The sequence below is a fragment of the Mustela nivalis genome (genome assembly GCF_964662115.1).
Source record: "Mustela nivalis genome assembly, chromosome: 10".
NCBI lineage: Eukaryota > Metazoa > Chordata > Mammalia > Carnivora > Mustelidae > Mustela > Mustela nivalis.
The window spans coordinates 85,081,141-85,153,229 of NC_139029.1; the positions used below are offsets into that span (position 1 = coordinate 85,081,141).

General features: G+C 35.8%; 1 pseudogene across 1 annotated transcript; it reads left to right on the forward strand.

Moving 5' to 3' along the window:
• The first annotated feature begins 11,059 nt into the window (after positions 1-11,059).
• LOC309842495 (ADP/ATP translocase 2-like) lies at positions 11,060-47,446 on the forward strand (annotated as a pseudogene). Its single transcript has 4 exons — positions 11,060-11,108; positions 41,596-42,402; positions 44,837-44,993; positions 47,387-47,446. The product of its transcript is annotated as an ADP/ATP translocase 2-like (transcript).
• The last annotated feature ends 24,643 nt before the right edge of the window (positions 47,447-72,089 follow it).

Consider the following 72,089-nt stretch of genomic DNA (forward strand, 5'->3'; position numbering starts at 1 on the left):
GTGTTTGCTATCTTGCCAATGTGACTTCTTCAGTCTATTCCTAATTTACTCAGAATCTCTGGGTAAGAAAGCTAGAAAATACAGAAACTCATTAGATTTATGACATATGATGAATTCTCATCTAGTAAAATATATTCGCTCTACTTGCATGTTATCGTATTAACTTAGGCTATTAAGAGATCTTTTGTTCCTACATGTTGGTATCATTTCGTCATTTTGGACCAGGGAAATTCCTGGGTATGTACCTCATAAAGAATAAGTCATTAAGAAAATACAATACTTTTACATTTAGAAAAACTATACTAGTTTCTTTGCTCTTGCAGCTTTTTGTTCAGTAGACTTGATAATACACAACTCAAAATGGAGAATGCAGGTCCCATGGAGAGGGACTCCACGCCCTGGGAGTTATTTTACAAAAAGAGAATGTGGTGGGTTTTGTTGTTGTTGTTGTTGTTTGTTTGTTTGTTTTGTCACAAATGGCATTGCATTTCCCTGTAAACTTCCTAGACATCTGCTCTTGGGTTTACCAAAGACCACACAGCAACCTTATGCAAATGTGACATCTCTAACATATTGGTTTCCTAGGACATATGGCACGATGGAGGCATCTTACACTGCAGCCTGAACCTACTGCAACATTTCTTTTTCAGTGCATCCCACTTGAGACATCTTGGTCACGTGATAAGTACGATGGACCGGTATGTTGCCTCCAAAATCTAAAGGAACAGAGTTTTTTTAATGAGAGGAAGTACAGTTCATGGCCACTTTATTTCTACTACATGCCCCCATAGCCCCTTAAAGTTTCAAGCAATCTAGTCTTTTGGCACACTTATAGACATCTGAGTTACCTACCACCTTCTGTTCCCCAGGTTTGAGTAACATAATGCCATTCCTGGAGTGTACCAATGAGAACTGAATATAATCCCAGAGCCAAAAAGTGATTTATACTCCTATTCTTCCCACTTAAAAACAAACTACTCTTGATCCTCTTAGTAATTAGTAAAATCTTAAAATAAGTTGAGTTTTAGTAGTGCAGGTACCACTATGAAATCCTTCTCCTTCTGGAATGTGTTGGTTATTTTGAGGCCTTTTCTACAATAAATAATCATTAAAATCAACTTGAAAGTTCCTCGCAAAATCCTTTTGGATTTCAGTTGGAGGTACCTTCACCCTACTCTACATTTGAAGAGAATTGACATCTTGATATCCATGAATATTTTGGTTTTCATAAAAGTCTTCCAATAATTTTTTAATTGGGTGCATTCCAGTCTTGGAAATATGTTAGATTTATTTCTGGATACTTTAGTTTTTCTGATATATTACAAATGATAGTTTTAAAATATATTTACATTTCTGTTTATGCTGGTACATACAAATAAAGTTAAATATATACTATTGACTTTAAATCCATATTACCTGTGAACATAGTTTTTTTTTTTTCCAATTCTTATATATTTTTTATTTTTCTTACTCCACTGGATAGTACCTATTGCACAATGTTGAATAGAAGCAATGGTATGAGAGCCTGGGTGGCCCAGTCAATTAAACATCTGCCTTTGGCTCAGGTCATGATCTCAGGGCCCTTGGATCGAATCCTGCATCCGGCTCCCTGCTCAGCAAGGAGTGTGCTTCTCCCTTTTTCTCTGCCCCTCACCTCTGCTCATCCTCTCTCTTTCAAATAAATAAAATCTTAAAAAAAAAGAAGAAGAAGAAGAAGCAGCAGTGGTAGTGTGTATTGTTGACTTGTTCTTGATTTTAAAAAATCACATATGTTTTTCTTTGTTTCTAGTATACTTAGAGGTGAAGCATTAAAATTTAGGTTAGAAATTGTGGCTTCAAAACACATATCAGAAGAGAGTTAAAAAAGCATATAATTATATAGTGTTAATTATATGCCAGGAAGTGTTCTACGCATTTTGCATAAATTTTCATTAATTGAAAATTAATTTTGAATTAATTTTTATTGAAAAAAGAAACATACAAGGTAGATACTTTTATTAGTCCCATTTTAAGAAGAAAGAAACATGGCACAGAGAATATTATACAAGTTACATAGCTAATAAGGGGCTAAGTAGGGCTTAGCATTGGGTGGTTTATCTTCTGAATTCATATTCTTAAAACTAGGTTAGGTTGTATTAGAATATAATCGGGAATCTATTTTTTGCTTATCTACAAAGATCCAACTCAGAACAATTTTTCTTGATTTTGTTTTATATATTTACAAATCTATCTATAATTGCATATATATATGCAAGGTGAAGCAACACAGGAACTTTTATATTCTTAAGAAAATTAGCACATTATATATATTCTATTTATAATAATTTCATATATATCAAAGCAATGATTTAATTCATTTTTTAATACCAGAAACTTCATAACTAGAAACAGTGAGTTTTCACTTTAGAGCTACATTTTAAGGGTTTCAACTTAGTGAATAATATATATACATATATTTTTGAAAAAAAAAATCAATCTAATGGCACTACATTTTTCAAACTTCAATCTGATAAGCACAAATTCAATCATCCAACGTTCTCTGGGAGCTCTAAACCAGAAGTCATAGTCACTCATGGCTGCACACCGCATTGGGAGAACGAACCGCTTGCTAGAACTGGTTCAAATTGATGTTTAATCATCCTTTCACATGCTTTGAGTGGCAAATAATTTTAAAAAAATACATAAATGAAACCATGAAGTTGCAAGTGAATCCTAAAATCTTCAAGATCCAAATACTTAGTATAAATGTGACAATATTAAAAAACGCAAATTACTGACAACTTCTCAAGGATTTGCCTTCAAGGATAGATTAGTGTTTACTACTAACTATCAGAAGAAAGATGTAATATCATAACTTCTACACCTGGAGAACACATCAGCATTAACTTAAAAAGCAAATGGAATAAGTCAGAGGAAATACAGAGGTATTAAAATTTTTTTATATATATGTACATCATATTTTCTGTACTACCACTTCAAGTTGAGGAAAGGGAGAAGATACTAAAAAGGAGATGATTATTCTTGGAATTTACATCTGATGTTAGCAGTCATGTTTTCCCCTGAACAAGTTCAGAGAGCACTAGTGGTTGAAAGACAATCTCAGTAGAGTGTTTTATTTGTTTGTTTGTTTGTTTGTTTTTTTAAGGATAGAAACCTGGGGGCACCTCAGTGGCTCAGTCGTCAAGCGTCCACCTTTTCCTCGCTGGGGTCATGATCTCAGGGTCTTGGGATCTAGCCCCATGTAGGGCTCTCTGCTCAGGCTCCCTGCTCTGTGGGAAGCCTACTTCTCCCTCTCCCACTACCCCTGCTTGTGTTCCTTCTCTTGCTGTGTCTATCTCCGTCAAATAAAAAAATAAAATCTTAAAAAAAAAAAAAAGATAAAAACCTGGAACATTTTGTCATGTAGTAGAAAAACTGAAACCAGTTCTCAATATTGAGCTCATGTGTCAGCAAGGCTACTTAGTAGCTGCATGCTTTTAGAAAAGTTTCCTAAGTTCTCTGAGACTCAGGCTTCTTACCTGCAAAGTGAGGAAAAGACTTTTTGGCTTCAGAATATCTTGAATGTGATTTACAGCATTGTAAATATCTTAAAGCTTTGCAAGAATATGTAGGTATCACTAGTAGGTTTTAATAATCTCAGGTAACAACACCTCGTGTAGTAAGAACAAGCACTCAAAACTGCATTTTGATTTTAAAGAAAGTAATGTAATGGTTTAGAATTAAGAGATCATTTATATGAAATTAATACATAAGCCTGTTGATAATGATACAATTTTTTGCAATCATTATGTTTGTTATAGGAAGATAATTCAGAGGAGTGCTTAAATATCACAAATTCTCAAAACTGACTCCCAAGACAGAGTCCCTCCACTATAGCTGTGCGACCTTGAGCAAGGTATTCTCATTTTTGTGCCTCAGTTTCTTCTTTTGTGTACCAAGAAAAAAGTTAACACCTATATCACAGGGTGGCTATGAAGATTAAATACTCAGAATGGATCCTGCTACTTAGTATGATACGAGTATTAGTTATTTTGGTTGAAGACTCAGATTTCCAAAGGATTTTTTAATTTTAAGAGAATTTATAAAATATATAATTTATTTCACTGAACCTTTATAGATAAGTGCATTCTTTTAGCATAGTACTCAAAACAAATAGAATAAATGTATTTATTTATATTTATTATATATAGTACATTATATATGGCCTCTGAGCTGGCATCATTTTAGATTTTATTATAAAAGAAATGTTAAGGGGCGCCTGGGTGGCTCAGTGGGTTAAGCCGCTGCCTTCGGCTCAGGTCATGATCTCGGGGTCCTGGGATCGAGTCCCGCATCGGGCTCTCTGCTCTGCAGGGAGCCTGCTTCCTCCTCTCTCTCTGTCTGCCTCTCTGCCTACTTGTGATCTCTCTCTGTCAAATAAATAAATAAATAAATCTTAAAAAAAAAAAAAGAAATGTTAATTAAAAACCATTAGGTAGTAAATATAAGAAAATAAAGATCAGAAAAAAGAGCAAAAGAAAAGACACTGTAAAACCAACATTAAGAAGAATCAGTGTTGAGGAATAATCTGTTGTTCTTCTTCAGTGTGAGTGTGTTATTTATAATTGTACTGTTTACACTTGCATAATTTGACATAACTTAAAGTCTGATATAAATTATATGCAAATTATTAGTGTTAGTATTGTAAAGATTTTTTTTTTTCAGGTAACTCTGATTAAGCTTACTAGTAAAAAAATGAACCTATCTACAACTTCTTGACAAAGTTCCTTCGAAGAGAGCTTATCACATTTTTTTTAAATCACTACTATTACTAGAATGTTATTTCATACATTGATCCAAATTTCATTAATATTTAAACTTTTCTCGAGTATTCCTAGTTTTGTATTTTGTGATTCAAACTGTATGGTGTACTTTGGTGCATGCACCCAACCTGCACCAGGCAGCCACTGGTAATTCTAAGACTTCGGGACTGACTTGAAAAAGGAGAGATGTGCATGCATCTGGACCAACGGTGGGTTGCCCCTGACCTTGTAACAGGCTACAGCAAGAGGAGTTCTTTGTAATCAGGCTGGTAATTTAAGGTCTCTGAGATGAGGACATCCTGTCCATAGAGACCCCAATAGCAGATGAGAGAGCCCAGGAGGAAGAGACACCAGGCCACGACTGGCCTAAGCACAATTAGGAGAGGTGCCTGGGTAAACAGCTAACTTGGTTTTGCTCCCATCTTTCTTGGATGTGCTCCTCTGGGCAGAGAAAGCATTATTTAAAGTGACTACATGCGGAAGTGCTTATATTTCTGGCCCTTCTCAGACTCCTAAGGTGACGATTCTCCTGCTGAAAGGGGTGCTCCAAACCAGGAGATGTGAGTTAGACCCTGCTCGTAGCAGCAGGGGCACCTCCCAGAGAGGAGAATGGAGTCCAGACTCCTGGGCCAGCTGAGGTGGAAGGAGGGAACCTGTGAAAGGAGACAAGAAGGATGACCTTGGAGAAGAAGGTGGTGTCACCGAGGACTGGGGTCATTTACCTTCTCTGCTGGTGACCCCGACACGAAGTAACAAAAACGGAAAAGGGAAAAAATAAAAGCCAGGAAGGCGAGGCCGGTTCTCCCTTGGAAGAGGAAACACGTGTCTTCTCTCTCACCCTGAGGTCCAATCTGTCTTTCAGGATCTAGTCCAAGAGTCACATGAGAAAGGAGTCTGTGCACTGCTGACACTTCTTGCTCCATGTGGGTAGATAACAAACCCCAGGCTACACAGGTGGCCAGGGTGGGGGGCCAACGGGGCCACCATAACGCTCTGACAACTAAACAGTTGGAACTGATCCAAATCCTTTCCTTTTCTTACCTATGCTCCTGGCTCTCCCCACCAAAAGGGCAGACTGGCTATAGCTGAGTTTTGATATCCCCCTTTGTGCTCTTCTCGGATTCTGGGTATTGGAAATGCATTATCACTGGCTTCACATTCAGGTGCTACAAAACAATATACACTTGATTATAAAACAACTTGAGACCAGGGCTGGATTGTTATATAAATAAGGCAAAAAAGATGGTTTCTGTATGTATCTTGGCCCCTGGGTTGTTTATTTCTTTACTGCAGGCTGCAACCCATTAGCTCAAAAGCCATCGGGTGCCAAACTAAAATATTTACATATCTGGTTGCTTTTGAAACAACCCAAAGAAACAGATTTTTAGCCACTTGGAGCCTGCTATCTTTGCATACTCATGAAACCTCACCAACATCTGCTAGGAATAGATAGGATAAAGCCTGGGCCATAAGGACCCCAAGCCACTGCTGTCATTCTGCTGGGCTCTGACATGCTATCACCTAGACACATAAGCCCCCTCTCTCCTGAGAGTTCCCCTTTCCTCCTCCCTTTCTGAGTAGCAATCCCGCATGAGCCTCCCTGAGCAGACTACTGTTGTACAGTGGTCCACCTCTATACAATACAAACCTGCCAGAGTGTCACCCAATAAAGTTGACACCTCATGGTCATAGCTTTTTCCTTGATCAGCCCCCAAATCCCTCAAAGGCCCCATAAATATGTCATGTGCATACTAATTAAAAGAAAGCTGAAAAGCCTTTGTTAATATAAGATGAAGCAGACTTCAGAAAAGGAATATTATCAAGAATTAAGAGGGACATTGCATTACGAAAAAGTAGTCAGTTCTCTAAAATGATTTAAAAATCCTGAATGCACTGGCACACAAAAGCTGAGCTTCAAAATACATGAAGCAAACCTGATAGAATAAAAAGGAAAAATCAAAGAAATACTCACCATCATAATTGAAGACTTCAATATTCCTCTTTCAATAACTGATCAAAAGGAGATTATATATATATATATATATATATATATATATATATATATATCTCCAGTGTGAGGATTCTACATATATTTCCCATGATTTACTCTTGTAGGCGAGGCGAGGAAGAACTTTTCCTTGACCCTTTTAGGGTCCCTGGCTGGGTCTGAAATTTTAACGGACAAAGATAGGTTAACAGGAGAAAAGCATATAGATTTATTTAATGTAAAGTTTACATGACTTGAGAGACTTCATAAGGAAATAAACACTGAAGGAACAGTTGGGCCTGTGGGTTCTCACTCTAAGTTTGATGAAGGATAGACATGGAGGCATATGATAGGTTAAGGAATATGAAGTAATTGTAATATACTGGGGGGAAACTTTAAAGAGCGTAGTTTGTTAGGATTCTTCTTGGCATTCGTTTATCTTTGAAGATAGGGATGCTCCTTTTCTTTGGGTATGAGGGGCAGGGTGTCTCTCACTGAAGGGTTTTATGACCTCTTTCTGGAAAGAAAAGTGAGGTTGGGGAAGGTCAAAGGCCTTTTCTCAAACTCCTTAGCTTAAAATGTGCAGTACTCTATGGTGCCATACATTATTTTGGGATATATTTTCTTAAACCTCATCACACTCAGATATTCAGAACTATAAAAATTCCAGAGAAGTCTTCAGACCAGAATTAAAATTATTATAAATGGTTTCTGTAGTAAGATCAGGTTTTAGGTGTGGTCCCTAGGTATAGGTGAATATAGTCTTCCATGTCTCTCCCTACCAGAGTAGAAAACATCAGCAGCATTTCATGGAAGACAACAGCTAGATGTTGTGATGCAGGCATGCAAGGAATAGAGGAATATTAATTATATGAACTGCATAAGAGATTTTCAAAAGTACTTTTAGTATTTGTGCCATAAGAATATGCTAACTCTCTTTACAAGTCCACCCAGAAGGAAAAAAGAAAATTGCAAATTTTAGAAATGCCTATCATTTACAGATGCCCAAGCTATGTAAAATAGTATGGTAGGAAAAGGATAGCATGGGAAAAGGACAGTAGGGCTTAAAACAGACATTGCAGTAATGCCTAGCTCCTCATTTTTCCAGAAGTATTAAAAATGAATGTATAGCTTAACACAAAATACCCGCTTGTATGGTAACACGATAAGAGTAAATTTCTTTTTCTGCTGGCATCACTAAAATCCTATCTACTCTTACGTGATCGTATTTATCTGCTTTGGGGGGAAAATTAAGGTGTTCTTAACAGGCAGTAAGGATATAGAGTTGAAACAGAATTGCATGAGACAAAGTAGCTATCTTTATTTTTCTTCTTAGAAATCAGTTTACAGGTACATAAACAATTATAAAATTTAAAGTATAAAGTCATATATTTGTATTTTATTTCGTGACAACCTAACAAATAATTTTTCATCAAAATCACATGTTTATCCTCAGAATGTATATATATATATATGTATATTTATATATGTTAGTTATGAGTTGCATACTACATTGAGTTTTATGATCTTCCAATTGATTACACATCAATATTCGTGGTGTTGTACATGATTTTTGTTAATGTATTAGTGTTTTTTTTTTTCATTAGTGTATGTCATTGTTTCATTACCTATGGCTTCTGTAGCAAATTACTTAAAACAGCACAAATGTCTCCTCTTAAAATCTGCAGGTGGGAAGCCTAAACTCAGTTTCGCTGGGTCAGAATTAAGGTGCCAGCAGGGCCACACTCCCTTCAGAGGTTCCAGGGGACAATTCACTTCCTTGTCCATTCAGGCTTTTGAAGCTGCATCACTTCCAAGCTTCACTTGGAAGCTTCAAGGATGGAAGAACCTCCAACATCAAGGCAGGCCAAATATCTTCTCTCTCTGTCTCTGCTTCCTTCTGCCACCCTCTTCTTCCATTTACTTTGCTCACACAGTCTTCTTTTCTGCGCCAAATCTCTCTCTCCCCTCCTAATAAGGACACTTACGATCACCTTTAGTGCCCAGAGAGATAGAACAGGATAACCTGGCATTCTGGAGACCCTTAACTTAATCACATCTGCACTCTCCTTTTTTCATGTAAGGTGACATTCTGGGTTGCAGGGACTAGGATCTCCATACCTTTGGGGGCATTGTCCAACCTCCACACTGTTCAAGAAATTTTAGATTAAGAATCATTAGCTAAGGATAAACCCAATAGTATATTAAGCTTGAGTCAGTCCTTCAATTCTCATAACAGTGGCAATCTAATTAGTCTGAGATGATCAAACTCAATGCTGATTTATATATTTTCTAAAGGTCCATTCATTTCAACTACCACTTCCTTATGTATCCTACAGTTAATGTCTTAAAGTGCTGGTGACTTGAACGGGTCCATCTTTGGGAAAGGAAAAAAAAAAAAAGACCTTATTGATAATTTTTCTACCTGTTAGAAAGCAATTAGGCATCATAGCTACTTTCATTAACCAAGCGGTAAAATATACTGGAGAAAACATTACCAAGATTCCGTCCTTTCTATGTGAGAGGGTATTATTTAGGAGTCTTTTTATTTTTCTTTTTAAAATTAAATACCGTTTTCAATTTGTGCAGAAAGAAGTCCTGATAGAAAGATTCACATCTGCAAAGGTTTTAGGAAATAGATGTGTTTTGCTGCACATTGTGTCAAGATGTTTAAGACTGATAAAAAATAAATAAGGTGTTGGCTGAATCAAGGTTAGCACAATTGAATATTTCCAATTTGTAGAAAGATAGTTGAGCACACTTTGTTGATTTAATACCTTTCAGGGGAGCCATTGGTGTTTTAATTCGTAATCTGGAAAGAAATTTACAAAATGAATATGAAGTTATGTTAAATGTAAATCAAATTTCTATTAGCTATTTAATACCCCACAATATGTGGCTATGTAAAGGAGAAAATCTACATGCATAGGCTCAAGAAAGTTAAGCTTCTTGAAGTACTGAGGCTTGTATAATCTAGGTATTATATCTGTAATAATGGTCTGTATTGTGTTGAACATTGTGTAACAAAGTAAATTGCTGTGGTTTGGTATGGAAGATAGACAAACAATGCCCTCTTTTTAATTTAAAAAACAAACTTCCTTGGCCTCCAAGAGCTTATTAAAATCCCAACAGGGCAATTATAGAAAATCATCTTACGCAGAAAAGAACATACATACATTTTATTTCACAATATTATCTCTCCTCTTTGAAAGTAGCTTGAGAATGAATTGAAATAATCTTGTCCCATTATCCATTCTCTACTATAGAAAATTTGATATCTGGAGTCTCAAGTTTTTTCTTGTTCAGTCTCCCTACCATATTTATAATATATAAGTAGGTGGTGATAATATTTTAATAAAAGTAGAGCATACCAAAAATACCAGAGGACAGATATTTTCACACTTAAGCATCTAATGAAATTAAATTTGCTCTGAGGCTAGATGGTGCAGTGGAAAGAATTATAGCTTTGAGGTTTCAGTACTGACTTCTTCATTGACAAGTTGTTTCAACTTTGGGAAAACACTTGAAAATCCTCAAAAATATCAAGATGCTCATGTCAAGACTATCTGTGCTACAAGTACCAGTTTTTGGAGACAATTTACATTTGCTCATTCTTTTCTTTTCTTTCTTTTTTTTTCTTTTCTATTTTCTTTCTTTCTTTCTAGAGAGGGTGGGGGGAGGAGCAGAGAGAGAAATCCTGAGTGGCCTCCCTGTGCAGGACTCAGAGTCCAATGTAGGTTAGATCTCACAACCATGAGATCATGACCAGAGCTGAAATCAAGAGCTGGATGCTTAACCAACTGAGACACCTAGTCTCCCTGCTCATTCATCTCTTGAAGATCTTTTTTCCTATTTAGTAAGTTACTTCCATGGACTAAGCATTATCCTTGGAACTGAGAATACCTCAGTTAAAAAAATTATGGAAAGTGGTACCAGGAGCTCACATTCTATCTTGTGTGTGAGAGGGTAGGGAAGAGAGAACAGTAGATAAATAAAATAAATAAAATCCTGGAGTTTTAGAAAGTAACAGCTGTTTTGGAGGAAATTTCAGAAGAGCATAAAGACAAGGAGACCAGGAAACCCAAGGGTGAGGGAGGGGTACTACAATATTTAAAAAGGGGAAAGAGTTGCCCTTAAAGAAATAACATTTTTGTCAAGTCTTGTAGAAGGAAAGTAGTAACCCTTAGAGATGTCTGGGGAAAGTGCATTCCGTTGAAAGGATCTCAGCAGACCATGTAGGAACAGATTAAGGGGACAATAGGATTTAACCATGTTGGAGTTACAAGAAACCAAGGAAAGTGCAGAAGAACTGAAGACAAGTACAAGGGAATGATGAGTATATTTGTGACATCCTGTAGAACTTACCTTGGTAAGAGGGGCTTAATAGATGATAAGGCCAAAGGCAAAGGAAATGTTGGTGGGATTCACAGATTGGCAGTCTGTGTGGGGTTGAAGGATTATCAGAATCTTGTGCCAGAAGCTGTTAGCTTATAAGAAAGGATATGGCAGTCAGAGAAGGGGATACTGAGTGCATGGAAGGGGTATAGACTTGGTAATGGCAAAGTTCTAGGAGCATATTCAGTGAGTGACTGGCTGAGGTAGGTGTGAAGACAAGAAACAGGAAAAGAACATTAGAGAAAAGAAGTTCACGGAAATATGACACCAGGACGTTGGTGTGATGCTAATTGTGGATACAAGAATCATTAGGCACTGAAGCAGGAGTAGTGGTGAAGAATGTGATAATAAGACAGGAGTTAGAACCTTGAATAAATGAGAGAGATGATGTGAGGTCTGTGTAGACAACTAAAAAGATAGGCAGCAGCAAACTCTCAGCACTGGGAGTGTTTGTAGAAGAGGGAAGAAGAAGAGTTTGGAAGTGGAAATGTGAAGCAAGAAAGTCTCCTAACTCATCTCAAAGCTCATGTTAAACGAGAAAAAAAATGACCACAATTTAAAAAGGTTACAGGGGAAAAAAAAGAAAAGGTTACAGCGGAATTAATGCTGTCAAGGAAAGATCAGAGTTGGTCTTGTTTAAGAAAGTAAGGAAAATGTACACAGAAGTGGACAAGGATATAAGCCTTTCTACTGTTGTCTTAACTACTTGAAAAGACATGAGGGGCACAGAATAAAGGATGAAAAGAATAAGGAGGAAATTAGAGAAAATTAGAATGCAGGATAAAAGATAGTATCCTAGGAATGTGGATCTTCTTCTGGTGCATGACAGAATTAGGAATGAAAGAGATAATAAAACTGTGCCAGTTTGGTACAGTTCCGAGCATTAGAGATAGAGGCAAATAGATAGGTGCCTGGGAAGTTCACTTCAATGTAAAACTGTGACGAGAATATGTAAGGCTCTAGTTAGTTCATTAGAATTAGAGGTTTGAGGTCTAGAAAGAGGTAGTCTAATTTGCATAAAGGGCCACCCTGACATCAATAGTAATATATAGTGGAGACACTATATATATATATATATACATATATATATATATATATATAGTGCATATATATATATATATAAAATCACAAAATATTAAACGAAGCAACAGGTTTGACATATATATGGTATTATGAATAGCTACCAAAATTAGAGTATTTAGTGGAAATAGTAAGAATAGCATGAAAACATATACCTACAAAGCAACAATATAAAGAAGTAAACATAGGAAAAATTTGTTCATGATTTTGAGATAAGCAAAGAAATCTTAACAATGCCATAAGAAACATAAAATAATACATTAGGCTTCATCAAAATTGAAATTTCTACTTTCTGAAAAAACTGATAATAAAATAAAAAATAAGCCAATTTATTGAAAATACATACATGTGATATAGGACTTACATACTGAATAAACAATGAGCTATTATATTTCAATAAATAACAAGTAATTAATTTAAAAAATGACAAAAGACTTGAACAGAGATGTCACAAAAGAAGACATATAGGGATGCCTGGGTGGCTCAGTAGTTTAAGCATCTGCCTTTGGCTTAGCTCATGATCCCAGGGTCATGAGATTGAGCCCCACATCAGGCTCCCAGCTCAGAGGGAGTCTCCTTCTCCCTCTACCCTTCCTCCTTGCTTGTGATCTCTCTCACACTCTCTCTCGCATTCAAATAAATAAATAAAATCTTTTTTAAAAGGACATATGAATAGCCAATAAGTACATGATAGATGGTCCACATCAAAGTCATCAGGTATATGCAAATTTTTTTTAAAAATATCAGCTATCATTGTATACACACTAAAATGGCTACATTAAAAAACTGGAAATACCAATGTATGGAACCATCATACATTGCTCCTGAGAATGTAATATGGTTCAACCTCTTGCTATTATCTTAGAAAGTTAAAATACACTTACTGTATGACACAAGAATTACACTCCTAGATATTTATCTAAAATAAATAAAAACATACAGATACAATAGAACTTCAACATTAATGTTCATGGAACATTTATTCTTAACAATTACAATCTGGAAAGAAACTAAATGTCTATCAGTAAGTGAACCAATAAACATATTTTGTTTTCTATCCATATAATGGACTACTACTGAGCAACAAGAACTGACAACAACAAAAAAAAAAACCAGAAAACAAAAGCCTACTGATACATACAACAAGATGAATGAATCTTAGAGGTATGTAGGCCAAAGGGAGTCAAACATAAAAGAATACATACAGAATGATTCCATTGTTATGATATTCTAGACTGGGCAAAACTAGTCTATAATGACAGGGAAATGATTGCCCAGAGTAAGAGATAAGTGTATCTCTGAAAAGGGCAAAAAAAGAACTTTCTGGAGTGAATGAAATGTTCTGCTATGTATTTTATAAAAATTTATTCAACTAAAACTGGATTTAAGTATATCTTGATATAGTTGATCAAGGGAAAAAACCTAACCCTTTAGAATAGCAAAATAAATGAAAGCAAAATATAGATACACAAATTGGAAAAATGTTTGCAACTCCTCTCAAAAATGCTGATCTTTCTAACGCATAAGGTCCCACTAGAGGATGTGAATAAAAAGTGTAACAAGGAAAATGAGAAATGGTCAAAGAAAATGAAGAAACGATTCAAAGAAAGAAACAAAAGGAAAAGAAAGAAAAAGAAAAAGAAAAAAGTATGTGATCGGGTGGGATTAGACTTGGCATTTAAACATTTGCAAATTATTCATCCTCACTGATAATTAGAAAATGTGTGTTTAAAGTATCTGGAGATGACACTGTTTAATTTATCAAATTGTCAAAAATCTTAAATTAGAGATATTTTGTCTCAGACAACTGTGGGTAGATACTCATACTTTGTTAGTGGGAGTGTAACTGGTATGTGGTTCTTCTAGTACTTTGAGTATATCTATCAAAAATAAAAATGTAGATACCTTCAAAGTAGAAATTCTACTTCAGGGGCTTTCTCCTGGCGATATACTCAGGACAATATATGTAAGACATATGTGCAGGACAATATATGTAAGATTGTTTTCAGGCATTAGTTATCATTACCAAAATTAAGACACAATATAGGAAATTAGAACTCATCAATAGAGCACTGGTTATCTAAGTTTTGTTACATCTATAAAATATTTAAAGAAAATCAGGAAACCCTCATGCTAAATTGGAAAGCTCTCTAAAATATACATTGACATGAATAAAAGAAAACATATTACAGTGTGTACAGTATCCCTGCCTTGGATGAAAAGAAAATACTAGAAGATGAAAAAAGAATACTTTCACAGTGTAATTTTTTTATGCATTTTATTTTTTGAGCCCTATATATGTTGAAGCATTTTAAAAATTAAGTATAGTAATTTAAAATTGTAAACTAATTGTCAAAATCACCATTTTTAATTATCCATATTAATTAATTTTACTGGTGGACAAAGTCATTTGCATTTCATCTCACATCTTATTTTGGTAAAGTATTTACATAATGTGTTTGACCATCCTTTTTTTTTTCTTTAAAGATTTTATTTATTTATTTGAGAGAGAGAGAGGAGAGAGAGAGAGACCATGAGGCGGGGAGGGTCAGAGGGAGAAGGAGGCTCCCCTCTGAGCAGTGAGCCTGATGCGGAACGGGACTTGATTCTGGGACTCTGGGATCGTGACCTGAGCCAAGGCAGTCGCTTACCCAACTCAGGTACACGGGTGCCCAGTGTGTTTGATGATTCTTAAAGATTTGCTCACTTTCCTCATTTAACTAAGCTATGGGTGCTATGAATCTAATTTATGTGTCTGTTTTGGCTTTTCATAGATTGTAAGAGTTTTGTTTTTTGTTTTGTTTTGTTTTTTTTTTAGCAGAGATCAGGTAATGTAGATGGCCAATTTCCAAGAAAATATATTGTAAGGATTAGTACAGGAAAACAATTTGTGTAAAAGGTATTATTTTATTTCATTCTTAAATAATTGATTAAAAAACAAAAAAAAAATAATCTGTATAATATCAAGACCAAAAAAACCCATTAGGCAAATTCTATTTTATCATGAACGAAGACATTTCTGCCTAGATTTTTACTATTCTTTTTCCCTGTTGACAGATGGTCTTATTATTCTGAAATATTGTGGAAACAACAAGCTAAGACATCAGTAGTCAGCTGAGAATATAAACAGGTTTCTTCTCATTGGTCTCAATCTGCACTTGCAAGCCAATGTGGTTTGTTTCCCTTCAGTCCAGCATTGTGATATTTGGGGTTTTAAATTCATCTCATGTGGTCGATGCTGGACAAGCCATTTGTAACAATAAAATATTAGGGGGGAATTGTCAACAAGCAGGACTATATTTATATTTGAGCAATATTTTTGAAAAAATCAGCATTTCTTTAAAAATACTGATTTAATGTTCGTCAGTCATCTTTGCTAAAGACTAATGTTTGTTTTGCACAAGAAGTCATTAAAACTTACAAATTAATTGCCCATAACCTAAATGCATATTATGTCCCAGCTGGCATGAGAAACAGAATTTTCAAACCTTTTTTTTAACCTCTATAGTGGTAAGACTTACTAACCAAGAGTTATTGATTTAGAGCAGGTCAGTGTTGCCAACTATAGCATGCTATCTATCACAGTGGGAAAGAATGATCTACAACCCCACAGTCCCCAGCAATCAATGCAGAAGCTTATAAATTTACATCATTGGCTTCTAAAACACAATTAATTCGTGCATGTTTTCCTAGCAGCAATTAGCAGCAGGCAGGAGTTTTAATGAAATGAAGTTGTGATTCCCACAGGGACTATTTATAATGAACATTACAAAACAACAAGAGCTTCAAACTGTTTACATTAAGAATTGATTAATAACAAAGCCATTAAGCTACATATTAGGTTACATATTGTGCCAATTTAAGGGATACTGCTAATTAAGTAATCATAATCGTTTGCATGTGGCATATCTAATTAACTTTTTATATCTCTTTAAGTTTTTCCTTCAGGACCAACAGCATTCAAGTGGCATTAGCAAAAGGAACATTTAGGCCATTTCTTGCAATATTGTTTTCCAATAAAGTAGGTTTCTATGAAAACACTTAGTTTAATCAGAGTAAGTGGCTTTTCGCGACAATTATTTTGAGCTGCACCAAGTTTACTCTTGAGGGAATGCATTAACATTAGGTTAGGGTTAAATAGGATTTTAAAATGTTTCTATATAAATTAGGTTTGGAAAGTAGTTTTAAAACTTCTGAAAAAGTTTAACATTAGAGACTAATACCTAAAAGGATCCTATTGATCTGTTTTCTACGTGTGTTATTTAAAGAATACTATATATGTATCCGGGAAGATTCCTAAATATTGTTGGTCTAGGTAGGTAAGGGAAGGCTTAAAAGACTTTTCTCCAGTATCCACCTCATAGGAAATGATATCTCTGAACTAGTCCCACTTTCACAAATGCATTTTATGATCTATATCTATTCAAACTAATTTTAAAGTATTATTTTATCACCAGGCAGTCGCTTCTATAATCAGCTTAATTTTTTTCTCTTTTTCAATATTTATTTAAATTCCAGTTGATGTGAGTTTCAGATGTACAATATAGTGATTCCACACTTCCATATAACACCCAGTGCTCATCACAAGTGCTCTTCCTAATCCCCCTCGCCTATTTCATCCATCCCTCACTCAGCACCCCTCAGGAACTCTCAGTTTGTTCTCTGTAGTTAAAAGAGCACATTTCTGGAAGCTGGGGTGGCTCAATTGGTTAACTGCCCAACTCCTGATTTTTGGCTGAGGTTGTGAGATCGAGTCCTGATTCAGGCCTGTGGCAGGCTCCTGGCTCAGTGGGGAGTCTGCTTGAGATTCTCTCTGCCCCTCCCACTGCTCTCCCTCTCTCAAGTCTTTAAAAAATAAATATGTTTCTTGGTTTGCCTCTTTCTCTCTTCCCCCCCCCCTTAGGATCATTTGTTTTGTTTCTTAAATTCTACACTTATTTTGTATAATCACCTTAATTTTTAACAGCCTCAAAATTTCATATTACTAGCTTTTAAACTTATCAGTTATGGAGTATTTTACACTGAATAATGTATTCTAGCCTACTGTTTACTATAAACAACAAGGGTAGACTTGATTGTTAACATTATCAATTACAAGATAAAATAAATTTTGTCGTTCTTGCCAGTGCTTTCTTCTCACGCTGCTCTTCTGCCCTGAATCACCTGGACTTTCACGAGCCATCTACTGATAGTTCAGTTATAATAATCGCAAGACATGGAATGTTTGCTATGTCGGAGTGTGGTGCCATGTCTTAACACAGACTACTCTAACTAATGCTTACTCTTGTAAAATGGGTTTTACCATCATCATTTTGTAGATGACAAAACAGAGCGAAATGTTAAGTAACTTTTCTAAATCAAAGAATTAGCAAATGGGAAAGCCAGAATGTAAACCCAGACGTACCTAGCTCCAAAGGAAACTGTAACAGCTACATCAAACTGCCTCTCTAGTTAACCTATTGCTTCAATTCTTGAAGAACTTGAAGCCGTCATCTTCCTATTTAATGACAATAGTCAAGACTCTTTTGAATATTTAACTGAAGCCATATCTTTTTTTTTTTATATGAATGTTGTGGCTGATGAAAAATGTTCATAAAATTATTTGCCACTCATTTTGAACCTTGCATGGACTCTGTTTTTGTCAACAGAACATAATAGAGCAGTGCTGTCCAAGTTTCTGGGACCACTTCCTATCTTTTGGAATCTCTCTTTGGGAGTTATGGACTGGCATATAATAATTTTTTTAAAGATTTTATTTATTTATTTGACACAGAGAGAGAATACAAGCAGGGGGAGCAGCTGGCGGAGGGAGAGGGGGAAGCAGGCTCCTGCTGAGAAAGGAAACCAATGGAGTCTCGACCCAGGGCTCAATCCCAGGACCCTGGGATCATTACCTGAGCCAAAGGCAGATGCTTAACGACTGAGCCACCCAGGTGCCCTGACATATAATAATTCTGAGTTCCTTGAGACCACCATGCTGGATAGGTCGCAAGTATGCCTATCACTCAGCAGTTCCAACTGAGCCCAGGTTTTCCACTATTACTACCAAGGGTTCAAATAAGTGACTGAACCTGCTTTAGACCCTCTAAATTGGCCCATCTAAATGTTTAATTCTATCAATTGATCTCCGTGCAAACCTGATGGAGGAGAACAAAACACCTAGTTATACTCTGTCTAAATTCCTGACCTACAAAATTGTGAGATATCATCAATTATATTTGATTTGGTTGGGAAGATCTGAGCTGGATTCTATAATGATAGGACACTTTTGGGGGCATCGGTTGAGGTGAATTTATTTTTCATGGAGAAGGAGAGTTGTTTCTTGAAAGGATCCACCAATGAATGTTCTTATTAAGAACATTTATGTCTTTCTGTTATTCAAAAAGTAATGATTGGTGATGCTATAATATTCCCATAGAATAAAAGGGTTAAAAAAGATCCAATATTTGTTATGCTCTACAAATAAGTGAAACCATATGATAATTGACTCTCTCTGCTTGACTTATTTCACTCAGCATAATCTCTTCCAGTCCTGTCCATGGTGCTACAAAAGTTGGGTATTCATCCTTTCTGATGGAGGCATAATACTCCATAGTGTATATGGACCACATCTTCCTTATCCATTCGTCCATTGAAGGGCATCTTGGTTCTTTCCACAGTTTGGCAACCTTGGCCATTGCTACTATAAACATTGGGGTACAGATGACCCTTCTTTTCACTACATCTGTATCTTTGGGGTAAATACCCAGAAGTGTAATGGCAGGGTCATAGGGAAGTTCTATTTTTAATTTCTTGAGGAATCTCCACACTGTTCTCCAAAGAGGTTGCACCAACTTGCATTCCCACCAACAGTGTAAGAGGGTTCCCCATTCTCCACATCCCCTCCAACACATGTTATTTCCTGTCTTGCTAATTTGGGCCATTCTAAGTGGTGTAAGGTGATATCTCAATGTGGTTTTAATTTGAATCTCCCTGAGGGCTAATGATGAACATTTTTTCATGTGTCTGATAGCCATTTGTATGTCTTCATTGGAGAAGTGTCTGTTCATATCTTCTGCCCATTTTTTTATATGATTGTCTGTTTTGTGTGTGTTGAGTTTGAGGAGTTCTTTATAGATCCTGGATATCAACCTTTTGTCTGTATTGTCATTTGCAAATATCTTCTCCCATTCCATGGGTTGCCTCTTTGTTTTCTTGACTGTTTCCTTTGCTGTGCAGAAGCTTTTGATTTTGAAGTCCCAAAGGTTTATTTTCACTTTTGTTTCCTTTGCCTTTGGAGACATATCTTGAAAGAAGTTGCTGTGGCTGATATCAAAGAGATTACTGCCTATGTTCTCCTCTAGGATTCTGATGGATTCCTGTCTCACGTTGAGGTCTTTTATCCATTTTGAGTTTATCTTTGTGTATGGTGTAAGAGAATGGTTGAGTTTCATTCTTCTACATGTAGCTGCCCAGTTTTCCCAGCACCATTTATTGAAGAAACTGTCCTTTTTCCACTGTATATTTTTTCCTGTTTTGTCAAAGATTATTTGCCCATAGAGTTGAGGGTCCATATCTGGGCTCTCTACTCTATTCCACTGGTCTATATGTCTGTTTTTATGCCAGTAATGGTTTCATTTATTTGTGAAGCATAACAAATAGCATGGAGGACATGGGGAGTTAGAGAGGAGGGAGTTGGGGAAAAGTGGAAGGGGAATTGAACCATGAAAGACTATGGACTCTGAAAAGCAATCTGAGGGGTTTGAAGTGGCGGTGGGGGGGGAGCGTGGGAGGTTGGGGTACCAGGTGGTGGGTATTATAGAGAGCACGGATTGCATGGACAAGTGGGTGTGGTGCAAAAATAATGAATACTGTTATGCTGAAAATAAATAAAAAATAAATTAAAAAAAAGATACAATAGGAAGCTTTTCTTTATTTTTGCTTTGTTTTGTTTTTGAGTTTTGGGGTTGTTTTTTAACATGTTCAAACCCTGGTAAAGGGCTCAAATATGTAGACATCTCTGAGTCTTCTCCAGGCTCCGAGAACCCCCGGAGAAGAAAGCCAAGGCAAAAAAAAACAGAGAGAAAAAAAATAAAGCAAAGCATATTTTATCTTTTATATAGTGGAAAATTTCCCACATTTTATGATGTGTTTCTGCATTTCTCTAAAATAATAAGGCAATTTGCATTAAATCATGCTGGTTGTGCCAAAAATAAAGTCACGACACAAGTTGTAAGAAATAAGTATCTAAAAGTATAGCTTGCTATTCTTAATTTTCTATTATATTTCCTGTGATTTTCAACAAGAAAATTAATATTTATCATTTGATTTTAACTTCCATATAGAAAACATTCAATAATGTTTGTCATATTTATTTTAGCATAAAATTAATATCAAAATTTGTTTTTAAGTAATATTTTCAAGATTGAAGTATCTATTTCTTCATGTTGAAAGTATAATAGGAAATATTTTCTTTAGCATATTGCTATTACTTATGCAGATTTATTTTTTACATTTTTTTCCAGATATAAAATATGTAATAAGAAAAATCTGGGAAAAATTTCTGATGAACATCAGAATTTCCACATGTGCTACAATGTTTAGTACAATTGTAATGGGCAAAAGTCTAAGTAAGTACAAAAGAAGTAAAACATAGAACTGTTCATTGTAAGTATGTTTTTTTACCCAAACCTTCTCATATCTTTAGACTGCTTTAAATTTTCTATGTATATGTGGTTTATGAAGTTGTGATTTCTGATTTCCCAGTTTCCATTAGATACATATTCAGTTGCATAATAATTACAGTTAAGAACAATTCTTCAAAAGAAATTAAATGCAGAAGACCTTTTAAATAGGTCTTGTTACCAATTCCAGTGGTGGTGGGGAGAAGGTGGTTTCCCACACCGACAAGCAGTTCTCAGACCCCAGTGGGATGTCCTATGATTTAACTCAATTTTGACACTATCTATCCTGACAAAGCATCAGATTCTACAGGTTAAATGGGTTGTCCTACAGATCCCCCACCACCTCCAGCCCAACTTCAAACAGTGGTCACAATCCAGGTTTTTTTCCTGCACTTCTGACAAACTGGCCTTGAATCAAAGGTTCCCAGGACCCCCTCTTCCGGTTCCACTAATTTGCTAGAGCAGTTCACAGAACTTAGAGAAATGTTTTACTTACTTGATTGCTGGTTTATTATAAAAGGATATAACTCAGGGGAAGCAAGATGTTAGAGATATGTAGGGTAAGGCATGGGGAAAGGTGCAGAGCACCTATCCCCTCTCCAGGAGCACTGATCTACCTGGATCTATATGTGTTCACCAGCCTAGAGGCTCTCCAAACCTTGTCCTTTTGGGGTTTTATGGAAGCGTCAATTCATAGGCGTGACTGATTAAATTATTGACCACTGATGACTGAGTCAATCTCCAGCCCTTCTCTCCTACCTGGAGATTAAGGGAGTACTGAAATTTCCAAGCCTCTAATCACAGGATTGACTTCAAGGGCAACCAGCCCCCATTATTAGGTACCTAGGGGCTTCCCCAAAACCCCTCATTAACACAAAAAGGACTCTCAGCTCTCTTACCATAGGATATTCAAAGGGTTTTAGGAGCTCTGTGCCAGAAAGAATGGAAGACTGAATATATATTTCTCATTATAAATCACAATACCTCAACGTTTTCTTATAAATAAGCTCGGTATTCTGGATTGTGAGTAGATACAATAATTAATTTTAGGAGAGGAGTCAAGATGGCGGAGAAGTAGCAAGCTGAGACTGCTTCAGCTAGCCGGAGATCAGCTAGATAGCTTATCTAAAGACTGCAAACACCTGAAAATCCATCGGCAGACCGAAGAGAAGAAGAACAGAAATTCTGGAAACAGAAAAACAACCACTTTCTGAAAGGTAGGAGCGGCGGAGAAGTGAATCCAAAGCGACGGGAAGATAGACCCCGGGGGGAGGGGCCGGCTCCCGGCAAGCGGCGGAGCAACCGCGCACAAAATCAGGACTTTTAAAAGTCTGTTCCGCTGAGGGACATCAGTCCAGAGGCTAAACCGGGGCGAAGCCCACGCGGGGTCAGCGTGGCCTCAGGTCCCGCAGGGTCACAGAAGGATCGGGGGTGTCTGAGTGTCGCAGAGCTTGCGGGTATTGGAACGGGAAAGCCGGCTACAGAAACAGAGCCGACAGTAAGCTCACAGCTCGGTGTTACCTTGAACTGATCGCAGGCTCGGTGAGCTCGGAGCGCGGCCGGAGGTCAGGCAGACGGGAGTAACTGGGCGCTGTTCTCTGAGGGCGCACTGAGGAGTGGGGCCCTGGGCTCTCGGCTCCTCCGGGCCGGAGACCAGGAGGCCGCCATTTGTGTTCCCGTCCTCCGGAACTCTACGGAAAGCGCTCAGGGAACAAAAGCTCCTGAAAGCAAACCCGAGCGGATTACTCACCCCGGCTCCGGGTAAGGGCGGTGTAATTCCGCCTGGGGCAAAGACACTTGAGAATCACTACAACAGGCCCCTCCCCCAGAAGATCAACAAGAAATCCAGCCGAGACCAAGTTCACCTACCAAGGAGTGCGGTTTCAATACCAAGGAGAGCAGCAGAATTCCAGAGGAGGAGAAAGCCAAGCACGGAACTCATGGCTTTTTTCCTGTGATTTTTTTTTAGTCTTGCAGTTAATTTAATTTTTTCTTTTTCATTTTTTTTTTCTTTTTTTCTTTTTCTTCTCGCCTTCGGGTAAAATTTTTTTTTTTTTAACTGTTACCTTTTTCTTTTTTAACGATTTTTTACTAGTTTATCTAATATATATATTTTTTCTTTTTTACATTTTTCTCAGGTGTTTTCTTTTTTTAAAAAATTTTTTTTTCTTTTCTTTTTTTTTCTTTCTTCCTTTTTGAACCACTTTTTATCCCCTTTCTCCCCACTCACGATTTTGGATCTCTTCTAATTTAGTTAAAGCATATTTTCCTGGGGTTGTTGCCACCCTTTTAGTATTTTACTTGCCCCTTCATTTACTCTTATCTGGCCAAAATGACAAGACGTAAAAATTCAACGCAAAAAAAAGAACAAGAGGCAGTACCAAAGGCTAGGGACCTAATCAATACAGACATCGGTAATATGTCAGATCTAGAGTTCAGAATGACAATTCTCAAGGTTCTAGCCGGGCTCGAAAAAGGCATGGAAGATATTAGAGAAACCCTCTCGAGAGATATAAAAGCCCTTTCTAGAGAAATAAAAGAACTAAAATCTAACCAAGTTGAAATCAAAAAAGCTATTAATGAGGTGCAATCAAAAATGGAGGCTCTCACTGCTAGGATAAATGAGGCAGAAGAAAGAATTAGTGATATAGAAGACCAAATGACAGAGAATAAAGAAGCTGAGCAAAAGAGGGACAAACAGCTACTGGACCACGAGGGGAGAATTCGAGAATTAAGTGACACCATAAGACGAAACAACATTAGAATAATTGGGATTCCAGAAGAAGAAGAAAGAGAGAGGGGAGCAGAAGGTATACTGGAGAGAATTATTGGGGAGAATTTCCCCAATATGGCAAAGGGAACGAGCATCAAAATTCAGGAGGTTCAGAGAACGCCCCTCAAAATCAATAAGAATAGGCCCACACCCCGTCACCTAATAGTAAAATTTACAAGTCTCAGTGACAAAGAGAAAATCCTGAAAGCAGCCCGGGAAAAGAAGTCTGTAACATACAATGGTAAAAATATTAGATTGGCAGCTGACTTATCCACAGAGACCTGGCAGGCCAGAAAGAGCTGGCATGATATTTTTAGAGCACTAAACGAGAAAAACATGCAGCCCAGAATACTATATCCAGCTAGGCTATCATTGAAAATAGAAGGAGAGATTAAAAGCTTCCAGGACAAACAACAACTGAAAGAATTTGCAAATACCAAACCAGCTCTACAGGAAATATTGAAAGGGGTCCTCGAAGCAAAGAGAGAGCCTACAAGTGGTAGATCAGAAAGGAACAGAGACCATATACAATAACAGTCACCTTACAGGCAATACAATGGCACTAAATTCATATCTCTCAATAGTTACCCTGAATGTGAATGGGCTAAATGCCCCAGTAAAAAGACACAGGGTATCAGAATGGATAAAAAAACAAAACCCATCTATATGTTGCCTCCAAGAAACTCATTTTAAGCCCGAAGACACCTCCAGATTTAAAGTGAGGGGGTGGAAAAGAATTTACCATGCTAATGGACATCAGAAGAAAGCAGGAGTGGCAATCCTTATATCAGATCAATTAGATTTTAAGCCAAAGACTATAATAAGAGATGAGGAAGGACACTATATCATACTCAAAGGGTCTGTCCAACAAGAAGATTTAACAATTTTAAATATCTATGCCCCCAACGTGGGAGCAGCCAACTATATAAACCAATTAATAACAAAATCAAAGAAACACATCAACAACAATACAATAATAGTAGGGGACTTTAACACTCCCCTCACTGAAATGGACAGATCATCCAAGCAAAAGATCAGCAAGGAAATAAAGGCCTTAAACAACACACTGGACCAGATGGACATCACAGATATATTCAGAACATTTCATCCCAAAGCAACAGAATACACATTCTTCTCTAGTGCACATGGAACATTCTCCAGAATAGATCACATCCTTGGTCCTAAATCAGGACTCAACCGGTATCAAAAGATTGGGATCATTCCCTGCATATTTTCAGACCACAATGCTCTAAAGCTAGAACTCAACCACAAAAGGAAGTTTGGAAAGAACCCAAATACATGGAGACTAAACAGTATCCTTCTAAAGAATGAATGGGTCAACCGGGAAATTAAAGAAGAATTGAAAAAAATCATGGAAACAAATGATAATGAAAATACAACAGTACAAAATCTGTGGGACACAATAAAGGCAGTCCTGAGAGGAAAATATATAGCGGTACAAGCCTTTCTCAAGAAACAAAAAAGGTCTCAGGTACACAATCTAACCCTACACCTAAAGGAGCTGGAGAAAGAACAAGAAAGAAACCCTAAGCCCAGAAGGAGAAGAGAAATCATAAAGATCAGAGCAGAAATCAATGAAATAGAAACCAAAAAAACAATAGAACAAATCAACGAAACTAGGAGCTGGTTCTTTGAAAGAATTAATAAAATTGATAAACCCCTGGCCCGACTTATCAAAAAGAAAAGAGAAAGGACCCAAATAAATAAAATCATGAATGAAAGAGGAGAGATCACAACTAACACCAAAGAAATACAAACTATTATAAGAACATACTATGAGCAACTCTACGGCAATAAATTTGACAATCTGGAAGAAATGGATGCATTCCTAGAAACATATAAACTACCACAACTGAACCAGGAAGAAATAGAAAGCCTGAACAGACCCATAACCAGTAAGGAGATTGAAACAGTCATTAAAAATCTCCAAACAAACAAAAGCCCAGGGCCAGATGGCTTCCCGGGGGAATTCTACCAAACATTTAAAGAAGAACTAATTCCTATTCTCCTGAAACTGTTCCAAAAAATAGAAATGGAAGGAAAACTTCCAAACTCATTTTATGAGGCCAGCATCACCTTGATCCCAAAACCAGACAAGGATCCCACCAAAAAAGAGAGCTATAGACCGATATCCTTGATGAACACAGATGCGAAAATACTCAACAAAATACTAGCCAATAGGATTCAACAGTACATTAAAAAGATTATTCACCACGACCAAGTGGGATTTATTCCAGGGCTGCAAGGTTGGTTCAACATCCGCAAATCAGTCAATGTGATACAACACATCAATAAAAGAAAGAACAAGAACCATATGATACTTTCAATAGATGCTGAAAAAGCATTTGACAAAGTACAGCATCCCTTCCTGATCAAAACTCTTCAAAGTGTAGGGATAGAGGGCACATACCTCAATATCATCAAAACCATCTATGAAAAACCCACCGCAAATATCATTCTCAATGGAGAAAAACTGAAAGCTTTTCCACTAAGGTCAGGAACACGGCAGGGATGTCCATTATCACCACTGCTATTCAACATAGTACTAGAGGTCCTAGCCTCAGCAATCAGACAACAAAAGGAAATTAAAGGCATCCAAATCGGCAAAGAAGAAGTCAAATTATCACTCTTCGCAGATGATATGATACTATATGTGGAAAACCCAAAAGACTCCACTCCAAAACTGCTAGAACTTATACAGGAATTCAGTAAAGTGTCAGGATATAAAATCAATGCACAGAAATCAGTTGCATTTCTCTACACCAACAGCAAGACAGAAGAAAGAGATATTAAGGAGTCAATCCCATTTACAATTGCATCCAAAACCATAAGATACCTAGGAATAAACCTAACCAAAGAGACACAGAATCTATACTCAGAAAACTATAAAGTACTCATGAAAGAAATTGAGGAAGACACAAAGAAATGGAAAAATGTTCCATGCTCCTGGATTGGAAGAATAAATATTGTGAAAATGTCTATGCTACCTAAAGCAATCTACACATTTAATGCAATTCCTATCAAAGTACCATCCATCTTTTTCAAAGAAATGGAACAAATAATGCTAAAATTTATATGGAACCAGAAAAGACCTCGAATAGCCAAAGGGATATTGAAAAAGAAAGCCAACGTTGGTGGCATCACAATTCCGGACTTCAAGCTCTATTACAAAGCTGTCATCATCAAGACAGCATGGTACTGGCACAAAAACAGACACATAGATCAATGGAACAGAATAGAGAGCCCAGAAATAGACCCTCAAATCTATGGTCAACTCATCTTCGACAAAGCAGGAAAGAATGTCCAATGGAAAAAAGACAGCCTCTTCAATAAATGGTGCTGGGAAAATTGGACAGCCACATGCAGAAAAATGAAATTGGACCATTTCCTTACACCACACACAAAAATAGACTCAAAATGGATGAAGGACATCAATGGGAGAAAGGAATCCATCAAAATCCTTGAGGAGAACACAGGCAGCAACCTCTTCGACCTCTGCCGCAGCAACATCTTCCTAGGAACAACGCAAAAGGCAAGGGAAGCAAGGGAAAAAATGAACTATTGGGATTTCATCAAGATCAAAAGCTTTTGCACAGCAAAGGAAACAGTTAACAAAATCAAAAGACAACTGACAGAATGGGAGAAGATATTTGCAAACGACATATCAGATAAAGGACTAGTGTCCAGAATCTATAAAGAACTTAGCAAACTCAACACCCAAAGAACAAATAATCCAATCAAGAAATGGGCAGAGGACATGAACAGACATTTCTGCAAAGAAGACATCCAGATGGCCAACAGACACATGAAAAAGTGCTCCATATCACTCGGCATCAGGGAAATACAAATCAAAACCACAATGAGATATCACCTCACACCAGTCAGAATGGCTAAAATCAACAAGTCAGGAAATGACAGATGCTGGCGAGGATGTGGAGAAAGGGGAACCCTCCTACACTGTTGGTGGGAATGCAAGCTGGTGCAGCCACTCTGGAAAACAGCATGGAGGTTCTTCAGAATGTTGAAAATAGAACTGCCCTATGACCCAGCAATTGCACTATTGGGTATTTACCCTAAAGATACAAATGTAGTGATCCAAAGGGGCACATGCACCCGAATGTTTATAGCAGCAATGTCCACAATAGCCAAACTATGGAAAGAACCTAGATGTCCATCCACAGATGAATGGATCAAGAAGATGTGGTATATATACACAATGGAATACTATGCAGCCATCAAAAGAAATGAAATCTTGCCATTTGCGACAACATGGATGGAACTAGAGCGTATCATGCTTAGCGAAATAAGTCAAGCAGAGAAAGACAACTATCATATGATCTCCCTGATATGAGGAAGTGGTGATGCAAGATGGAGGCTTAAGTGGGTAGGAGAAGAATAAATGAAACAAGATGGGATTGGGAGGGAGACAAACCATAAGTGACTCTTAATCTCACAAAACAAACTGAGGGTTGCTGGGGGGAGGGGGTTTGGGAGAAGGGGGTGGGATTATGGACATTGGGGAGGGTATGTGCTTTGGTGAGTGCTGTGAAGTGTGTAAACCTGGTGATTCACAGACCTGTACCCCTGGGGATAAAAATATATGTTTATAAAAAAAAAAAAAAAAAAAAAAAAAAGAAAGGTCCAATACCCAACTTTTGTAGCAACATGGACGGGACTGGAAGAGATTATTATGCTGAGTGAAATAAGTCAAGCAGAGAGAGTCAATTATCATATGGTTTCACTTATTTGTGGAGCATAACAAATAGCATGAGGACATGGGGAGTTAGAGAGGAGAAGGGAGTTGGGGGAAATTGGAAGGGGAGGTGAACCATGAGAGACTATGGACTCTGAAAAACAATCTGAGGGTTTTGAAGGGGTGGGGGGTGGGAGGTTGGGGTACTAGGTGGTGGGTATTATAAAGGGCACGAATTGCATGGAGCACTGGGTGTGGTGAAAAATAATGAATACTGTTATGCTGAAAATAAAAAATAAATTAAAAAAAATAAAAAAAAAATAAAAAATAAAAAATAATTTATTTTAAACTTTCTCCTGACTTTATGATAAACCATGTTCTTTTATAAGTTCCAAAATGAAGAGTTTACCTTAGAGAACAAAACAAAACAAAACAAAATATAAGCAAATATAACTTTATAACTCTATAGAAATTAGCACCTGCTGGGATTATGTATTGAAGAGGTGCAAAATATACCACTTGGACATATTGATTATTTTGAATAAAAATTTCTTAAGAAACTGCCAGTGCAAGGAGAACACTCTGACCCCCAGTATGTCCCTCTGAACACAGGAAACTAATCTCTCATGTGAAAGGTAACCTCCCTGTACCAGAAAGCTAGAAGGCATACTTACCATTAGAGAGAGGAAATTTAGGGCCTGGAAGATTGTATAAACAAAGCTTGTTACTTTCTCGCTAATTTACTGCCCCAAAACCCACACTTCTTTATCTTGTTAATCCTTCACAAATTTATTGTTTCTTTGTCCAAAAGATATAAAAGCTGGCTGCTTTGGTCATTTTTTCCAGTCTCATATTTTTATGGGCTCCTGTACATAGGAAATTAAATTTGTTTTTCTCCTGTTAATGTCTTATGTCAGTTTAATTAATAGACCAGCCAAAGAACATAGAAGGCAAGAAAGAAAAAATTTTCCTTCTTTCCTCCCCTACAGTATATTATTAGACTTATGGCAAACATTAAGGCTATATTGCACAAGTGTGTTTTCAGAAAATACCCAATTATAATTTACTAGTAGGAAAGCAGGTTGGGAGAGGCCTACATTTCTGTCATTACAGAAAAAGTATCTGGAAGAGCGCATTGTTATTGTTTTGTTTTCTGTAGCATTAATTGGAAGATTATATACTTTATAAAGATATATTTCTTAGATTTGGGGTGTGCCTTGCCTATGTAATAAGTGTATTTCTTAAAATTTGCATATGAAACAATTGGGCATTTTGTCACTTAAAACTTAGTTTAGATCAGAAGATATTACAGTTTACATAAACTTTACTTTATAAATTGGTAATAATTATACCTTTATCTTATATTAAATCTTAATCCCATATATTTATTTATAGCTCATTTTCTAATGTACCTTCAGCTCTTGAAGTCAAAGCATACAAGACACATGGACTTTTTCCGTAACCTAGTTATCAACTTGTGAATAATAATTGGGGCATCTTGTAGTGCTCCCCATTATATCTCTGAGCCATTTCATCAGCCCAATGTGCTGATGACCCCCAAATCAGATCAGCAAATTCCATCTCTCCATAATATGCAAACCTCTATTTCCAGATGGCCTCTGTACATCTTCATGGAGATATCTTGAAGCAACCACACATGTAACCCCTATTATCATCCACATACCTATTCTTGCTCTTCTCTGACATGTTCTCTTTCTCTCTATTCCCATCAACACTGACTTAGTCTAATATATGGTAATTTCTTCCCATCTGAATGATAGCAATAGCTTTTTATCCTACTGTCCTGGTCCATCCATTATTGTCATCAAAATTGTGTTCTTGTACCCCACATTCATTAGTCACATTAGACACATTCTCAATCCTACACAAGCTTCTGTATCTTTAGGCAAAGATTTTTGGAGTGACCAATCCCTCCTGCCTTCCAGGAAATATCATCACTTAAGATTCAACTCATTTTTCAAAAAAAAAAGATTCAACTCATTTTTCATTTTTCATATCAGCATTTCCTAAAAGGGACCTAAGTTAATTAATCACCAAGGCTATGGTATTCTTAGAGAGTTTAACATATATCATCTGTACAATACTTAGTGTCTATGAGACAGTAAGGGATCAAAAATGGTAGTTGTTTTTATGAATTTTATTATAATGATCTTTGCATATATTTGTCTCTTAAATTCCAGAGGGCATAAATTTTATCCTGCTATTTATTTTATTGCAACTCCAAGCACATCACTTGGCATTTAGTAGGAGACACTGTGCATCCACATTCAACAAATATGACCCTGACTAGGGCTGTAATTTAAAGTTAAAAGTGCTAGTCACAATTATTATCAATAAGAGCATACTTTTTCATATTAATTAGAAAATACTGGTAGATGTGCTTTAATAATATTTTTACTATTACATATAGGAGAACTATAATTCTGAAAGCTTTAAGTCACAACTGAACATATGGATTTTTATATCTATATGGAGGGATTTTAATAAAAATGATTCAGAGTGCAAGAGTTCACACACAAAGTGAAAGAATAATTTCCCATCTCTGAGTGAATTATCTTTCAATGATTCAGTGAAATGATTTCAATGAATCAGTGAATTATCTTTCAATGATTAGTCATTTTTTCCCAGATATGTCTTCAAAAATTATATTACTTTTGGGATCTCAACAAATTTGCTTTCAACAAAATATGCTTATAGCTTCTCTGGGAGTATTAGAACAAAACACATTTAAATTGTTGTTACAGCATTGCCCTTGGTTACAGCTTTTTTCTGGGATATCTGATTTTATTCTGTAGGCCTACGGCTGAACTGTAAATTATTTTTGCCCCCCTGAAAGAGGATCTCACCATTCTGTCAATGATTCGGTTCTGTGTGCAGACTAAGAGGGAAATGGAATATAATGAAATAAATACCCTTAGGGAAAAATTTAGGTATACTATGGGTCCTAGTTGTTCAATATTCTACAGATATAGCATTGTGAAAGACATTATCCCAGTCCTTTAGGTGTGAATAGTATTCCTTGGGTGAGGGAATACACATGAAAATGAGAAATGTTCTCATTAGTGGTGTAACCATTAAATCTTAAAATAGTTACAATACACAATAGTATTTGACTAGATGTTGACATGTGTTAGGCAGAACTACTTATTATGAAATACAGAGACTCAGAATGTAACAGCTCCTAGAAGTAGTTTTAATCCCATGATTTGAGTTCATTCATTCTGCAATGCATTTAGGTCAGCGGGAGAAACTTTCATATTACTGAAGAGTGAGGGAGAAGTGTTAGGATATCCTCTCTGTGATCTATGAGGATGCCGTATCTCTCATGGAGGACACATTACTTTACTGTTTTTAACCAGTGAATTATAACCAGTCATCATAAATTATCATCTTGATCATCGTTAGGGTACATATATCTCACATTATTGTTCTGGGCATTGTACAAATCAGATTAAAAGGAGTCTTATAGGTTGTTTGTATATGTACATTTTAAATCATCTGTTGGTTGATAGATATCTAATGGTAATTTATTTATCTATATTTCCATATCTCTCTATTTTTATTTTTTTGTTTAAGCTATCTATGCCCAGGTATTTCAAGATAGCAAAAATTATATTAATCTAAAAAGATCACACATAAAATTTTTAATTGAGTGTTCTGAAGAAAATAGGATGAAATCATTACTATATAAGTAATAAGATTTGCAAACTCACTTTTATGAAAGTCTGTGTTCAGTTTATGTTATGGACTACTAAGAACGTTAGAGCAGCACTGAACAATAAGGAAGCTACTAGTCACGTGTAGCTATTGAGCACTGAAATTAGCTAGTATGATTTGTAACAGGATATAAGTATAAAATGTACACTGGATTTTATACTTAGTATGGGAAAATAGACCCTAACATATGCCATGAATCATTTTTTTATATTAATTACATACTGAAATGATAATATCTTGGTTAAATGGTTAAAATAGATAATATTAAAAGTAATTTTATTTGTTTCTTTTTACTTGTTTTGACTACTAGGAAATTTAGGAGTCTGCCTGTGGTTCACATTACATTTATATTGAACAGGACTGGGTTAGAGTGTTTGAAATTCATATAGCTAGGGCCAGTTGAGTTTCAAAGAAAAATGGAGGAGATTTCGTAAAAGATATATTAAATTAATTCTGTTATCTTCTAAATGACATCCACTGTGGGAAACTACCTTAAGATTAGGCTTAAGGGAGCTGTTTTGATACTGTTATTTGTGATAAAATAAAAGTGATGGATACATTTCCCCTGTGTATTGGAGAAATGTGCCCATCACTTCTGGAGTTCAAATGAAGCCACATTTCTGGGCTGTGGAATTCTTCCCTGTGCTGAAATACTGCTTATGTTTACTTGAGGCCAAAACTTATTTGGAAAACTGAGCTTCTAAGATAAATAAGTGATCTTTATGTCCAAATTATCTGGATAAACTGATTCTAGAATTCATTAATATTCTACCTTTAAAGGATGCCAAGAAATAAGATATCGATGAGGAACAGATGAATAGCAAGCTCTGTTATCTTTACTTTTCACACATTCTTTATTTCCAGTCTCTTTTCCCATATCTGTTTATATATGTCGATGTAATGAGAATTTATGACATAGGAAATTTCCTTTTCTAATTTTCGAGTCATATATATACACCATATATTTTCATATCCAGACTTAAGATGTATAATACATATTGCATTTTTTGTTTACTTGTGGCAGAATGATGGTAGTCATATTAATTCATTGTGATGACTCTAAGTGGCATTTTTTATATGTCATCCTTGTCATATTTTGGTTTCTCACTTAAAAATAAAAAATAAATAATAAAACAAAATTCTAGATAATACATATTTCTAAGGTGAACTTTTTTTTTTAAGATTTTATTTATTTATTTGACAGAGAGAGATCACAAGTAGACAGAAAGGCAAGCAGAGAGAGAGGAGGAAGCAGGCTCCCCGCTGAGCAGAGAGCCCGATGCGGGACTCGATCACAGGACACTGAGATCATGACCTGAGCCGAAAGCAGCGGCCTAACCCACTGAGCCACCCAGGCGCCCCAGATAATACATATTTCTAAAGATACTTCCCAAAGCATTTATTGTACTTTAACTGCCTGAGTACAATACCATATCCAATCTAACATAATGTCTAAATACTTATTAAAGACTGTAAACTAAGGAAATATGCCTTAGTGTTACATTATTAATTATTAATTAATTAAATTAATAATTATTATTATTGTTATTAGCAGAATGACTACCTATAAGTTATGAATTACAGGTTTTCAAAAACAATTATTTGGCCCAAATAAAACTTACCAAATTAACCAGTTTTAACTACTGGAGAATATCATACTGTTTTGTCTCAGCCAAGGAGATGCAAAAAGAATATCACAAGACACTTCAAGAGAAAGAGATTGTAGTGACCTTCCCCCATCTAGGGAAGATCCTACATGAAAATTATAAAGTAAGGGTGTCTTATTTAAACATTTTATGACCCTTTATACCAAATCTCCAGCTAAGGAAGGGATCTCCAGCTCTGCCTACACATTACAGCCTACTGGGAAAGATGTGATCACATACGCAGTTTGGCCCAAGAGATGGATTCAATCAATATCTTGTTTGGAAGGGCGCCTGGGTGGCTCAGTGGGTTAAGCCGCTGCCTTTGGCTCAGGTTATGATCTCAGGGTCCTGGGATCGAGGCCCGCGTCAGGCTCTCTGCTCAGCAGGGAGCCTGCTTCCTCCTCTCTCTCTGTGGCTTGTGATCTCTCTCTGTCAAATAAATAAATTAAATCTTTAAAAAAATATATCTTGTTTGGAAGAAGGGCATATCTCTATATTGTTTAAAGGTTCCCAGGTGGTTCTACTGTGGACTAGTTAGAGAAACTTTAATCAAAGACAACCAGAAACCCTATATTCCCTGTTTTCCATCATTCTCTTACAGAAGTCTGAACCCTCTGCATTTCAAATGAAGCTGATACTCTGCACCTTGCCCTGCTGATTTCTCACTGCTAAATGTCATGACTAATTTGTTTTATATTTTCAAAGCCTCATTAGGTTACTGGCCTGCTAATTACATATCCCAATTCATAATAAAACACTAATAGTTGAAAATGATTAAATTTGTAAGTTGAAAATTATTAAATGTGTATCACTTTTCTAATTAATGAATTTGCTTTTTAACCTAGTTTTTAGTATATCCTCTAAGGCATGAGTGGATAAATAAAATATGAATTTCAGTCATTTTCACACACCTACATAGGAAAGCTAACTCTGGGGGCATTCAACTTTCCTTAAGTATTTCTACATAAGGATGGTTTTAATGGGAACTCGCTGTCCTGCTCCCATTATTAACACAAAACCACAGAGGAAGGAAGATTTCAGGATGAATATGATATGAGAATATTTAAGGAAAATATCAAGAGAGGTAAGTAAGTTGAGGATTCAGGTAATATAATATGAGAATCTGTTCTTGTCACTCTGAGTATTTTCAAACTATGTTAGCTGCTTATTTAAAACCATTTTGGTTATCTACTTCATGAATAGCACTGTGGTAGATAAAATTAGATAAAATGCAATATTTTCCCTTAAAGAGTTTAAAGTCTTTGTAAGAAAACATGAAAATGCTAAATAAGTTTATAAATATAAAAGACAGAAGTTCTAGAAAAGTCAAAATGGACTAGATAGTCAAAGTTCAAATAAATATTATTCAATTCATTAATGAATAGAATTACTTAATCATGAAAGGGATTGTCTTTGAATTTGAACAAGAGCATAGAAAGTGTCACTCTCATTAAAAAAAAAAAACAAAAATTCATACAAATAAATAAAATTAATCCTTTTTTAGGATTATCTTATATTGTATCATTGAAGTGGAATTCTATGATGCTACTCAAAAAATAATTAGAAAGACTACTTTTTAAAATTTAACTAATGCATGTTAGGAAGAGTAGATATTTTAAAGAGAATCAATGATGGTTGATGTAATGACAGATTTTTGCTCACTGCTAAGAATGATTAAAAAAGGAAGTATGAATATAATTAATTTATTAAGATGTTTCTACCAGTGCTAAGGAAGGTGATTGGCTATTAATGGTAAATCATTGCAATTACATGAGAATGAAGTTGATACAAACCAAGTTTAGAAATATCCATAACTACAAATTTTTTAGGAAATGAAATGATGTGATTAAGAAAGTGATTAAGAAAGCTAAAAAAATTTAGCCCCTGGTTTCAAATACCATGTCAATCATTTATTATTATTATTATTGTTATTTTTAGAGAGGGATGAATGAGGGGCAGAGGGTGAGGGAGAGGGACAATCTCTTTTTCTTTTTTTTTCTTAAGATTTTAGCTATTAATTTGACCGAGAGAGACAAAGAGAGAGAGGGAATACAAGTAAAGAGAGTGGGAGAGAAGCAGGCTTCCCGCTGAGCAGGGAGCCTGACATGGGGCTGGATCCCAGGACCCTGGGATCATGACCTGAGCGGAAGGCAGACGCTTAAGGACTGAACCACCCAGGGTCCCCGAGAGGAACAATCTTAAGCAACCTCCCTGCTGAGTGTAGAGCCTGACAAGGGGTTCAATCTCATGACCCTGAGCTCATGACCTGAGCCAAAATTAAGAGTCAGGGGCTTAAATGACTGAGCCACCAGGTGTTCTTAATCATTTATTATTATTTGACCTTGAGCAAGTCACTGTTCTGTGCCTTATGTTGTTTGTCCATAAAATAGAGATTGTATTTATCTTTACCGCACTGATTTATATTTAGGAGAGAGGAGTTTAAATGAGTTAGTGTAAGTAAATTTCTTAAAAAACATGGGGGTACACAGTAATATACAGATATTAACTATTATTGTTACTAATTAATATGCAAAGCGACATATGTTTCTAGTTTATCTACAGTTATATCTATACACATGCAGTCATAGTTTAAATTGCTAATCTCTCACTCCCAAGAATTTACAAGGTTTTACTGTTTAGAATGTCCCAGACCTTTTTCTCTTGGAATGTAATAAGACATTGCAGTAATCTGTAAACTCAGTTTGAACCACTGTGTGTTTTCCCATTGTATTGATCTGATGTTTTCTATTGATAATTTATCATAATGTATCTTTCTTTCTGGATGATTTACCTGTCAACCTTTGAAAGTCTTGTTACTGTAAATTATTTGATGTCTAATCCATGAAGTTAAGTGTTTATTGCTGGTATTTTTACATATACTCTATAGTATTCCTTCAAAATACCCAGCTGGATATGTATACTATCCTTTTGCAGATGAGGAAACTTGGCCTTGGGTGTTAAGTAATTAACTCCAAATCACTCATTTCATTGAATATCTGAGTCAGAATTCAAACTCAGAACTGTTTATGCTCTCATAAACCAAAGTTTATGTCCTGTTGCCCTGACCTCACCAGGTTTCCTCTTGGTATTCTAATTTATTTTTTTAAAGACTTTATTTATTTATTTAGAATGAGAGTGAGTGGAGGGAGGAGCAGAGGGAGAGGAAGAGAGAATCTCAAGCAGACTCACTGCTGCTCACAATGCTGAGCAGAGATCTTGATCCTGGGGCTCCATCTCATGACCCTGAGATCATGACCTGAGCCGTTCTCCAAGAGTTGGATGCTTAAGCAGCTGAGCCACCCAAGCATCCTTGGTGCTCTCATTTCTAACCACATTTCATAGTCTTTCTCATTCTCTTTCTCATTCAGATTACTGGCCCATAGCTTTCATATTTAATTTCAAGTATTAACTGATGTAAAAGTTTTAGCTAGACAAATACACAGATTGGCTTATGACCACATTTTAATTCATTTAGAAATGCTATCGTTTTATTATTCATCTATAACATTATGTACATCATGGAGCTATAGTTTCTGTCTAGCAACTTAGTGAATAAGAATTTTTCATAGAGAACTGACAGGGGCTCCTGAGAAAATCACTTCAAGAGGTATTTAGATCAAGAAAAGACCACCTGTTCTATTGAGATATATGACTGTATGAGGACTTATTTTCAAATTATTATTATTATTCTTTTCCGTCTGTTTTAAAGAAAACCTATCATAATGATTCAGGCCCAAAACTGAGACCAGCCTGCCTGGCTAGGTTAATCCTGGAGATGTTGCTGATTATGTGATTGTCAAGCGTAAATATCCAGCTACCAATCTCAGGTGAGGATTCCCACCTCATGGAGACAGCAAGGATCTTAACACTGCCAGCCACCACAAGTAGGAGCTTGCAGACTGGCCCACTTCATCTTCTACTTGTTCAGAGCACTGAGAAGGACTCAACACACAAAATACTGTTGAAACATTTTACTCACAGAAAGGGAAAGGAAGAGACACAACACAAATTAAGATCAGTGTTTGTCAGTGTGCGTTGAGCTGCCATGACTACTAGGTCTTTCCCAATGGACGTGCCCCTCTCATGCTGCAGGGGAAGACTCTGTTCCTTTCCATCTAGGGACAGATACACTGGTGTCACTGGCCAGGTGACATATGACAATCTTAAAAAATAGAAGGAAGTTCACTGAGTATCAAGAACAGAATGTTTTCTCCTAATAATAAGAATCTAGCCAACACTAGCTCAGGACCTGGCTTCCTTATTGGGGAAGGATCCAGACCCAGGGCACTGAGTGAGCAAGTCCAGAGAGGGGCAACAGGTCATGCAATGGCTGCTTCCCCATCAGTGATTATGGATAAATTACCTAAACTCCATACAGCAATTTGGGGGTCATGTTAATAACAGCCTCGTAAGGTGTTGGGAGGATTAGATAAATTAATATATGAAAAATGCTCACAACAGGGCCTGGCACATACTAGGTATTTAATTAAGTAGTAACAATATTTGTCCAGCTAGCACAGCTTTAAAATATGACTACTGTTCGATGCCCCTCACTGAGCAGTGTTCTTAAGCTCCATTCCCCTTGTATCTAGGTGGGCTTGTGACTGCTTCAGACAATATAGAGTATTTCTGAAATGACACTATGTGATGATGTGATGTGCTAAATGAAGTTGTAAGTGACCATGCAGCCTCTGCTTTCTTTACGGGAACACTCACTCTTGGAGCTCCCTGAAAAAAGTCTCTCTAGACTGAGAATGCTATGCTGGAGAAGTCCCACAGAAAGCCCATGTAAAGATGCCCAGACACTACACAGAACAAGAGAGTGATGTTCAGAGCACCTCCCCAATGTTCCAGTCTTCCCAGCAGAAGCTTCAGACATGAGCCAAAGAATATCTACTTTCTCCTGTGCCATCTACATCCCTGACTTACAGAATTTACAAACATAATAAAATTATTATTTTATACCACTCGATTTTAGATGGTTTGTTACACAGCAAAAGGCAACCAGAATATTAGCCTATTAATTTTTGTAGCATATATTAGAAGTATCAACACAGGTTTTGCCTTGCATTTAGAAATATTATTTTGCCTTTATTACCTTTATTCCCACTGTCTTTCCAGTGGTTCCCTTCTAACTCAAACCAGTTGAATCCCACTCAATTCAAACCAATAACCTGAGTTCTTATTTTTTGCACTCTAATTAATGAACATTTTAATTTTTACAAAACTATTACAATTTGATAGTTCCCAATCTTTCCACCACTCCTTCTGTGCTGCTTACATTCCTTCCTACAGGAGGCAAGTCAACCATTTCTTATGTCTTTTTCTCCTTCTTGCCATTCTCCTAGACCAAATTAATTCATCGGCCAACTTCCTATTACTCTACACCTTCTGACCTTAGATGACCGTGGCTCCTATTTCACAGGAAAATCACGGTAGGATGGTAGGGACCCTGTCTTTCTCTCTGCCATCTCCTGAAAAGTAATTGTCATCTATAGCTAACCAATCTTCCATCTTCCCTCCTTAACTTTCTTTCCTTCTCCTCTCTTAATCCTAATTTGGTGAGGAAGTAGTGGTCTCCCTCCCATCTGAGGCTAATTCCAATGCCTAAAATGTATATCATACCTCTTCTTGTTGTCTTGGGGCACTTGCTCCAGTAATGATCTCTTCTCTCACCACTACTTTCAAATTTTATCTTCTAAATCTTTTTTGTATACTGATATGGCCATGTTTAAATGTCTTCCACTCAGACAAAAGAAATTATTCTATGCTGATGTTAATGAGTGACTCTTTTAACTTGTCTTTTGTATTCTTGTGCATTTCTTGAATTTTTCTAGGGCATACACACTATACATAATAGAAAATATAATAGGGGTAATTTGATAATTGGTCTAATGCAACTCTTTGAAAGTTTTAATGTGATATGAGACTTTACATTTTACTTTATTATTAGTCACTTTTACTGCACCAACCAGCTTATTTTTTACTACTTTTTATATATTCACCTCAGAAATTATGTAATGCAATTGAGCTTACTTTTCAAATAACAGGAGTAAATCTTGAAGGAAGCATTCATGTGAGCTGGAGAGGGATTATTTCTATTTAACTTTCAACTACAGAGGAATAGTTAAGGACTGTTCCACTGGCTCATCAAATTTTCTGTTGATTTCCAAATTTTTGCACTTTAGCAAGACTTTCAGATTACAAATTGTGTATGGAGTATGTACTCAAACCATCTCCATAAGACTCCAGATCCAAAATAAGATCAGGATATCAAAGTAGAAAAATAATGCTGTGGTATTTTCTGTCGCTTGCTGATGCAATTTATTTTAAATTAAATTGGGCTAAATATGTAATTCAAGTGTTATAGTTAAGAAAAAAACATAATTTTAACACTTTTACTACTATTGCATTGAACTTATGGGTGCTTTTTCAAAATGGAAAAGGAAGGCAATTGATCATGGTATGTTAGGGAATAACAATACACTGCCAACAATAGTAACAATATATTTGCCTATTTAGGTAAATTTGATATGTAGGCAAGTGAGAAATAACTTTCTAAATAACAAAATCAAGATATATTTATCTTATTTATTCATAAGACATTTATTCAGTAAATGTTTGTTGGATTTTCCTAGCCACTTCTCTAAGGTCTAGGAATACAATAAAAAAAAATTATTCTCTATTACTTCAACCTCTTTGGGCAGTATATGAATGCAGACAGTAAATTAGATATCTCAGAAAAACATCATTTGTAAATTTAGTAACCAAATTTCATTACACAGACTTGTGGGTTTAGCTCAGACATACAGAGACCTAGCATGGCATTGTCACCCTTACAACAAGAGAAAAAAGTGGAACAGATTGCAAATGAGATTTTTTTTTTTTTAACTCAAGAGAGAACTAGAGTGAGAAGGAAAAGAACTCACTCAATATCTGGAGAAAAAGAAGCTCAGGCAGGGAGAAACAGGACACAACCATTTGTTTACCTGGATTAGATGCTCCCAAATGCCATATAAGTCAGTGAAATTAATATTAATATTAATTATAATATTATTAACAAAAGATATGACTGTCTATAAATATAATCAAAAGAATTGTGAGAAAGATTTCTAGAGTTTGAATATGGGCAGTTTGTTTTATGTCAATATTTGTTTAACAATAATGCTTTTAAAAGCTTTTTATAAAAATTGCAAGCTAACAAAGCGTATTAATTTACTTTGAGGAGTTGACAATGATTCCTTAAAGATTAAAATATACTTCCTAGGTGTGCCTGGGTGGCTCAGTGGGTTAACGCCTCTGCCTTCAGCTCAGGTCATGATCTCAGGGTCCTGGGATCAAGCCCCGCATCGGGCTCTCTGCTCAGCAGGGAGCCTGCTTCTTTTCCTCTCTCTCTCTCTGCCTGCCTCTCTGCCTACTTGTGATCTCTGTCTGTCAAATAAATAAATAAAAAATCTTAAAAATAGGGAGACAAACCATAAGTGACTCTTAATCTCACAAAACAAACTGAGGGTTGCTGGGGGGAGGGGGTTTGGGAGAAGGGGGTGGGATTATGGACATTGGGGAGGGTATGTGCTTTGGTGAGTGCTGTGAAGTGTGTAAACCTGGTGATTCACAGACCTGTACCCCGGGGGATAAAAATATATGTTTATAAAAAATAAAAAAATAATTAAAAAAAATATATATATATATATACTTCCTAAAGTCCCAGCCAGTTCCTCCCGCAGCCCCACAGTCTCCCACCTTCTTGTTCTTTTCAACATGATAGATGGTGCTGCATCCTTCATTTGCTGTAAGACTGCCTAGCAGGTGGAGTGGCCATGGCCATCTCCAAGACCATGGTAGTGCCCATCAAGTGGGTCAAGCTGATGCTGCAAGTGCAGCAAGCCAGAGACAAAAACACCATGGATAAGCAGTAGGGAGGGCATTATACACTGTATGTTTCATATCCCCAAGGAGCAGGGAGTCTTGTCCTTCTGGTGTGTAATCAGATACTTCCCCACCCAGGCTCTCAACTTTGTTTTCAAGGACAAGTATAACTCCTTCCTGGGTTGTGTGGATAAGAGAACCCAGTTTTGGCACTACTTTTCAGGGAATCTGGCACTATGTGGTACCATTGGGGCCACATTCTTGTGTTTTGGTGTATCCTCTTGATTTTGCCCTTACCCATCTAGCAGCTGGTATGGGCAGAGCTGGAGCTGAACAGAAATTCGCAGGCCTTGGTGACTGCCTGGTTAAGATCCACAAAGGTGAAGGACCTATACCAGGCTTTAATGTGTCTGTGTAAGATATTATCATCTACCCAGCTGCCTGCTTTGGAATCTATGACACTGCAAAGGGAATGCAGGTGGATGCTCACATAATCTATCACAGCACTTGCTGCGTTGACTTCCTATCCATCTGACACTGCTTATGTCAGTATGATGATGCAGTCCAAGAGAAAAGGAACTGACATCATGTACACAGGCACACTTGACTGCTGGAGGAAGATTGCTCGAGATGAAGGAGCCAAAGCTTTTTTCAAGGGTGCATGGTGCAATCAATGTCCCCAGAGGCATGGGTGGTTCTTTTGTGCTTCTGTTATGATGAAATCAACTTGTTCAGGTAAGTTAATTCCTATTTTTTTCCCCCTGTGAACAGACTTGTATTATATAACATACCTAGGGTATTTTTTTTTTGAAGATTTTATTTATTTATTTGACAGAGAGATCACAAGTAGGCAGAGAGGCAGGCAGAGAGAGAGGGGGAAGCAGGCTCCCTGTGGAGCAGAGAGCCTGATGTGGGACTCAATCCCAGGACCTTGAGATCATGACCTGAGCAGAAGGCAGAGGCTTAACCCACTGAGCCACCCAGGCGCTCCCATACCTAGAATATTTTTGGCTATTTATCAGTGGCAACTCTTTACTGGTTCCAAATGGGAAGCAGTAATATCCATCTGATCAATTTTCTCTTAAAGCCATTTCCATGATGATGAGACTCAATTACATTTTTTTAATTTCAGTCACTCCTGTTAAATAAATTTGTAAGTAAAAAATCTGAAATAAAAAAATGTCTCTTTGAAACAACAACTTTTGTTTTTTTTATAAAAAAATGTTGATCTTTTTTTTTAAAAAACAAAGGATTGATTTCAAAATTCTTTGTAACTGATTCATTGAAATTGTATGACTAGTCTCTGGGAGTATACTTATCTTTTTATTATCTTTTGAGAGGGCCTGGTATTCAACTAAAGACAGTCTCACCCCATGAAGGCAAACACTTAAAATGGAGAGTTCTTAATGATATTTCAGTTATTTTATTTCAGTATAATCCTTTTTTAAAGAAAGGCCTTAATTTTTCTTATTAACTTTCTCATAATGTCACTGATTTCCATAATTTCATATTCATTTGTAAACAGATTTTTCTTTGGATTTATTTTATGAATACATTACTTGCATACCACCTGTTATAATTGTTTCACTATGATTTAGTGCCTTTTCTAGTAAGTACTGGGATTAGCTTTGTGTTTAGTGCTCTAACCTTTAGCAAAACCCTCCACCATAATTCGCTAGGGATAAGAAGTAGTTAGGAAATCAGCTTTACATTTGAATACCAAAATTAATTAAATGGACATCAGTAGGATTGTTTTAGAGCATGTGTCCCATATTAGACATTGTCCATTTTCTTAACCAATATTAGTTTGTAAATATAAAGGTCTACATTTCTTGAGAGAAATCGTTAGTAAATAATGTTTACATCTTCTTAAAGCTATCTCAGTGCTCTGACTTCAAATGTTTTCACTCATAGATACCCTAGGGCTCTCTGAACTTTCTAGTGGAACATAGAAATATTTAAGTTCTTAAAAAAAGTAACTGAACATATGGCAAGTATCAGGACATTACATGTAAAAGTGAATTGAAGGATGTTTCTCTTCCTAATTGTATTATTGAAATGTGCAGGAATTCAAGTGTTTTTCATAGGCTGTTTAAACTTAATTCTGTAGATCAACTGACTGTCTATTATTTGTTGCATGAATAGCTTCCTTTTGGGTTACTGAAATTATTAGAAAACTATTTCCTGGAGTGGCAGTGCTCACTTTCTCTCTTTGAAAATAAACTACTTAGAGGAGTGAGTACAGTTCTTAATGTGTATATAATAATTTTATAGACTTCATGTAGCCTATTTTGAAATAAACTTTTGAGTTTAGACAAACAAATTGTTCATTATGTCTATTGAATTTTTGCCTTATTTTGAGCTATAGTTACAGCCCATTGATATTTGTATTCACCTTCAGTATTTAAGATGTTTTCTTTCATAGTACGTGAATCCTGAATTACAGTGGTGTGCAAGTAATGTAATCATAAAATAAATCCAAAACTGACAGGATGGATCTTTCTTACCACAATTGGAGAACTCTACTACCTTGTTTTTGCAATACATCTTATCATCTAAGACCAGTGATTCGGAAGATTTTCAGCAAGTGTGAAACCATATCCTCAGCCCACTGTAAAGAGATAGTAAACACATTTTACTGAAAGAAATACCACACATCTATTTCTCTAGATCTTCTAAATTTTAAACTTCAGATAAGTCAGATCATTAAAGATTTAAAATCTAGATGTATTATTCCTTTGTTAAATTAGTTTTATACAACCATGACAATATCTATCTAGCCTACGCTGAAGAACTATAACAAGTATGTTATAAGTGTTTTAGCAAATCAGTTATATAAATCAATACTTATTCCTTGAATAAGGTCTATGGAACAGACAAAAATGCTATTCACCACATTCCATGGTACCATATTCAGGGAAACTCGCAGGGGTAGGTTTTTCTCAGTCGTTTTCAGGTCCCTGAGAAATATTCCTATATAGACTAAATGGCAAGTTTTATGGCTGAATATAATCTGATTAATATAGCTGATTTTGCTTCATTTCCTTTTGGGTAATGTAATTTGTGACTTACCTCTGGCTGGTGTGAAGAACGTGGCAGTGTATCTATGAATAGTGATCTTACCTGCTGCTTCCTCTTTTTTCCCTCTGGCTTTTCTTACATCATTAAGCACCTGCATTCACTGGGAGCCTAAGGCATCTCCGACTTGTTTGGTAATGGTGCTCTTCCTTCACTTCAAAATGGTGACAGTACAAATTCGGGACGATGTTGATCTGGAACGTATCAAGCTTGTGACAAGTAGCAGCAGTTGCTCTCGGGAGTCTAAAGTAAACAAATAATGGAGGGGATCGGCAGATGTTCTGCTGCTGACTCTCAGAAGCAGGCGTACATGGGCTTCTTTCAAGGAAGTGCAGGGCTGCAGTCCAGGCCTCCCGCTGGCTTAGCTGAAGCTAGATTTACTCTATTTCTACTGTTTTGTTGTCCGTATTTGCAGTATAAGCTCATATGACTTGAGGAAAGAAGCCCCATCAGAAAGTATGAGTCTAAAACCAAAAACCTTAATGACTCATTTCCTACACTATCAAATATAAACTCCCCAGAAGACTCTTAATACCTTTGTCAATGCAACTAGATGTCTCACCAATACTTCTTCACCTTTATTTTTGGATACTTGGTAAATATATCATGTTCACTTATTCCACCAATTAGTCCCTTATTTATTCATCTATTTATTCAATTAGAATGTTAATATTTATTAGTTTTAAGGTAATGGTTACCTGCCATTATGCATATAATGTAACACTGGCAGCAGCATCCCTTTTCCACATTATTATTTAGGATTAAAAATGTAAACTTCCTGAGAAAACCAGTAATGCCTAACTCTGAGAGGAGTGACTGATAGTAATTCCTAAGTCCAAATTAAAATAATTTTATTTTTGTGCTAATGAGCTATTGTAAAAGAAGAACAACCCAGGAAATGTCAATGTATTTAATTTATAAAGATTTTATGATGTTTTATTTTATGTTTAATCTTTATTTTATAATGGCACTTAGAATGCATTTTAGCTCAAACAACTTTGAGGAATTAAAGTGAAAGTTCATTAACATGTTACTCTGGGGAGACATTTATAAACAAGTTACAATAAACATTATCTATGTTATATTGAACTGCACTGAAAACCAGAAGTCACACTTTCAGTAAGTTAGAGCACATTGTTCTATTAAGTGAAGATGTATGAGTCCTTATGTCAAGATGTTTAGTGGGAACCCAGGAAAAAAAGAAAACAGAACAGAACTTCATTTAGTCTCAGTAAGTCCAAGGTGAGACAGGACCAGCTGAGTAGAATGATTATTCATGCCAGCAACTGGGAAATTTGGGGGAAAAAAAAATTCCCAGCAACTGGGAAATTTAAAGAATTTCTCTAAAAATTTTTCAATTTAAAAATTTTTTAAATATTGGGAGAGGGAGAGGGCTCTGCAACTCAAGATGTGGTACATTACAGTGACATCATTTGGAAGCATGCAGGATAGCAATACTCCTCCTCCTTGCTGAATCCAAATGCTTTTTTTCAGGACATCCAAGTAATGTGCATGTACATTACAGTTTGAAAAACACTGCCACAAGTGCTATGGAGACTAAGAGAGAGATTGTGAGCCTCCAGCAAGGACAAATGGACTCTTAGGGAGTAACTGAAGAAATTTATTGAAGTGACTTTTTATGGTCTGTTATTATGTACCTCTGTCTGCCCAGAAATTCCTGTTAAAGCCCCAAGTACCTCAGAATGTGTCTGTATTTATAAATTGGGTCTTTAAAGAGGTAATAAAGTTAACATGATGTCATAAGAGTGGGCCCCTGTCCAATATGACTGGTGTCCTTATAGGAAGAGGGAATAAGGCCATTGATGGGTAGAGAGGGAAGACCTTGTGAAGATATAGGAAGAAGACGCCCATCTACAAACCAAAGAGAAAGACATCAGAATACAGAAATCCTGCCAACACCTTGATCTCACAGTTCTAGCCTTTGGAACTGTGAGGGAAATAGATTTCTGTTGGTCAAGCCATTCAGTCTCTGATACTTGTTACGGCAGCCTGAGCAAACCACAGATTTATTCATGAATGTGCGGGCAGAGATAGGAAAGGTGGAGTACTTCCAGACTAACAAATCAAAGAACTAGTTCCAAGTGCAGCTGTAACTATAGAAAAAGATTCCCTTGTAGAAGTTATGGTCTCAAGAAGTTGGGTGCAGCTGCCCAAAAATTGCAGGCTGGCAGGAACGAAGCATGGAGACTAAACATCCACAACACTGACTACTCCTGTCCTTCAGCTTTCCTGTTTGTCCTATTGGCTAACTCTAACTGGCAGACAGAGGGCAAGAGTGTTCTGATGAGGCAATTTGTGTTAGTTAGCCTCCTGGGGTGGAAAAAAGCAGAGCAGATGATGATGTGAAGTAGATTGGAAGAGCAAATAGAAATGATGCAATAGAACTGCTTATCTTCCTTCCTTTTTAGTAAATGATCCTCATATTCACGCAGAGTACAAAAACACCCAGGTAAAGGACTGCTTTTCCAACGTCCTTTCCATCTATGTGTACATAGCCACACGATTAACTTCTTTTTCAGATATGAATAGAAATTGTTGGGTGGAACTTCAAGTCCTGCTTCTTCTAAAGGGATAGAGCTAGCTGGAATGTGCCATTTGCCCCCTCCCCTTCTTCCTGTAGCCTGTAACAGATCTGACTGATGCTCTGACAGCCATCTTGGACCATGGCATGACCTTGTAGTGAAAATTCAGGGCAGATATATGGAAGGGATTTGGGTCTCTGATAACTGTGGAGCACCTCCAAATCCCTTAATATGTCATTTGTCATGAGTTTTATTTTGATCTGAATGTAATTGAGAATTCACGGATGTAAGAATTTTCCGCCTTCTCTTCTCTGCCCAAAAGTTGGTCATAAATATATGGTTTGAATTAGGGTTCTAACTTCTTAAGAATAAAAAAGCTCCTGTGGTTCCCTTTGACGACAATACTTTCTTTCTATGAACTATGATATAGTTCTATATATATATATATATATATATATATATACACATATTTCATATATATATGAACACATAAATGTGTGTGTATGTGAGTGTGAAGATCCAAATGTCATTATTAAATTATATTTTCTTCTATGCTTTGTGTTATTCTGGATATATTACATGCATTCTGATTGACCATAAAGAACTCAGCTGTGTTCTTTCCTTAAAATGCGTGTGTGTTTATGCGTCCATGTAATATTGAAAATTGAAAAGAGAAATATACAGAGAATACAATTCAGGGAACCATAATGAAAAGATAGGGGAAATCAGCATAGATTTTCAGAAAGAAAAATTTCCAACTATGCCAATGATTACATGAAAAACAGATAGAAAGGCTTAGTTGTCAGGAAATGTGTCAGGCCTCTAATAATGGAAAGTAATTAAGAAGGAAGATCATATCAATCCCTGTTTGCATTAAAGAGTGTTGGTAATATACAAAAAATATCAAAGATTAGGTAATAAGCAATAATTCATCTTTGTGTTTAGGAATCATGAGAGTAAAGCTTCTGATAATGGTCTGCTGAATTATTTTGTTTGCAATCAACTGGTAAATATTTTAAATTCATAATTTATAACCACATTCATTTATGAATATTTATTACTCAGATAATGGGTTAAGTCATTGAGCATAAAAATGTCAAATCTATCTTGGTTACTGTAATCATTTGAATGATGTAATTACCATGTATACCTAGCTTCTTTGTCCAGGATAACATAAAAAGAAAACAGTAAAATACAAAACAGAAGACAAACAAGAGCCAAAAATATCTAGGGTAGAAGAAGGTGTTACTCTTGCATCCTCCTCTGAATACAAAAGTGGGTTTTGCACCCTCCTAGGAGGTAGGACATTAAGAGCCACGACTCATGCTTTCCCTTTTTTACCTCCAAGATTACATAGTGTTTTTCAATGAATAGAACTGGAAAGGTCTTTTGGAATGCTCAAAGCTTATTTTTATTCTATGTTCTCTGTTTATGTTCTATGGCTGCCTTTCTGATTCCTAATGGAGAGGGCTTGACAAACCAGCAGCACTTACCCTTTTCTTTACTTTGATAGAAAGATTTTCAAATCATAGAATTATAGGAACTTGGATGTAGAAGAGACTTGGGTTATCCAGTACAATTACCAATTGTATGTTCAAATCTCCTCCTACAATAATTGTGATACAGTACATTGAACCACCAGTTATACTCGGTAGTGATACTTCAATTATCAGCATTTTTAAAATTGAGCCACAACTTGCCTTTGTTTTCCTTTTAGACTTTCCTATACATTTCCGCTATCTGGAATTATAAATAGGTTATCCTCCTGCTTGGCAGCAAAGCCATCCTCAGTAGTATGTGTGTATGATACTTTGGGGGCATGCATTTATTTATCCTACATTTTATACATTTGATTTTTTGGTTTTATATTTTTTATTGAGGTATATAAATTACATGACAAGATACCCATTTTAATGTGCAGTTCTACAAATGTTAACAAATACATGAAATTGTGTAAGCACTCTCACAATCCAGATTCAGAACATTTCTATCACTCCCAAGCAGTCCTTCCTGCTCCTTTGTACTCAACCCTTCCTGTCACCCCAGCACTTGACAGTGACGAAGACTCTCTTTGACCAGACTTTAGTCAGACTCCTCTGACCCTTTTCTTGACTAAGCCTTGACCTGAGGTTTCCATGTTCTTTGAGAGCCCAATTTTATCAAGAATCCTCTAAATCACTGTAGAGAAAATCTTCCTACCTGTGATATCTGGTCATCCTGGCCTGCCTTCAATGAGAATCCTATTAGGTCAGTTTTAGCAAGAATTCCTCCTCCCCGATGTCTCCTCTTAGTAACTTTCTGCCAGCTGATCCCCCCCAACTTGCTCCCTGGCGATAAATCCCCCTGTTTTCTTTGTATGTAGAGTCAAGCTTGATCTCTCTCCAAACGCAATACTCTTGACACTTCTGCCCATTAAAACAGTCTTGAAAAAAGGATTCTTTATCATTTTAATGAGGGTCAGAATTTTTTTTTCCCCCACATCATGCAGAGATAGCCATACTGAGCATTTTGCTTTGGAGTCTAACATGTTTGTTTTTTTAAAGTACTCAGACATACAGTAATTCTTTACAAATTTTGTGTCCTGTGTCCATGCCATTCCCTAACTAGCCTTTTCACTCTACTATATATTGTAAATATATTTTAGTAGCGAGATTCTTACCACCTTTGCTAGTAATTATTTCATGTTCTCTAGTGAAGTTAATTCAGTTTTTCTTTTATGATTCCATATGCCTGTATTTCTTACATAATTTCATTTTATCCAGTAATATAATTATTCACATTGTTGATTCTAACATTCAATTGTAAGCTCTTTGAAGACAAAGACTGAACATTTTCAACTTTATATTTCACAGACAGATGAAAATGTCCTAACTGTGACTCAGTTTCAAAGGGTGAAATTAAAAACAATCTTCTTTTAACCCCGTACTGAAGCCTTATTAGAATGTTTTTCTTCAAGAATGAAGATCACAAGGAAATCCATTATTAAAGCACCAAAAGAAAGTAGATTTTTTCCCCCTGCATTCTAAATTAGTCTTCTTTAATCTAGCATAACTTTTATAGGAAATGGAACTAATCCTCAGAGAATTTAAGTGTTTTATCCAGGTCAATTCAATGCTTATTAACTTAATCCTAATTGGAATTAATAAAGAATACTGCAAAATGTGTGCAAAATATTGTCTTGTGTGTGTGAGTATGATTTACCCACATACATATGTGTGTGTGTGTGTGTATATATACACACACACACACAATCTAACACTTAAAAAAGTCATCAATTCATATTATCCCATTTTGTCATCAATAGATAATAGATAACCAGATCTATTTTGCTGTTTGCTTGTTTTATTTTGTTTCTCAAATGATTTCATGATGATAAGCAAGGAAGGCCTCTGGATAGAGGCAACATAATGTTAAATCTTGCAAGTTATCATTTAATTTTGTGCCATAGTCATGTCCATGAATTTTGCATTTCTATAATAGCTTCCTAACTGCCTATTCCAAAGAACGATTTCTTTAATGTATGAACTGTATACACCTGTATTTATTTTTAGTCCATGATGAGATAGCAGTTTAATAATTTTAAATAACTAGCTGGAAAGCCCACTTAAGGGTTAAATGTTACATACGCATATCTAATTATGTCTCTGCATTCTTCTGGAAGGAAATAAGCCATTCTTTGCTTGCATGAGTCCTCAAATTATTTCTGACTCCTACTGATGCAGAAGCATTTGTCTGGCATCTCCTGTGACCGAGATTGCAGGGGGTTATCTATGGCCTGAAGGACTTAATCTTGCCAACAATCATTCATGTCTTGTAATTGTAAAGCCTTTTGGTCTGGGTAAAAGCATTTATTATTCAACAATGCTTCATCATTTAATTATAAATTAAGGAATTGATGCAATTTTTCCAGATACTTTGACACTTCAAACTGAGTTATCTGAACAATTACAATTTGAGTTACTTAAATAGTTATCTCATCTTCTCATTTGCATGAGTTCGTACACAGAACAAAATGGTACTTAAATCATGCGAGAAGTGTCAAAGCCCTTAGAAATCATCTAGGTCAGAAGTACTAAGAAGTACTTAGTACTTCTAATCATTCAAGGATCGGGGGTGCTCATAATACATGAAGAAATGTATTATTACTTAAATTAAGTAGCCATCAGAATTGAATATTACATGCCACCCAACTAGTTACTAAGGCAAAAAACATAATCTTTCCATATATCTCTCTTTCCTCCCCAATAAAATAGGTGACTAGAATTAAATAAACTTCAGTGTCTGAGGCTTTCTAATAACCTATTTTTTAAGGAATATACTAACTGATCAAATATCAGAAAATATCTAAGGATATATTATTAATGAGGCAAGTTTATGAAACGTAAAAACTAGACAATAAATGACATCTTAGTTTATCATTTACAAATCACTATTTTGGTCTTTGAAAAAGATTTCAGAAGTTAAGTCTTATATTCAAGGAATTTCTAGTCTAATAGACAAAGTATTATACAAATATATAAAAAAGAGATATAAATTTCCAACAATAAATATATTTAAGAACACCAATACAAGTTATAAACAGTCCTTATGTAAGTAGTGAGTTAGAATTTCCTCGGTCCTATGATTTTTAATAAAGACCATTTACCCTGGGCTAAGAGAAAGAGGAGAATTCTATAGAGTGCTAGATGTTGTAAGGGGCATGAACAGAAAGAATGTTGTATCAAAATTTAAACATTTTATATAAGTATTATTGGAGATGCTCTTAATGGCTTCACTAGCATCATGATTCACTTTGTTGGCCCCCTTGGCCCCCAGTAACTGTCGTTTCGGTAGAGGAAAATTTGAATATTAAGTTTGGATCTTGGGCTCTCGGTGAAGCTTTCTACCTCCAAATATTCCAAGCTACAATGAGGGCTCAGACATTTTTAAGTGCACTATACAGGACCTGGTCACTGAAGGAGGCTTAACTTGAATTTCTCCAACTTCTCTGAAGTTGTAATCCCAGAATAAGAGTTACATTTTTTTGGTTTATTTGCTTTTAAAAGGTATGGAAGTGAGATTAATTCATTTTGGTTCAATTACTTTTATTTATAATTCAAATCTATGGATTCAAATATCAAATGATAAAGTAATATACTTATGCCTGGTATGAGAATGGTGAAATTTTTCTGAGCTTATGTTCCTGGGAAATATTGATGGTTGAAAAATCTTGCCACAATTTTGTGTTCTAGGAAAAGGTATATTACAAAGCACCACCCTTCCCTACTTGATTTAGCTAAGACTCACAGATGACTTGTGATTTATCTATGACAAGTCTAGACATTTGCTTGTCCCCACCAACCCAAATGAATAAAACATCCTCTAAATGTGAATGACCAAACTTTAATCAGGTATCTTTTTTCCCCAGGTCCCTGAACTTTGACTCACTCATGATTTTGAGCAAGTATCAGGAAGTTAACCAAATTCTGAATCCTGTATGCCTGTTTTCTGTTCAACTATCCTATCACACTGTCCACTCATTCCATTCCTCCGCACCCTGTTCGTTCTATCACGTCAAGCAGAAAAAGACTGTTTAACCACAGAGAAAAACATACACAAATTCAGATATGGCCCACACATGCCATTTATCATTCCCCCCCCAACACTGTATCCCAGTACTTTTTCACTAGGTCACCCTAGCACTTAAAAACCATCACACCTTTAAATTCAATGGGGTTGAATTTAGAATGCATTCTGGTCTCTCTTCTCTATTGCAATAACCTTGACTAAAATCTTCCTTGTTTGTTTAACTTTACCCAGGACAATTTTTGCTTTTGCAAGAGTTTCTTACATATTTTAAAATAAAAACAGGCATTGAAGAATCAGTCTTTCTTCTTTTAGGTCTCACTGATAAGTCAAACCACCAAAATATAAAACTAGATTTCCTTTTTTCCCTTTCCAGTTACATTCAAAGTTAAATATTACTGTATTGATTATATCCAGCCTTTGGCATAGATTCTGGTATATTTTGGCAAAGTGAGGAATAATTATAATATTTATAAGGACTACAATGCTAATGGGAAGCTGTAATTTTAAAAAAATGATCATAGTACTCTTTAAAGTACAAGACATTAAAGAGAAATGTATTTTCTATTTAGAATGTATTTTATTCCTCATCACAGATACCTCAAGGTGAAGTTTCCCCAATATGGGAAAGATGTTTTCTGATGTATATACCCCCTGTATATACTTTGATCATAATGCTTCATTCCCTGTATTATAATAATTCTCATTTTTGATTCTTCTTTCCCTCAAATGTTATCAATTGTCAAGCTCTGATCTACAACTTCCAGACTGAATTAAATGCTCTCATCAAGCCCAGTACCATGTAATCACATATGTTAGGGCAGGTCATTCCCACACAAGGGAACCCAGTAAAGAAGGATTGAAATTTGCCCTGTAATCCACTCATCAAGCTATGTGCCATGAGGTTCCATTATGTTTGAGGAAGAAGAAAGGTCTTTTTCTCATTTGGCTGAAGGGGTCCTGAGATACTAATTTCCCTGCTCTGTATTATGTGTATCATGATAGCAGTATTTATAAAACAGGATTATAATTTTCTGACTCTCATTATCCAAACCCTAATAGATTAGAGATCAGGATCTATATGTCTTATGTTTTAAATTTTTTTATTCAAATTCTAGTTAGTTACCATACATGCAATATTAGTTACAGGTGTACAATATAGTGATTCAACAGCTCCCAGTGCTCATGATTCCAGTGCCCTCCTTAATCCCCATCACCTATTTCGCCCGTGTCCCCTGCCCAACTCCTCTCTGGGAACCATCAGTTTGTTCTCTGTAGTTAAGTTTCTTGGTTTATCTCTCTCTTTCTTTTTGATATTAGAGTCCCAACATTACACTGTCTGTAATAGAAAATGCTAAATATATGTTGGTTGAATCAATGAAGGGACATAGATCTTTTCAAGTATATTAAGGTATATAATTGTATCTCCTTCAAAAAAAACACTGAAACATTTTAACTTTCCTTGAAGGCTAAGTTGCATGCATGGAAACAATGTATATATGATATAATGATGCTTTCAGGCTATAAAATCTGCTTATGCCTTTCTTTATTGGTGCCCAAAATCTCCAATTTGGGGCATGCCAAGTGTTGTTTTCGTAGTTTGTTTGTTCCATTTCGTTTTGTTTTTCTTTTTTACCTTTGCTGTCATGCTGGCATGTCTCACGAACATCATTGCAGCTTCATCCTGTTCTCTAATATACTTCTCTGTAGATTTGGAAACCGGAAATAAAACTGTAAGTGATCTTATGGAAGATAAACTTAAGGAATTCTGTTTACTACTGGTAAACTACAAGAGATTTGATGATAAAATGGTGTGACTTTGGAGGGGAGGAGGGCAGCTATCTTAGACGTATTTTAAAAATTATATGCCTTAGTTAGTTTTTTCCCTTATCCTCTTCATCCTTTTCTTCTCTTGCACCAAGTATGGTTGTTGAATCAATGAGTTGCAGATACATGATTTTTTTAGGGTCTGCGTCTACTTTTCTTGTGAAGGAAAATGTGCTTCATTAACTATCCCCAATACCCAGTAAGCTTGCTTTTCTTATCCTCATTTAATATAAGACCACAAAAGGTTTACAACAGAAAGCAAGTCTAAATTATCTATCTCATCAGTACAACAGCTATTTGGTGCTGAATTTATATTCCCACCATTTATTTTATAAGTGTTCTCAGATTCAGTGCATTCAAATAAATTTATATTCTCTCTGACAATGCAGGTGACCCCATATGACTCTATCTGTATTTCTGAGAGGGTTTTTCAATCTTCACTGGCTTTTATATTACCTTCAGGGAGTCTTTTTATTGATATGTGCGTGGATAGTATTACAAATGGGATTGCTCTTTCCTAATCCTTTGAAAGTTGTAGCCAATGAATATACATAATAACAAAATTGCAGGCATGGCTGCACCTTACTGAAACACACATCTTTCATCTTTCGATAAAAAAGAAAGAAACATATATCTTTCAAATAAATGACACTGTTTTATATGGTGGTTGTTGCGGGTTAGAGTCCCCCTGAATAGTCATTATTTCTATATTGAAATGTTTGCTTGGAGCTTATATTTGTTGAGGAATGAATTTTTAAAATAGTTTTATTTGTCTCTTTAAGAAGTAGTAGAGTTTTTCAGAGAGAAATCTTCAGAGCCGTATCTGTTGGCAAACAGTGTGATGTCGTTTAAAGAACATGCATGGGTTATATAATTCTAGGTATAAACTCCAATTCCAACAATAGCTCTGTGACCTTCAGCAAGTCACTTAATTTCTCTGATCTTGAGGGTTTTTTTTTTTAACTTTAAAATGACTTATTTGATTTTATTCACATAGGAATAGTTCAGAATTTCTATGAGAAATAAGTGAGGTGACCTTTTAAGAACTAACTGCAGAGTGTGCTTCCAACAATGCTACTTTCCTTTTCTTTCCATATCCTTTGAAGGAGCCAGTGGTGCTAAAGAAACCTGATTTGCAAACAAAGTTAGACTGGAGTTTTATCAATGGCTGGCTCTGAAGATATTTTTACAGGAGAGTCCACCAAAGGACATAAGTTACCTAAAGCTTGTGGTTCAGAATTCTCTGTTGTATTACTTAATTTAAGGTAACACTACATAGCTGCTGTAACCAATCAACAGTGAACTCTCCATAGTTAAAGAAAATGGAAATTTATTTCCCATCCAGGTAAAGTCAACAGGAATAATGGGGAGCTCTGGTCTGTGCAGCCATTCATGACTCAGACTAATGGAGACTCTGCCATATTCAATCGGTGGTTTCTAAGCTCACCCTTGGGATCAATATCTAGCCAACAGATGGGAAAGATAAAGTGAGTGAATGACAGATCTGAAGGTTTATTAAGCTTGGAAGTGATAATCATAACTTCTGCCCATATACCACTGGCTCTACCCAGAAACAAAGGAGGGTGGGAAATGTACTTACAGCCTGGGAAGCTATGGTCAAGCCATAATTCTGCTCCATGGAAGGAGCAGAAAAATAATTGATAGAGAGCTAGCTGCCTCTTGTCCACTTGGAAAAGCATTGAGAATTGCTAGGGAAAGCCTGTGTGTGCCCTATTAGGTAGGAATGACTAAATAATGTTAATGATGGAAACTCATTCTAGTCTAAGAGAATGGTGAGGAGCATAACCTTGGCCAAGGAGAAATAATTATTATTGAAAAGAAAAAATAAGTTTGAGGTTAGCTGGTACAAAGTGATTAAATTTTTATCTATACCATTCAAACCTGAAAAAAAAAAAAAAAGAAATTAAAACCATGTCCAGGTTCTTTAAAAAGTGAGTTATAATTACAATAGTAATGAACTACACAAATGCATGGATCTATAAATACAACACCATGAAATAGCCACACAACTCTAGGAGCACCATACAAACCTACTTTGTAAAATTGTCAGTTAAATGTACAATGGCTAATTACATTTTGTTAATAAATAAATGCTTTTGCTTTTTTTTTTTAATTTGGGTTTACAGTTATGAGAATAAACAGTTTAAGTAATTGAATTGCCTCAAATGATAAGAGCTAGAATCTATTTTTTTTTCTTCTTTCCACTCATGTCCTCTCTAAATCAGTGTTTGTTTTTATCCAAATTAGGTCATAGATATCTGGTCAAATTGGATAATTATTAATCTGATTGTGTCATATTCTGCTTTTTCCATTAAAACTATTCAATGATTTCCAGTATTTATAAGCAAAGTTCAATCTTCCTATCAAGCCAGACAAAGATTTACATTCTATCCTGATTATCTCTCAAAACGCATCTCTAGGTAATTAGGAGTAAGAACAGTTATAATACCTATCTTCTACAATATCAAACTTTAGTAAGTCTCCAAGTATTTGAAACACTGAACATGAAAATATTTCTACATTTTATGGAAGAAAGATTTTATACTACATTTGTGTATATGAGGAAAAATGAGAAGGTGATATTTATTTAGGAATATACATCACAGAGACAATAAAATAAAAAAAAATGAAAGAGAGGTGGATTATGATTATGTATATAACTTGATTTTATTTCCATGGTGAAGAGAGGGTATGAAAAAAATTAGAATAAACAATGTAATAAGTAAGCAAATTCGATGTACCTAGGGGGTGAGAAGGGGTGCAGAACAAGCTACTCCAAAATATACTGCTTTGATTGATTCTTGGCCTTTTGGCTAAGATCAAGTGCAAAATATACTGCTTTGGCATATTGGCTATTCTTGACTGATGGCACTTTAAAAATAGCACATGCAGGAAGGTGCTTTCTGAGTCTGCCTTTCTCCTTAAAAGCATGTCATAAAATCTCTCATGAGAAAGGTGCTTCTCTTTAGCAGGAAGAGGTGGAACATTCTTATCACCAGAGATTGGATGTTGACATCAAAATGGATCCATACTACTAACCAACTGTAAACAACTATATTCTGTAAACAAAATTACTAAAATAACCCTTGTCTTCTGTTAGTTTCACCCATGTATTTCCTAGTTACTGGTCCCCAATTTACTGCCCCTAGTCCCAGCCTCCTTGTCCTGTCACACCCCCATAGCTTACCATTTTGTTGAAAACAGTATATTAGCTTTGGGACCTATGAGCTTCTTCAGATTTTCATTTTCCTTTTGAAGACTTCTATGTGCATGTAAAACTATTAAATAATATTTATATGCTTTTCTTCTGTTAATCTTTCTTATGACAGTTTAATTTTTCTGCCCAGCCAGAGACCTGAGACATGGAGAAGGCAGATTTTCCTCTCTGAGAGGGCACATCAATGAACAGCTTTGAAAAAGGCAACTCTGAAATTTAAGAATGAATGACCCCATGGATGCATTAATTTAGATGCTGTCTTTATTTCTAAGCAGTACATAGATAATGGTCCTTCTGCATATGTAGGGAAGAGGAACCTTACTTTCTAACAGACCTTCTCATTGAGATGACCCCATTGCTGTAGCAAGGCCAGGTGATACCACATTACATTTCCTTTTAGTAGATGGGCCATGAGCTGAACTTTTTCACCTGTCACTGATCATATTTATCTGAGTTTGTGACCCTGGAACTCCATGTATGTATCTTTTTTCTATTACTTTTTAAAAAATTAAATGCAATTAATTAACTCATAGTGTATTACTAGTTTCAGAGGTAGAGTTCAGTGATTCATCAGTCTTCTATAACAACCAGTGCTCATTACATCATATGCCCTCCTTAATGTCCATCACCCAGTTACCCCATCCCCCCATCCTTCTCCCCTCCTGCAACCCTCAGTTTGTTTCCTGTGGCTAAGAGTCTTTTATGGTTTGTCTCCCTCTCGATTTTTGTCTCATTTCATTTTTCCTTTGCTTCCCCTATTTTCATCTGTTTTGTTCCTTAAATTCCACATATGGGTAAAATCATAAGATAATTGCCTTTCTCCAAATGACTTATTTTGCTTACCGTAATACCCTTTAGTTCCATCCATATCTTGCAAATGACAAGATTTCATTTCTTGATTGCTGAATAATATTCCATTATGTGTGTGTGTGTGTGTGTGTGTGTGTGTGTGTGTGTGTGTGTGTGTATCTCACATCCTCTTTATCCATTCCTCTGTTGATGGACTTCTGGGCTTTCCCCATAGTTTGGCTATTGTGGACTTTGCTGTTATAGACATAGGGGTGCAGGAGCCCCTTTGGATCACTACATTTGTATCTTTGGGGTGATACCTAGTAATACAATTGCTGGGTCACAGGTTAGCTCTATTTTCAACTTTTTGAGGAACCTCCATACTGTTTTCCAGAGTGGCTGCACCAGCTTGCATTCCCACCAACAGTATAAGAGGGGGCCCCTTTCCTCTGTTGTTTCCTGACTTAATTTTAGCCAATCTGACCAGTGTGAGGTGGTATCTCATTGTGGTTTTGATTTGTATTTCCCTGATGCCAAGAGATGTGGAGCATTTTTTCATGTGTGTGTTAGCCATTTGTATGTTTTCTTTGGAAGAATGTCTGTTCATATGTCTTCTGCCCACTTATTGATTGGATTATTTGTTCTTTGGGTGTTGAGTTTGATAAGTTCTATGGATTTTGGATACTAGCCCTTTATCTGATAAGACATTTGTAAACATCTTCTCCCATTCGGTCAGTTGCCTTTTGGTTTTGTCCACTGTTTCCTTTGCTGTGCAAAAGCATTTTATCTTGATGAAGTCCCAATAGTTCATTTTTGCCCTTGCTTCCCCGTCTTTGGAGACATGTCTGGTAGAAAGCTGATGTGGCCAAGGTCAAAGAGATTGCTGTCTGTGTTCTCCTCTAGGATTTTGATGGATTCCTGTCTTGAATTTAGGTCTTTCATCCAATTTGAGTCTATTTTTGTGTATGGTGTATGTGGCTGTCCAATTTTCCCAAACCATGTATGTATCATTAACTTAAAAAGTGGATCTTACAAAAAGAAAATATTTTGCCAAGATGGATGCACAATTACAGTAAGATATTTGTAAAAGATTTTAAATATTTTGAAACATGATACCAGTTATCCCCATCCATACAACCAGGTTATTATTCTTATCACAAAATTACTTAACTATCTCCTTAAATAGAGAAATAATGGTATTATATGTTTTTGACAAAAATGGAGAAATTGAAAATAATATTCTTGCTCGTCTTTCTTCATTACAGAATGCTAGCCATTTGATTGCTATTGTAGAGATAGTAGTGCAAAAAGTAGAGTTAAATGATTTCTATGAATGTACCATCATGGTTATTTCTCCAGATACCCTTTTGCCACATATAAATAACATGTGTTAGGGAGAAAGAGTGAAACAAATAGATAAATCATCAATTAAAAATGTAATTTCAATAAATTGATAAAACATAGAAAGCCTTGATTATTTATAGCAATGGATACATTGTTATTACCTGACTTGAAAATTACTGAATCAATTCTCAATTCAGAAAGTATTTCCAAGGACAGTAAAAATCTATAGGGAATTTTAGGAAAATCTGCAATAAATTATGTTTATACTAGAGAGATTTAATTAGAGATTTTTATCTAAAATCTATTGGAGTTTTGCCAGTTAGTCATTAAGTTTTATCCCTGCTTGGAAGCCATCCTAAAATGTAGTGCTATGATCCTCTGTAAGATACAGAGTGACATTCTAAATCTAGCATATTAAAGTGAGAAGCAAAAATTTCAAGCACACTCTTTAGACTTTGAGAACTTTAAAAATTTCTCTGAATAACTAACACCCTGGCACAAAGAACACTATTTTTTTAGTCCTTTTTAAAATAAAATTCATCCTTCAGGAATACTTTATCGTCTTATTCCTTGCAAAAGTGTCATTACATATTGCTAAAACAAGTCTTATCTACGTAGACTCTTCATACAATTCCCATTACAGGATGAACTTTAGAAAACAGGAATCTTTCTTGAGGTGTCTTATAATAATTTTATGTGCCTATCCTAGAACTATTACATTAGGATGCCTTAGGACAGTATCAAGAGTCTTCAGTTTCAAAAAATTTCTCTGACTTTTCCACATTCTGATGGAGATTTAAACTTTTTTCTTTGAGTTTTCACTACCCTTTGCATTCGAACTATCAATTGCATTGCAATTATTTGTTTACATGGCAATTATTTGTTTATGACTTCCCTAGTAAGACTATTGGATCTTGGAAGAAGTAATTTTATTAATTTATGAATATTGGAAATATAATAAATCCAGTATGTGATACAAAGCATATGTCTGTGAAAAGAAAATGAAATTATATAAATATAGATGTGCAAAGAATGAGTTGGGAAAACAGATTCATTTGAGGACCACAGCATCACTGAAGTAGTTATAAGAATGACATAAAAATGATATTATATGCAAAAAACATTATTTTGTGTTAGAAATTCTTCATTGAGAGAAGAGTAGGAAACATACTTAGAATGATGAACTGAACTGAGGTGAATGTAAATGGGAAGAGTTTTGAATGCAACCCTGGAGAAATTTAACCTTAACTTATGCAGTGAGAAACCGCTTAGTACGGGGGAAGTAATAGGTTGAAAAATGGTATTTTTTTTTAAATGGTATTATAGGAAAAAAATCTAGTGAGGCAAAATATATCTAGTGTAGTAATGTGAGATAACCTGGACACTGAAGAAAATTTAGAAGCCACTGTAAGTATCAAAAATAAGGAAATAGCAGAATAGTGATGTCAGCAACTTGGATGTTGTTTATTCTAAACACACATTTATATTTAGAAAAATATACATTTGTAAATTTTATATAAAATATAAATATTTAAGAGAGCTAAACCACAGAAAAAAAGGATAATTTTTAAACTGTTAATCATTGTTTCATTTGTTTGAAACCTCTTATATTAAAAGTATGATTTGAATGATAGCATTCAGTCATAGCTATAAAATCATATTATGATGTCTTACCTAAATTTGGGGGTCCAAAAATATATATACCATAAAAGCACTTCAAACTAGAAACTTTGAACTTTTTTTTTTTAAGATTTTATTTATTTATTTGACAGACAGAGATCACAAGTAGGCAGAAAGGCAGGCAGAGAGAGAGAGGGAGAAGCAGTCTCCCTGCCGAGCAGAGAGCCTGATGTGGGGCTCCATCCCAGGACTCTGAGATCATGACCTGAGCTAAAGGCAGAGGCTTAACCCACCGAGCCACCCAGGTGCCCCAGAAACTTTCAACTTTTAAAGAACTAAAAGAAGAAAAATCCACCAATCAATTATCAGACTTAAGGAAAGGATTCATGGAGCGGATCTCGAAAAATAAGAAATATTTTAAACCTAGTATTAGAATCACATTTCACCATTTGACTTATGCATAAGAATTTTGAAAACACTGGAAAATTTTAAAAAGTGCTTTCTGCAGTATGAAATAAAGATAATCATCCATGTTTTTGAGAAGTTGGCAGTGAAGATAAGGCTTTTATTTATTTGTGTTAGGTTAAAAACTTGAACATGGTATAATTGTATTTTCCTGCAAGAAAATGAGTACTGTCAGAAGGGGAAACTCTTTAAGTGTATCCCCAGAGTTAAAAAATGCATGGCTAGATGTATGAAAGAAGTTAGAGTTCGTAAAGAGAATGAGAATGTAAATTAAAAAGGAGGACAGATGAAATAGCAATGTCCTAGAGGAGAAGGGATTAGATAGTTGCAGAAGTGAAATGATGAGTAGAAGTAGAAACAATTTTTCTTTATTTTATATAAAAAGAGTAGGTGTCTTTTTAATAGGTTTGGGTATGCCTTACTGAAAGGAATGGTTAAGTAATCATATGACAACAAAATAAGTGTTAGATCAAGAGAAAAGGTAAGAGTTAAGAGGCAGGAGTACGTTGTGAAAACGTTTTGGAAATAGAGATAATAGCCTGATTTGAAATGTTGGATGTATAACAAATTCAGATGAATTTTAGGTCTCATGGGTTATTCCACTGTAATTGACTTAAACTGGAAAGAATCTAGAGCTGAAGTTAAAGTAAGAGGGCAAGACATTAATGGTAGCCCATGACCTATCAAGTTACAGAAATTATATAACAGTCTTTTTATCCTTTAACCTATTTTGGTGAATAGAATGTTTTATCAGAGTTGAAAATTACCTTAAATATCACTTCGTCTGCCATACATACAGACTGGAATGGACTTCTGCTCATAAGATTTTCCCCGAGGTCAAGCTGTGCAAATTTTCTGTCCAAGTGAGCATAACTGATTGATCTAGGGTTAGGGATCTCTATCTTAAGAGGGGCAGGGACAACTTCTTGAGAAGTTAAGTCTTTAATGATGGAACACAAAAATGTTGTAGTACACAGCACTGAAAAATTTATGGCAATACTTAAAGTCTATGAACACTAATAAAGCAAGTGTGTTTTTTTTCTTGCAATTGAAAGAACTACAATTAATAATTATTTATATTTGAAGCTGCCTAAGAATAAAATATTAAGAGACTTTTCCAGTATCACACATTGCATGGGTGACAGAGCTACAAACTAACAATGTAAAATGGCCAAAAAATTATCATAAATCATTTTACACAGGTGAATTTAGGAAAGTGTTAACAATAAGTAACCAGTAGACTGGAGCTACTTCTTAGATTACTACCACTTTATGAAACTTTGAATAATTCATCCAGATTTGGTCTCTCCTTTGGAATCTTAATCTCATTGGAATAATTATTATTCATTAAACAAGAATATCCATAAAAATATAATCAATATTAATAATAAAAATATATATTATCATTCTTTTTCACAAGGGTGTTGTTACTTCAACAATCAGGATAGAAATAAGGTATATAAAAAGTTATATAGAAGAGAAGTAGAATTTATTAAGAGTTTGTTTTACAATGAATAAGCAGGTTGCCTACTGTGTTTTAACAGTATATGATCCTAAGGCTTTGTGTTTTCTTTGCACATTTCTTGAAAGGATTCTGGAAATTCATTTATCATATTTTTGATCATCATTAAAAAATCCATAATTAGTCTTAGAATGACAAATATCACTCACTAAAAACAATGTTTATTGCTTTTGCACTATATGATGGTCACATTTCAAACACTGTCTCTTGAAAAGTATGCATTTTTGAGAAATGTGTGTGTATGTACATATATGTATTTATCAGTCTTTCTATTTATGTAGGTATAAATGCATACCATAATCTTGCATGGTGAGGAGAAAAGTAGAAATAAAATCTATTTTTGAAGCTTTTGGCATGGAAATATTAGAAACTACCATACTCTGGGGACTGTTGGCACAAGGACATTTATAACTTTGTTGGAGAAGGATCTCCTTCAGATGAGTTCAGTGAGCTAAATTTTCAACTGAAAAGGTGTTTAGAGTGGAGAATGCAAGGTTGCAGTGAAAGATTTGCAGCTGTAAGAGACAAGAATGTCTAGGAGTCAGAATTCTGAGCACATAAAATGGATATTAAATGAAACTCTGAGACATACAGTTGTATTAGCTACTAGGCTAAAGACTAAAGAAAATAAAAACAGAAAACCAGAAGGACAGTTACATGAAGAAAAGTCAGTTACTTCAGAAATGTGATGCAAGATTTCCTCTTTAAGGAAACGGCCAAGAACATCATTATCTGAAATACAGCCTAGTGACTACAACAATGGGTGAGCCTGGTGGTAGGTATTATGGAGGGCATGTATTGCGTGGAGCATTGGATGTAGTGCATAAACGATGAATGCTGAAACACTGAAAAGAAATAAAGTGAAAAAAATAATAAAACAATGATCTCAATGGGTGAGGGGTTTTAAGGAGAGCACTTGTGATGAGCCGGGTGTTATAAATAAGTGATGAATCACTAAATTCTACTCCTAAAACCAAAATTACACTATATGTTAACCAACGAAAATTTAAATAAAAACTTGGAACTAAAAAACAAAACAAAACAAAAAAATAAACAAAAAACAACAAAGACAACCAGTGGTCTCTGAAGTAAAGCAGCCTGAATTTGAGTACTGCCTCCCAGGTAATCTAATTAACTTCCACATCATGCCTCAGGGGGTTGTTATGAGAATTAAATGAAGTAATATGTGCAAATTTGTTGGCACATTAAGTATTTTTAAATGTTCACTATCAGCAGCAGCAGCAGCAACATTAGCATTAGCTTTCTCGTTTGTTTTCAATAGGACATTTCTTGGGGGAACTTGGATAAAAGATACGACTTTCAATTCTAATCTTTCTCAGTTAAAATAATTGACTGATGCTATTTCTACCCATTTCTTGTCACACATTTAGCATTCTTCATGAGAAAATGAAAAGCGCATTGGCTAAAAAACTAAACGAAAATGTTCCCTCTGAACTGAATGGCTAACCTTGGCCTTAAGTCTGTGAGTCTTTCATAACATTTAGGAGCAACAAAATGGACAACAGTTCGATGCTTACAGGTTAAGATCTTACTGAAAGTTTCTCAAATGATGAAAGTGAATTGCTTTTCAAGGATCTCAACTATATTTTTCCTGTAACACTTAATTTCAGCCTTTAATTGAATGATGACATATGACTTGTGGTAGCTAAGTGAAAAAACATTGAAATATATACCTTGCTAAGTCAGCCATTATTTTAAGAACCTCACTTATTGTAACATTATCTAAAATTTCTGCAAAAATAAATCAGTAAGTTTTCTATAAATGAAGGGATTTTTATCATACTGCATTTTAAAATTCTGGAGACAGTATTACATAGACTTTTTTTTTTTTCTGTATTACTATGGGGATCAACACAAGAAAGCAAAGGCAAAGAGGTGTGGGTAATAATACAATTTTAAAAGTAATATGGTTGAAATGATCAGATGAATGTAATTATATGGTATTGCACTCTTCCTACATAGTATGGCCTTTGATTGGGAATGAATGGTATGGGACTTGAATTTCTCAGCACTATCAAAACCAGCATTAAATAATATTGAATTTGGCAATATTTGCCTGTATTTCCTTGGATAACCCCTTTAAGTTTACTTTTCTTCTTTCTTGCCTGGTCTTGCCGTTATTGTTGTTTTAGTGATTATCAACCACAACTCTCAACTCCAGTTTCTAGTTTAATAGTGCTAATGGGCAATTACATTAATTGTCCCAGTTTACATATATTGGTGTCCTGTATAAGTAATATGTTGAGTGCAAAAAAAAAAAACAAAAAAAAACTAATAGTGGGAATGTCAATTTCTATGAAGAATATTCACTTCAGTTTGTCAGTCTCAGCACCCTTCAAACTACAGCATCTTGATAGCTGCTGATCACTGCATCTCCATAGCATTTTTCTCATCTATCATTTTGAATAGATAATAGATCCTTCTCAGATGGCCGCAGATAACCATAAGTGTTGTTGTAAGATGCCTTTCATTTCATCTATTTGTTGTAATAAGTCAGTATGTTTTAAAACTTATCAACCAATTTGTCGTTCATAATATTATGTTTCCAGTGTTTGCAGTTTCCTTGTATTTCCTTATGCAGTGAGAATAGAGTCAGTTTTGAAATGTGTGAACATGTCCTACAATACAAAATTTGGAAAAAGCCATTTCAAACTGTTTGTTGGGAAAGAAACAATTAAGAGTAGCTCTTATTTAATGGTAAAAGATATGAGTAAGAAACAGTAAATAATAAATGAATAAGTAAACAAATAGATAATATTTGATAAGCTCACCACGGATACAGAGTTCCTAGTTTGCATTGCTTTTTAGAAACCTGATCAGTTAGGAGATAAAAATAGACCTGGAGCAATAGACTCCATGCATTCTTTAGAGACATATATGATAAAGGGACATATATGCCTTCTCTTTGAAAGAAATTTGTTACAAAATCTCTATTTTGTGAGTTTATGAAATCAAGTAAAAAAAGTACCAAGAGGGGAGCATAATTTTGCCTGCTGGAAGAGAAATAGAAGTTACCATTAAGAACAAGGAAAATGCCAGGGCTCTGTTATTTCTGAAGTTACCATTGTCTTTCACTGAAATTTAAAAATATAATTAATTTAAAGGTACAAAAGAAAACAGATGTGACTTAATAAACCACAATCATTACTTTGAACGAGGTTAAGTTCTTCATTTCAGTTCTTCTAATCTCCAGTCTTGTTCTAAATGAGATGACATAACATGATATACTGTTGCAGCTGTCAAAGTATTTTATTTTAAGTTTTTATTTATTTATTTGAGAGACAGACAGAGACAGAGAGTGCACAAGCAGGGAGAGCAGCAAGCTGAGGGAGAAGCAGAATCCCTGTGAAGCAGGGACCCTTGATGTGGGACTCGACCCCAGGACCCTGGAATCAAGAACTGAGCCATAGACAGCTGCTTAACCTACTGAACCAGCCAGGCACCCCAGAATTTTAAGTAAAAATATCATTGATTAAGTCCGCAAATCTAGAATCAGAAACCTCTATCATGCATGCCATGGGGAATTCAGGTTTCCTGAGAATCACATTTACCCAGTCCTTCTCATTTGGACTGTTTTATTTGTCCCCTTTGAGTCCAAGATCCCCCTTGGGAACTCAGCTGTTCTATTTCCCAGTGAGCTTGACTTGACCTGCAGTGAAAGGAGATGGGTTGGTATTCCAGTACAATAACATCACTGTTGCCCCCCTTCTGTATTCATCAGGGTTGAAGCAGAAAATTATTAATATACACAAAATGGGTAATTTGAGGAATATTTAACAGAAGTACTATTTCTGTATGGGTTATATATAGTAAAGCCAAGAAAGATAGTGCAATAAGTTCAATCTAGTAAGGAGAAAATTAGCCATAGTTATCCTCGGGCCAGAAGTGGCAATGGAGGGCCAAGGTCACCAAAACCTAGAATAAAGGAACTCAAGTGGAAAGGGAATCCTAAAGGGAAAGATGCCCTTGGGATGAATGATGCAGTCATCCAAGGAGACACCAGAAGGAAGGATTCAGAAAAATAAATAATTCAAACTTCCTCTCCTCTTGCCCTGATATTTTCTTCTGGGTGTCCCATTTTAAGGATTTAACCAACAAGCAGTGAGCAATAGATTCTTCTAACAGTGTCCGTACATATAAGGCTATTGGGATCAAGAGTACATTGGGGAAGGGTGAAGAATGAACCTACAGGAACAAAAGAAAAATATCCTGTACCCTCTGGCCCAACCCCCAACAACATTAATTATGGAGGTGTCCCAAGAATATCACCAATCCCTTCTTCTGCCTGATGTTCTCTGAGCCTTACTTTCTAACTACTAAGACTCTGCTTTTAATGTTTTCACAGTTGCCATCTGAGTTCCATACTGTTATCCCTGCCTTAGATACTGTTGTAGACTCTATTTGCCAAATGTTCCAATACTGTTTAATTATAGCCATTGATTATTCAGGAGAATTTCCAGTGGCTGTAGTGGAGTAGTACTAATCTGACTCCTTTGTCTCCTTTGCTGCCCAATGAATCAATTGCCAGCCACACTCTACGTGATCAGAATTAGAGATGGGGTTATACCACAGTCAGTTTGGATTAAAGGAGAAAAAGACAGACTACAACAGAAAGCTTTTGGAGTTTGGGGAATTTGCTGGATAGGACAATAGTGCTGTTGAGAGCAAATAAGTGTTAACCTTCAAGAAAAAAGAATGATCCCCATAGCTATGCAAACAAGGCTGCCATTGCCTCCCTGACCTCCTTGGGACAAAGCTGGGCCCCTCTTGCTTTCAGGAAGTGGGGCCTCCTCTTCATTTTCAATAGGACATGGCTCCTCCACTGAGAAATTCAGGACAAGGCTGCACCATGGTCAAGGAGGGCAGAGCCATTACCATGTGGATTTGGAAGGCAGAACATCTAACCAATGAGGATTATTTTTAAGCCATAAGCTCTAATGGAATTTGTCTTGCTAGGTTTGGAGTTTGCTTGGAACCTTTCACCCTTTCCTTCCTTCCATCCATTACAGCTGGAGAGGAATTTTGCCTCAAGATGAATCATACTTCGAGTCTCACCCATACCTAACTTAGATGATATTTGGATGAGACTTTGGATTTGGAGTTGATGCTGGAAAAGGTTAAGAATTTTGAGGCTGTTGGGATGAGGTGTTTGTATTTTGCACACAAGAAGAACATGAATTGGCAAGGGGAGCAGGGTAAGAATTCTACAAGCTGAATTATGTCTTCCCCAAATTCATACACTGAAGCCCAAACCCTCACTGTATCTATATTTAACAATAAAGCCTTTCAGGTTAAAGAACGTCATAAGAGTGGGACACCATTCCAGTAGCACTGATGGCCTTATAAAAAAATGAAACACCAGGAGTTCATGTGCACAGAAGAAAGGCCAGATGAGGACACAGCCATAAGGCATCTCCCTGCAAGCTAGAAAGAAATGTCTCGCCAGAAACTAACCCCGCTGGCACCTTGACCTTGAACTTCTAATCTCCAAAACATGAGAAAAAAATTTGCTGTCCTTTAGTCACCCAGTCTGTGGTACTCTGTTACAGATGCCTGAACAGACAATAGTGAATTAAAAAATAAAAATGTGATAAGTGCTAGTGAAGGAAATGAAAATATAGCACACAAATAGAAACACGGTAAAATAGAAGTCAGACCTGACAGATGAAGATAGGCTTCTTTTTTTTTTTTTTAATTTTTTGTTTTAATTTTTATTTATTTATTTATCAGAGAGAGAGAGAGGGGAAGAGAGAGAGCACAGGCAGACAGAATGGCAGGCAGAGGCAGAGGGAGAAGCAGGCTCCCCGTTGAGCAAGGAGCCCGATGTGGGACTCAATCCCAGGACGCTGGGATCATGACCTGAGCGAAGGCAGCTGCTTAACCAACTGAGCCACCCAGGTGTCCCTAGTCACATACTTTTGATGAGCTAGATATGTAAAATAAGATCATGAAAAGTTTCTCAAGCATAATGAAGTAAAAGGAGGAACAGGAAAATACATAAAAAAAGATAGGCTTCTTGTAGGAAATTTCCCTATGAGCTAAATCTTGCAAATTAGGTAGAAATTCCCCAGGCAAAAGATAGTGAGGAAGAGGTTAGAAAGCACTGTGAATAGTTGGAAGTTGGGGATGCTTCCTGGCAAATATATATGAATAATTCTAGTATTGGACAGATTGTGGTACCATGAAGAAATGGGAATCATTTAAATATGGGGATAATCTAGAACTAAGGATTGGCATCTGCCAAAAGAAAAATCTGTAGTGATTATTATATGTCACATCTTTATAGTTGTAAACTCAAATATACTAATAATTACATTACATATGCATGGTTACTCCAATTAAAAGGCAGAGATTGTCAGAATGGATAAAAGAATAAGACACAAACCAATGCTGCCTGTAATATCTGATCTTTAAATAAAAAGGGACAGATAAGTTAAATGTAAAAAGAGAAAATTGTATTATGTAAATACAAATGATAAGAAAGGTGGCTATATTAATATCAGAGTAGACCATAAAACAAAAAATGATAGGTATAAAGAGATAAAGGAACAATTCAAAATTATATCTTGAGATTTTAACATTTTTTCTCTCAGAAACTGAAAGCACAGGTAGACAGAAAATCAATACAGATAGAGAAGAATGGAACATCACACTCAACCAAGTTAACCTAATTGACATATATATAACACTGCACCCAACAATGACACAATATACATTCTTTTCAAGTGAACATGGAACATTTATGAAGGTGGGCCATAAAACAAGTCTCCATGAATTTAAAAGGATTGGCATCATATATTCTATATATTTCTTACCGAAATGGAATTTAATTTTAAATCAATAACAATAAGGTATTTGGAAAAATCCCCAGAAATTGGAAAGTTAACAATTGAGGCACTACTTACACAGGGATTATTATTTCTGTTATTACTATTATTATTTAATAATAATAAATAGTATGTTATTATTATTATTATTTCTCTAACTTGATTTAGACATTCAACACTCGTTCATTGAAACCCCCATGGGCTTTTTTTTTTTTGGCAGAAATTAATAAGTTGATTTTAAAATCATTCAGAAATGCAAGAGATACAGACCAGCCAAAACAATTTTTAGTGTTATTTCAAGATTTAATTTGGAGTTATTATAATCCATACAGTGTAGTATCCACTGTATGGATAAGGAGACATATAAACCAATGTACAAACCAACGGAATAAACTGAACAGTCAAAAAAATGATGTGTGTTAGACAATGCATAAGAATTTAAATTTGAAATGATAGTAGTTACCTTCAATGACGGAAAACTTGATATCTATAAGAGAAAAATTAACCTCTTTTTTTTTTGGTGGGATCCTTTTCTGGTTTTGGGATCAAGGTGATGCTGGCCTCATAAAATGAGTTTGGAAGTTTTCCTTCCATTTCTATTTTTTGGAAAAGTTTCAGGAGAATAGGAATTAGTTCTTCTTTAAATGTTTGGTAGAATTCCCCCGGGAAGCCGTCTGGCCCTGGGCTTTTGTTTGTTTGGAGATTTTTAATGACTGTTTCAATCTCCTTACTGGTTATGGGTCTGTTCAGGCTTTCTATTTCTTCCTGGTTCAGTTGTGGTAGTTTATATGTTTCTAGGAATGCATCCATTTCTTCCAGAATGTCAAATTTATTGCCGTAGAGTTGCTCATAGTATGTTCTTATAATAGTTTGTATTTCTTTGGTGTTAGTTGTGATCTCTCCTCTTTCATTCATGATTTTATTTATTTGGGTCCTTTCTCTTTTCTTTTTGATAAGTCGGGCCAGGGGTTTATCAATTTTATTAATTCTTTCAAAGAACCAGCTCCTACTTTCGTTGATTTGTTGTATTGTTTTTTTGGTTTCTATTTCATTGATTTCTGCTCTGATCTTTATGATTTCTCTTCTCCTGCTGGGCTTAGGGTTTCTTTCATGTTCTTTCTCCAGCTCCTTTAGCTGTAGGGTTAGGTTGTGTGCCTGAGACCTTTCTTGTTTCTTGAGAAAGGCTTGTACCGCTATGTATTTTCCTCTCAGGACTGCCTTTGTTGTGTCCCACAGATTTTGAACCGTTGTATTTTCATTATCATTTGTTTCCATGATTTTTTTCAATTCTTCTTTAATTTCCCGGTTGACCCATTCATTCTTTAGAAGGATACTGTTTAGTCTCCATGTATTTGGGTTCTTTCCAAACTTCCTTTGGTGGTTGAGTTCTAGCTTTAGAGCATTGTGGTCTGAAAATATGCAGGGAATGATCCCAATCTTTTGATACCGGTTGAGTCCTGATTTAGGACCGAGGATGTGATCTATTCTGGAGAATGTTCCATGTGCACTAGAGAAGAATGTGTATTCTGTTGCTTTGGGATGAAATATTCTGAATATATCTGTGATGTCCATCTGGTCCAGTG